This window comes from Solea senegalensis, linkage group LG13 (genome assembly GCF_019176455.1).
Source record: "Solea senegalensis isolate Sse05_10M linkage group LG13, IFAPA_SoseM_1, whole genome shotgun sequence".
NCBI classification, from domain to species: Eukaryota; Metazoa; Chordata; class Actinopteri; order Pleuronectiformes; family Soleidae; genus Solea; species Solea senegalensis.
In genome coordinates this window covers 15018022-15080808 of record NC_058033.1, presented here as the reverse complement: position 1 = coordinate 15080808, position 62787 = coordinate 15018022, and the positions used below count along the sequence as shown (strand labels likewise).

At 39.4% G+C, this 62787-nt stretch overlaps 4 protein-coding genes and 1 long non-coding RNA gene across 6 annotated transcripts; 1 reads left to right on the top strand and 4 right to left on the bottom strand.

Annotated features, from left to right (window-relative positions):
- Positions 1-6121: 6121 nt before the first annotated feature.
- LOC122780199 lies at positions 6122-17429 on the bottom strand. Its single transcript, XR_006361665.1, has 5 exons — positions 17266-17429; positions 10070-10125; positions 9386-9490; positions 7823-7901; positions 6122-7041 (listed from the first exon to the last, which is right to left on the bottom strand). It is a non-coding gene; the product is annotated as an uncharacterized LOC122780199 (long non-coding RNA).
- tmem88a (transmembrane protein 88 a) lies at positions 13153-18181 on the top strand. The gene is made up of 3 exons (XM_044043050.1): positions 13153-13533; positions 15498-15817; positions 17400-18181. Exons 2-3 carry the CDS (start codon positions 15515-15517, stop codon positions 17688-17690), a joined length of 594 nt encoding a protein of 197 aa, XP_043898985.1. The 5' UTR covers positions 13153-13533; positions 15498-15514; the 3' UTR covers positions 17691-18181.
- Positions 18182-21075: 2894 nt separating this feature from the next.
- On the bottom strand, positions 21076-28581 carry pcolcea (procollagen C-endopeptidase enhancer a). Its single transcript, XM_044043112.1, has 9 exons — positions 28432-28581; positions 25031-25139; positions 24680-24938; positions 23940-24064; positions 23700-23836; positions 23062-23408; positions 22898-22975; positions 21538-21708; positions 21076-21438 (listed from the first exon to the last, which is right to left on the bottom strand). The coding sequence occupies exons 1-9, from the start codon at positions 28578-28580 to the stop codon at positions 21308-21310; spliced, it is 1506 nt and encodes a 501-aa protein (XP_043899047.1). The 5' UTR covers position 28581; the 3' UTR covers positions 21076-21307.
- A 7776-nt stretch (positions 28582-36357) lies between these two features.
- On the bottom strand, positions 36358-44159 carry vamp2 (vesicle-associated membrane protein 2). The gene is made up of 5 exons (XM_044042383.1): positions 43730-44159; positions 39343-39442; positions 39054-39212; positions 38333-38384; positions 36358-38129 (listed from the first exon to the last, which is right to left on the bottom strand). Coding segments are annotated over exons 1-5 (330 nt in total). The 5' UTR covers positions 43732-44159; the 3' UTR covers positions 36358-38112.
- Positions 44160-47323: 3164 nt separating this feature from the next.
- On the bottom strand, positions 47324-60819 carry mpp1 (MAGUK p55 scaffold protein 1). 2 transcript variants are annotated; one of them, XM_044042248.1, is made up of 12 exons: positions 60397-60819; positions 53143-53274; positions 52742-52820; positions 51502-51587; positions 51344-51412; positions 50772-50968; positions 49830-49933; positions 49658-49738; positions 49390-49470; positions 49101-49303; positions 48208-48282; positions 47324-48122 (listed from the first exon to the last, which is right to left on the bottom strand). In XM_044042248.1, exons 1-12 carry the CDS (start codon positions 60517-60519, stop codon positions 47946-47948), a joined length of 1407 nt encoding a protein of 468 aa, XP_043898183.1. In that variant the 5' UTR covers positions 60520-60819; the 3' UTR covers positions 47324-47945. The 2 variants fall into 2 exon arrangements, with proteins under 2 accessions (XP_043898183.1, XP_043898184.1); XM_044042249.1 differs by having other exon boundaries at positions 53143-53271.
- Positions 60820-62787: the final 1968 nt, after the last annotated feature.

Sequence of the window (62787 nt, the reverse complement as noted above, 5' to 3'; positions counted from 1 at the left end):
AAGACGACTCAAGTACTGAGTTTCTCCAGATTTATTGCGGCGTAAAAGTACGTTCTTTCTTCAAATATATACTCAAGAAAAAGTAAAAGTACGTTGCAATAAAACTACTTAATAAAAAAAAGAATTACAAAAAGATCCAAAAAGTTACTCATGTATTTGTAGTGGCGTAAAAAGTTAAACTATGAACTGTCTAAAAGTGTCCTAGTATAGTATGTCCTAATATATCTTTATTATTAGTAAACAGTCAAAAATGTCCAAATATAGTACATGAACAAAAAATGTCCAAATATAGTACATGAACAAAAAATGTCCAAATATAGTACATGAACAAAAAATTTCACTATACCATTAAAAACTGTTTAGAATGAGTATCTAGTCTGGCCAGTAGGGGGCAGATTAAGTAAAAAAAACTGTTGAGGAGCAGTGGTTTAGTAGAATTTCAAAATAAAAGTGTCCGTGTTGATATGGATCAATATATAGTAATACTGCAGTGAGCACATTTGAACACTTTAAAGTGGACACTGCTTTGTCTCATCATGTCCTCTGACTGAAGACCTGCAAACAGCTGCTGTTAAAGGCACAGTTCATGTGTTTTCAAGTGATTCCATTCACAGCCGTCGCTAAATACGTCAGAATCCTCTGTTAAATATTGAGATTTTACAAATGTTTTCAGAATTTTTAAAGTCCTTGTAACTGATCTACAACTTTGTTTGGAGCAGGACCAGGACCAGGACCAGGAGCCGGAGCCGGAGCCAGGATCAGGACCAGGAGGAGGACGAGGAGCAGCGGGGACAGGTGTGGTAACAGGTGTGGTAACTGCTGCTTAAAAATGATCCGCACATTTCTTAGATGTTCTGTTGACGGTCTGTTCACACCTGCTGTTAACATCCGACCTGAGGGATCTGATCACAGGTGTTCAGATTACACCTGCTAATGCTAATGCTAATGTGACGTCACTGCTCCACATGTAAACACACACACCTTTCATTTGACTTTCTTTATTTAAAGGAACAAAGAAACCGGGAAATGTTCAACATTTGTAATGAAACAAAAAACAATTCATCGATTATTAATTCATTTGATTATTTGACAATTAATTTAGTAATGGTTTTAATTATGCAGTAATCGTTGCATCTCTACTTGTTTTATTTTTTTTTAAATAATCATCAAAGACACCATGAGATATACTTAGACAACAGCACTCGTGAAAGTGAGCACTTGGCACCACCTAGTGGACTGAAATGTTCATTTATTTAGTTAATTTTTAATGACGTTTATTTGTAACATCAGTTAAAATAAACGTCATAAAAAAAGAATACACCATATTTCACTGTATTAGTTTTCCTACTAATAATTCTCTCAAACAGTGTCACATCCTGTGTGTAACCATAGCAACCACAACAACATTAGCTGGAAAAGTCGCACGATTGTATCAACGCAGTTTCACGTCAGAGACTCGTCGCATTTAAACTTGTGTTTAGCACACTTTCTGGAGCAAACCATCACTCTTTCACCTGTGATTTCATCCCCTCACACGGACGTTAACAGCACTTGTCAACAGAGCCTCTGTTTAATGTGTTCACATCATTTTTACATTGTCAACCAGTGAAAACTGTGGACGAGTCAAAGTGGCAACATTCAATCAATAAATACACCATTAAATAATGGATCAATGACATGTGTGTCATTCTGTATGTTGTTTTTACATCAAATGAATGTGGTATTTGAATGAATGAATGACGCATTTAATAATGAGACATTTATGTATTTAATTCTAATGTAAATGAATGAATGTGAGACACATGTGAGTCATTATTTAATGGTGTATTTATTGATTTAATGTTGCCACTTTGACTCGTCCACAGTTTTCACTTGTTAACAATGTATAAATGATGTGAACACATTAATCACACAGACGTCTCATTCATGTGCTCATCATTTTTAAGCAGCAGTTACTGGAGACCTGGACCCAACTGTGTGGTCAACAGTCCAGGGAGAGAACCCCTGTCATTTTTTTTTTGTAATTTTATGGCTTTTTTTGGGAATTTTTTGGCCAAAAATATGAAATAAAATTTTATAACCCCCTGCTGTCATCTGTGCCGGGGGAGCACAGCCCAGCCCCAACCCCCCAATCGCAGTGCGAGCGCGCGTAGTTTTGGCCCCGGCGCCGGGGCCAAGTGTTCGCAGCGTGCTGGATTTGAACCAGCCACAGCCAGACTGACACAACCTTGCGGTTGCGAACCAATCCACCACGCCACGAACCCTTTTGAGATTTGGGAAGGAGCTCCGGGCGTTTTTGAGTCTTCACTTTGGCTGTGGAACCTTAAACCTTGACGTATAAAGGAATTGAACCGTCAACGTCAGGACGACAAGGTTGCTCTCTAACCAGCTGAGCTAACTGTCCGCACCCTTCCTCAGGTTTTCTCACACCTATTCACTCTCTGTGTTGAATATTGGGCTTAAAAAGTTGCTTCATCTAAGATTTTGGACGACATACTATACTATGACATTTTTGACCGATTTTGGACGACATACTATACTATGACTTTTTTGACCGATTCTGGACGACATGCTAAACTATGAGCTATAAACTATGTCTGTCTGTCTGTTTGCGCTTCACACTGGTGACCAAACTTTAAAAAAAGACAGTGAAGAACCATGAGGAAGTGAGTCTGACACCTTGAGGACTTGAACAACACAACTTCATTGTCTGATGAAGTAGATCAGCTGATTAAAGTGATTCTAATGTTTGAAAGACTCTGAGAATTTTAAAAACTCAAGAACACCAAGAATTTCAGTGTTTGTTCAACAGCACATATAGCTCACTCCATCAGAAGATGACTTGTGTCACGGAGGTTGAGAGTTCAACTCTTACTGTCAACTGAACTTCTGCACTGCTTTCAAACTAAAGACCAAAATAAGAAGTTAAAAATACTAGCAACGTACTGTTCTGCAGCTCAGGAAGCATAGCTCCTCCTTGAGGAGCAGGACTTGTATGTCTGAGGTTGTCAGTTCAAGTCTTATGATAACCCTCAATTGACAGTTTTCAAAATTCTGACCTGGACGAGAAAGTTAAGTACACCAAGTAAGTCCGAGAGTCACCATCAGAATGAATGGCTCACACCATCAGAATGAGACTTGAATCGCTGAGGTTGTGAGTTCAAGTCTTGCAATCAACTGAACTTCTTCCAACTTTAGAACTTCAGACCAACATAAGAATTTAAAAATACCAGCAACGTTTACCTCTGCAGGTCAGCAAGAGTAACTCGTGCTGTAAGAATAAGACTTGCATGTCAAAGGTTATGAGTTCGAGTCTTATGGTCACCATATTGAGTGTGATGTTCAAAGTAAACAGTCAAAAGCTCTAAGAGGACCTGGAGAAGAGAAGTTGCAGGTAGCTCAGTGTACAAGAATGCTGCTGTGAAATCCAGAGCTCGTAGGTTCAGTTCTTGTGAAGACCAGTATATTTTAAAGGTCAACATCCAAAGTGAAGATTGAAATGAGACCGAAAGTCCTTGTTGCAGCAGGATTTGGTGGTGCAGTGGTTTTATTCACAACCATGGGAATGCGTGAGTTACAAGGTGACCGGTTCGATACCACAGCCTTGCAGGTTCCATTCGGCAGCCTTGCAGGGGTGGGGCAGGGCAGGTTGTGCAAGAGGTGAGGTTGGGACAGGACAGGGCAGGTGAGGTGAGGAGAGGAGGTGAGAGCAGAGGAGCAGAGGGGCAGGAGTGAGCAGAGGGAGCAGAGGGGCAGGGAGGAGGAGGAGGGGATGGAAAGGTCAAAGGTCAACTTTATATTACACTGTGCAGCAAATATAGGTGGTGGTGGCCGCCACCACCACCCAACTCTTAACATACCACCCTTCCAACTGTTTTGCTTGCTGCTGCCAACCGCGGCACTGGTACGACTCACTCGCGCCCTGCTGGCCACCGGGGGGTACGACTCACTTGGGGTTGGTCACCTGGTGTGCTGTGTCGGTCAGCAAGAGGTTAGGTTTGGTTCTGTTCCAATGAACAACCGCCGGGTGGGGAACTGAACCTGCCACCTCACTGTTGAGACACAACCTTACGGTTTGGAACAATGCCACCACGCCACAAAGGCCGCCTTCGTCTAGGATTGCTGTCTGCTTTTAATCTTGAGTTTGGATGTTGACCTTTAAAAGCTCCTGCTCCTCACAAGAACTGAACCTACAATCTACCGACTTCACAGCAGTGTTCTTGTCCACTGAGCTATCTGCTCTTCACGATTCTTCAGGTTCTCTTAGAGCTCTTGACTGTTTACTTTTAACACTGAACTCAAACAGTTGAGTTCATCATAAGACTTGAACTGACAACCTCAGACATACAAGTCTGACTCTCACAGCACGAGCTATTCTTACTGACCTGCAGAACAACACGTTGCTGGTATTTTTAAATTCTTGAGATTGGAGGGTGAGCTTTAAAAGCTCCTGCTCCTCACAAGAACTGAACCTACGATGTCAGGACTTGACATAAGCGTTCTTGCCCACTGAGCTACCAGCTCATACAGTTTTTCAGGTTTACTTTGAACACTGAACTCATACACTTGAGTTCATCATTAGACTTGAACTGACAACCTCAGACATACAAGTCTTGTTGTTCCAGAAGAACATGTTGCTGGTATTTTTAACTTCTTATTTTGGGCCGAAGTTTGAAAGTAGTGCAGAAATTCAGTTGACAGAAAGAGTTGAATTCACAACCTCAAAGACACAAGTCATCTTCCGATGGGGTGAGCTACTTGTGCTGATGATTGCAAACTACATCTTCTTAAGTTTTTTTAAAATTCTCAGAGTCTTTCAAACATTAGAATAACTTTAATCATGGAGTTTGCATGTTCTCCCCGTGTGTGCGTGGGTTCTCTCCGGGTACTCCGGCTTCCTCCCACAGTCCAAAAACATGCAATGTGGGGAATAGGTAAATTGGACACTCTAAATTGACCGTAGGAGTGAGTGTGAGAGTGAATGGTTGTTTGTCTCTATCTGTGTGTGGCCCTGCGATGGACTGGCGAACTGTCCAGGGTGTACCCCGCCTATCGCCCGATGTAGCTGAGATTGGCACAGCACCCCCCGCGACCCTCTCGTGGAGGATAAAGCGGTTAGATGACGACTGACTGACTGACTATACTATGACTTTTTTTGTAATTTTGGACGACATACTATACTATGGCTTTTTTGAGTGATTTTGGACAACATACTATACTACGACTTTTTTGAGTGATTTTGGGCAACATAATATAGTATGACTTGTTTGACTTATTTTGGACTCGGGTCTTATTTTACTGTAAGACCCGAGTGGTATGGTGGCGTAATGGTTAGTAGGTCTTGACTAACTATGTACAAAAATGTCATAGTCTCTTTTAAAGGTAGATTCCACAAAAACACCACTTTCTCTGACTACTTCAAGTTTCATCATCATCAGCTGCAGATTTGATGTCTTATGCGAAAAACACACAGACACAGGCAATTTTTCTTTTAAATTCCCAGCAATGATTGGACCCGTGTTTCCACAGACACACACTCTCAGATCTTCAACATTTAAAACCAGGAGACGGACATTTTTCTCTGGGTCTACGTCTGCACAGTGAGGGGTGTGGCTTAAGGAGTGGGGGTGGAGCTATAGTTTTACATTCATGTTGACTATATATTTTTTGTATTATTATTATTATTATTATTATTATTATCAATAGTATTAATATTAATTTGTATTCACCAGGTATCAGTGAATACAGTTGATACCTGTTCACATTTAGAGTCTGAAAGTTTCCTACACAAATACAGTCCAGATTTAAAGGGATAGTTTGGGATAGTTTTTTCCTTCTGAAATATACACTGTGTGCGACCGTCACCGAAAACATGGCGCTGACAAAAGCAAAAAACTGTTTATAGCCATTTAACTTAAAGGCTCACAATTAAATCCATGCCTGTTCACAGCTCCGATGTGTGAGAGTTAGTGCCATCTGGTGGTGAGACTGCAGATTGTAATTCACAGAGGCTTTCCTCCAGTCGTTTTTCAAAGGTATGCTGTTTTTCTCTGGAATAAATTGTAGAAACATGGTGGTTTTTAAAATGGTGGCCTTCACAAATTGAAACTCATTCTAGGTCTACAAAAACCAAACATTTTGTATTTAATTTTAAAGTGATATTAGAGTAATACAAACAAAGTTATGGGTAATATATTACATTTTCTGCTAGTGAACAACAAACAAAGCAAAAAAAGTATTTGTTACAAAACAAAAAAAGTATTTGTTATGTACAGCTTTTAAAAAGCAAGCATGTTATACAGTTGTCTCCTATGTACAGCTAGAGTTATTTAGTTTGTCATGGAATATACATATTTAGTATTTTCACAGTATAGATTCTTTTTTTTTTTACTTTTAATTCATGAATACAAATATTTTTCCTCATATCTTCACAGTGCTTGGCAACAGCTCTCGCCCGTGCTGCCACTTGTTGATATCTAGTAAGATTGTTGTCTCTTGAACGCTGTTCGTGTAGCAAATACTGTTCCGTTTCCAAACAATCTTGATTGTGGTACAGTGTTTTTTGTTTTTGCTAATTCACAGCGATCCCAAAGGGAAAAAAAAAACACAGTTTGAGTTTCAAGTTTACAGTTTTCTGGTCTTCGTCTTTATCATAAATCATGATTCATGATATTATTTCGTTTCCTTCCCTGTCATTGGAGTCGATTCCCATGATTAAAAAAAAATAGTAAAAATAAAAACAGTCTGCCTCTGGTTTCCACAGACTTCAGGGAGAAGTTGTCGAGCCTCGGCAAGTCCTGACCTTTCTGCTCCTCTGTCGGTGCGCTCTCGCCCCCCTGGAGGTGACCTGATGTTGTGGGTGTGACTCCTGTTCCTTTGTGGGTAGATGGTGGTTGTTGCGATTGATGTGAAGAGTGTTTTTTTTTCTTTGTCTGTTGTTACTGGAATTAAGGCACTTGAGAGGTTTTTGGAGCTTTTTTGGCGTCAACGGCCTTGGGACAGTCGGGCGTCAGCACCCGTCCGTTGTTCAGTAAATGTGAGCTGGGGACAAAGAGACGAGGACAGGTTTGTGTTTGGAGCAGTTTGAAAAAGTGATGTTTGCAGATTGGAGTTTTTAAAAACATTTCAATTGACATTTTTCCAGTCTTTTCTACTTGAAAAAAAAATTGTATTTTCAAGTGCTAAAACACAAACACTTAAGTAGTTTCCATTAATTTTACTGCTACTGCAAATATCTAATACACTTGACTATATGTTATAGTATATACACATACATATATATATAGATATATATACATATTTTTTTATTTTTTTTTTAAGGTAAAACCTAAGTTTTAAAATTACAGCAATGAACCCTTTTTGTCTTTAATCATTTTTCTATTATGACTGAAATAATTTAAGTCAAAATTTAAGTGGTGATGTGTGCGGAGGTGGAACAATAATTAAAATAACATGGGTGGGGCTACTGTATGTGTTGATACCTTATTAAAAGATCACAGCAGTAAATTTCAATGAAAATTTTGAATTTGTTGTTTTGTGTTTGCTAAAATGTCTAAACAGTCTAAATGATGCGATTAATTTGCTTTGTCTTTCTGTATCAAACAGAAAACAACATCATTTTAATGTGAAGAGAAATGAAATGAAACGTGTGTGTTTACATATGGAGCAGTGACGTCACATTAGCATTAGCAGCAGCAGCAGCAGGTGTAATCCGTGATTACCTGTGATCGGATCACTCGGGTCGGATGTTAACAGCAGGTGTGAACAAAGCGTTAACAAAACATCTAAGAAATGTGTGGATAATTTTTTAAGCAGCAGTTACCAAATGTTTGTACCCGCTGCTCCTCGTCCTCCTCGGTGTCTCCTCCTGCTGGCTCCGCGTGAGTGAGTGGAAGGTCCGACTGGTAAACAGGAAGTGGGCGATACCAATTAGATTTATCGAGAGCGGAGGGAGCGGATCGCACTAAGCCCATGACTAAGCCAGGAGCAGTACACTTATCCTCGTTGTGTTTTGTAATTCGTGATTTGCAGTTGTGTTTAATTTGTGTTTGTGTTTTGTTTGTTATTTGTTGGTGTTTTCTTCCTACGTGGAACACTTCATAACGAATAATCTATGTAATTCGAACATGGCAAAAACAACCGATAATGAATAGAGTAAGATGAAAAGTATAATGAAATTGAATGTAATTAATGGTTAGAATTATCAATTTAATGGTTTGTTTAACTGACCGTGGCTATTAGTTTATATGTGTTGTTACAGGAATCGTTGTTTTCTTGGACGCTTTTTGCTTGATTTTCCATTCACTGTTATACTGTATGCTAATAATCAAAAATGTTGTAAAATACATAATGTTGTTGTCACAGAACTCAGGGATTTTATAAATTATTTTCCAAGAAAATAAAGTCAACATTAAATACCTTTATGATGATTAAAAAACAATTCCATTGAATATTAACCATGAACTTTGTGTTTGTTTTTAATAGACCTCAGCTAGAGTGTGTGACATCATACATCAAAACATGAATTTAACCCAATAAAGTCTCAAGTCTTGTGACTAATTTAATGTTTCAGTACGAATAGGTTGCTAAGCAGGTACTCGAATTAAAGATGCTTATGTCAGTTGCTATAATAATCTAATAATATTATTGTTTGATTGTTTGACGGAATAATACAAACATTTATATTTTAAAAAAACAGCAAAATACACTTTATTATTTATTATTCAAACTTTTAAATAAATAAAACATTTAAAATATGAGGTAAAAAGGTACAGGCGTTTATGAGTCCACATGACTTTAAAATGTTTGCATATTAAGACTGTAAAGACTGTATGTAACCACAAGATGGAGCTACATCCCCCAGTGACAACAGTCCCTGAAGCTGACAAACACCACCAAAGTTTTCACCCACTATTGTGATCCTTTGCCTCCAGTCATTGTGTTTTTCCACCGTTATGAATGTGTGTCAGTGGTAGAGAAGGTCGGCTTCCAAACGGAAGATCTGGGTGTTTGATCCTCGTGCCTATATCTACACATCACTGTGAGTGGGTGTGACAAATGTGTGAGAAAGTGCACATGGGCAAGACGATCTTGCTGAAGCTCAAACGGAATGAGGAAGAAAGGTGATTTAACTGAGTTTGAACATGGCAGAAGAGTGAGGAAAAATAGTTGTGAATAGAGATTCAGTTCTCTTGGGGAAAATGCATTGTTGATGCCAGGTCAGAGGAAAAGATGGATCGGATGTGACTTTTGTCACTTTAATTGTACCTATTAAAGTGGCTCTAAGTGTAGTTTGCCTGTATGAGTGTGAGTGACATGGGTGTGCATAGATGAAGCACTTTAAGTGGCCATCAAGACAAGTGCTATGTAAACACAGACAACTTACCATTACATCGTCACACGTGTCATTCAACATTTACCATGTCAGAATGACTCTCTGTTGCCAACGGATGGAAGAAAACAGTTGATGTAAGGGATTACTGCGAGCCCACTGGAGATAAGGAGGGTGTTGAAAAGACAACCAGAATAGATAAACATTAGTTTTTTGCAATAGCATTTTTCGCTCCCTGTGTGTGGCTTTTCTCCGAGTTTCCTCCCACAGTCCAAAAACACGCAGATTAAGAACTAAGCAGTAATTGGAACATGTCTATATCCAATATTACTCAAACACTACATTTGGGTCCATTTTTGTTCACACCTAACAAGAAGAGGTTTAATTAAGGCATATTATTTTCTCAGTTCTAAGTGGTGGTTGTAATCTACACATAAATCATCCTCCATCTTCTTCTTCTTTCCGCACACATGATGATGCAGTCTTTGTGTGTGAGTAGTGTATGGAGGCAATGTTGCCTGGCAACACAGCCAAAGTGCCAGAGAGACAAAGTAAACCAATGTCTACATTGTCTACATATCATCACATATGTCACATATGAGCACTGCTGCCTATAATAAGCAGGTAACACAGGCCTGTGAAGCAATGCTGCTAAACAGAGGTGCAGTTAGCTGGTGTATATATGTATACTGGGTAAATCAGAGCGATCTGATAAGTGTTTTTTCCTGTGTGGTTTACCTTATTTTCGCTGCCTCCAGGTGTTAACTGCTGATCACTGACCACAGTTGCTCATTCTGGAAAACACCAAATACATTTGATTTTGTATGTGTCAAATCACAACCTGAACATATAGAGTTCAATATAACAGTTCAGTATCTTTTTTCTTTCTTGATAGGAAGAAATCGCTGGAACCAGACTCAAGAGTGGGTGGGGCCATATGTCTTGGCCAGTAGGAGTGAAGAGAGAAAAAGAGATTGTTTGTGTTTTAAGTGTTTGCCATGTCATGATGAGATTTGCAGTTTTGGGGGGAAAAGTTATATATATTTTAGAAAACTCATTACTATACTAAATGAGTGACATGTCACATGTCACACACACACACACACACGGTCATATGGATGCAAAGAGAAAAGCTCTACATACAGTCTGTGCCTAAAGCAGGATAACTAAAAGCATATGCCACTAGAAGCATTTTCAAGATTTAAGTTGAACTTGAAATGTAGTGGAGTGTATGCTTCCTACAGCCACACAACTCTCATTCACAAGTGAGCCTGCATTTTGGGAGTAAAGTAAAGTAACAAGGATTAAAGTAACATTCATCATTTAGTTCATTCTAAAGTTTGACTCTCAAAACTGAGATACATCTAGATTTTACATTTATATTTGTTCTGACTAAGTTTCAAAGCTGCACAACCCTCTGAAATTACATTATGATGAAAAACTAAACGCATTCAAAAACAATCTTCAGGGCATCGTGCATGAGCCAGTCTCTCGTTGCTACATTTAACTTTTATTTGTGTCCAAGTAAGATAAAGGACATGAGGCTGCCAAACGTGGAGATGCAGGGACTGTCATTGTAGTGGACACAGCAGCGGATATCCCGGTTTCAAGGACAGGAAGGCTTGCTCTTCCTCTACCAACCCGCTCAGACATTGACGTACACATATAAACAACATACAATGTGGCTGTTAATCGCGAAAAATCATCTATTGCTCCCGCTTTTTTTTTTTTCCACCCAGAGCAGTAATGGCATTAGCTCCTGTTCCTTGTACCGAATGTTCCAATGGCCTGAATTTCTCCAGGGAATTCATCTATCTGCCTCTGGACAGAAACAAATAAACAAAGATGCCCAGAGTGAGATGAAATTAAATGAGACTTCATATCAAAATACTAATTCCACCCTTTGAACTGAGCCCCTCTGGTTTTCTTATCAGTCCCTTGACAGATGCTTATTGCCCCACCAAATTAGTCAATGTTCTCCCCTGTCCTCATTTCCTTCAGCTCTCTGCGAGCCAAGCTCTGTTTTTCATCTCGAAAGGTCAAAGGGGCCACTTCTCTGCCATTTCTGCCTCTCAAGCTCTGCGTTGTGAGCCGTGGTGTTTCATTGGTCACACCCTCATCAGCAGAGAGAATACTGGGATGAAGGTTCTGGAATATGGGGCAGTTTGGGAAACCTCCAAATTCTGGATTTTGGGAGGTGGTTCTTCTTCTTTCAGCAGCTCCCTTTAGGGGTTGCCACAGCGGAAATCTATTAATGTTAGAATATGCTGGAATTGTTGGCTGATGCAGAGGCAAAGTTGGCAACACTGGCCGCTTGCAACTATGTCAGCAGTGACTTTTCATGTAAACAGATGTGATTAATCACACTTCCTCAAGCCCAGACACAGTAGCTTGCATGAGTAGGGACTTGTTTAATTCAAAGTTGAAACTCAGCATGACAACTACAGTTGTTAGCAGTAGATCTCAGCTATGCACACTGCCATCTAAACAAATGTAGGAGCATTACATTGATCATTCATTTGTTGTTGTGAAACTGCAGCTAGCTTTAGCTTCAAGTTATTCATCCCTACATTCTGTCAGAACAGAAAGTGCTAGTATCCACCTCTGCCGTCTTCAGATTTACTCTCAGTGGTTTTTGAATGGCTTTTGCCTGCTCGGCGTTTAGCCTCACGAAACTGGCATTTCATATGTCTCTGGAGGTCTGTTCTGCAGGGACTTGTGAGAGTATAAACAAGGCTTTAGGTCTTGGGTGTCAATGAGGCTCAATTACAGGGCTGAACTGAAAAACGACTAGGCCACAGTTCAGAGCCAAACCAAGCTTATAGATTTATAGATAGAACAAAACAAATCAGAGATGCGAGTGTGAGAGTGGATGGTTGTTCGTCTCTATGTGTGCGCCCTGTGATGGACTGGCGATCTGTCCAGGGTGTAACAGTAACTCAGTGGCAGATCTCCTGACGGCTGTGTTGGCAGCGTGTGAATGAGTATGAAAGATGAGTGACACAAAAATAAGACTAGAAGACAACAGAAGCGGTATATAAACACAGACCATTTACCGATGCAATTTCCATGAGTTTCACCTGATTCTCTCTGCTGTCTTCCAGTAGAAGAGCACACACAGACCTGTAGTCACATTTATCTTAGCCAATAATGTGCTGTACTCAATCATCTTTACTAGACGCATATTACTCCCCTCTGGGTCTTCAAAGTCCACATTAAAGTTGTTTATTTCTTTTACAGGACGAGCTAACTCGATACTATCGCGGTACGAATAAGTGTTTCAATGGAGGAGCAGGAAAGACATAACATTATTATCTCATGGGCCGAATACAATTGTTTGACAGCCAGACGTGACCTTCAGCTTGATCCATGTTCTTTCGCTAATGTATCCGTCATTACCAAAGTTTCAGATACCTGCTTTAACCTGATTGTTCTGCTCCTCACACACACTACGTTATGTCAAACAAAGCAAAGAAAACTGTAAATACCAGCAGAGGGCAGCATCTCTGCAGTGTCTCATTAAGGATGATTGACAAGGATTACTTTTGGTTTAATCAATATGATGCTTTTTTTTTTTTACACTCATAACTGTAAAGCAGAGTTTAAAGAGAGGGAAAAGTGCAAAGAGGATTTGGGCAGCAAACCCTGACTCCTCTACAATCTGTCTAAACAAACACTCTTCCTCCCTCCCCCTGGTTCCAGAGGTTATCACAGAAAAAAGCCCCCCCGATGCTCCCCTGCCCAGCAGAAACAGCCGCCTTTAACACGGAGCAGCCTGTGTATTCGTGTGTAAGGCAACACAGGATACTCTCTCTCTCCCTCTCTCTCCCTCTCTCGCTCAATCATATCTCAAACTGGAGTTGGTGTGAGGAAGCAGAATGTCAGGAGAGGAAGTTCTGAAGCCAGTGGGAAAGCAAAGTTTGCCTGAAGTCTGCGCTGCTCTTTTCTGAAGTTTTTGCAGGCACATTTCTGAGGATACGTCCCTTTTTCTTTTCTTTTTTACTCTAAAATAGGTAGTAACTTTTATAAACCTAACTTTTTAAATCGAATACCAACCTCAAGACCTGGGTTTTCCTACAGAGAAACCTACATACATCACAGGGAAATTCTTGAAATTCTCTTTGTCTGGGACCTCTCACCACTGCTCTGGACTCTGCCTCCACCACTCAACTGCAAGAGGATACATCAGGTTTTACCGCACAGTAAGTCTGTCATTAACTTTGTATAGTTTGTTTTTTTTTAAAGAATATATGAATTGTAAAGATAGGAACTGTGTTAAATAAATGTTTGCTAAACAAAAATGTAAAATTTTACTCAAATGAATGTGTAATTTAGCACATTCTGAATTCCTTTTATTCTGGAGATTAAAAAAAAAACATTTGGAGGTAAGGGTTGTTTTAATCTGGACATTAGAAGGCTGCATTGGTGATGTCATCAAAGGGCAAGTAGTAAAGGTCAAGGCTGAAAGTCAGTAATACAGAACATATATTGAATTTACATATATGAAATGTACGGCATGTGTACAGGAGGCAAAACGTGTGTCTCTATTTCATTATCACACTATGTGAAAAAGTCATGTAATAATACATGAATGAAAGACATTGGAGGGGAAAATATTTGCATTAGTAAACGTGCAGGAAGGAACATAATCACACTAAATTGCTTAATTTATAAAAAAAAACATTGATAACTTAATTACTTTAGACTAATGGTTCCCAAACACTGGGTCAGGACCCAGAATTGAGTCACAGGAAATGTTTTTGGGTCCCCCAACAAATTTAATTAAGATGTATGTGTATTATGTATTAAATGATGTGCAATGACGTTTTAATTCATTTTTACCAAAAATCTGTTTGTTTACCAACTCCAAATTACATTTGTTGTTATATATGGCTGTAAATGAGTTGCTATATTATATTTATATTGTGATTGAGAGTGAGAGTGACATGAGAGTTTGCCATCTTTAATAAAAAAGTGGGTCCCTCATATAGAACGTTTAAGAAATGGTTCCAACAGAGACATATTTCTGGATCTAGTAGACGGTTTGGTATACGTTCTGGAAAAAGGGGCAAAAGTGAATTATACTTATGAATTTTAAACCTTTATCTTCAGATGTACAGAGGATGAATATATGTGTTTATAACACAGTCTGTCACCATATACCTATATTAGACAATATCCCTATAGGTATATACTGTTATAGTTTACATTTATGTATGAGACTAAGCTATATGATTTGCATTCATGGCTTTTGAGAATGGACATGTCTGGATGGATACATGGTCTTCGAAATATCGTTGACAGGCCATAATGCAAAACATTGTTTATTAGCACAGTGGCTGCTAACACTATAGAAAATAGTGGGAGGTGGTGGAATGTTCCCCTGTGGTTTTCCATGACATGTGGAAAAGGTCCAGGTCAGTGAAATGACATAAAGGCCGAGAATCAAAGCTCACACTTCAACGGTGAAATATTCATTCAACAGTGCCGTGACACGGTTCCAGTTTTCCAGATGCTCCAGGCTCATTGTTCTGGGTGGTGGTTATCCTGGAGTTTGGAGGTGGAGTCAGTGGAGCCCATTTCCTCACACTTAGAGCTGTGCTGTTATCTGTGTTGACTCTCCACGCCTTTCAGCACATTACGTAAAGGAGGCCGTTATTTAATGGATAAACAATCTTTGTGTTTTTAATAAATTTACAGATGAAATCAGGGCATAGAATGGAGATTTAATATGGATGCCACTTAAAATACTGTAAATGGATAGCTCAGGATTTGTATTTTTTGTTTTTTTTAAAAAAATGTGAATGTAAGAGGTACTGACAGAGTCAGCACCATGGTTATAATAGTTTGGGATTTTTAATTAGTTTTAGTTTTTACATTTTAGTTTTGATTACTTCTTAGAAAGGGTGTGCTAGGTTTTATTAGTTTTAGTTTTTTGTAATATGGAATAATTGCCAGGTACAAGATTCATGGGCTTTGGTGTGGGGATTGAGTGGTCTTAAATCGGTGAACATATTGTTGAGATATCATAGGCATAGATTTTTATTTCGCCAACCTAATTAGACATAAACACATTATTTGTGTTGATGGCAGGGTTCAAATTAAGTCACTGTAATGCATAACATGAAGTCGATTCACTTTTTGACACTTTTTTTTTTCCCTGCAGTTGAGACAACAAACAAAATGAGTCTGTCACGGAACGGCACTCTGGAGAAGGCGATGTCTGAACGGTCTGAGCCACGCACCCCCTCCAGAGTGGGTTCAGGGGTCGTGGTGCCCCCTCCTTATTCGCTGGGCAGCAGTGAGGCTGCTGACACCCCGCTGGAATTGAGAGGGTCTCTGGACTGCTGGGCGTGCTCTGTGCTCGTCACCGCGCAGAACCTGGTCATCGCACTGATTAACGGCGTGCTGGCCACCGTCGTGTTCGGCATCATCCTCACCCCGGCTCTGTCCATGATCATATTCGGCTTCCTCTGCCACTCCACGGTAATGGTCACCAGTGGTTTATGATTAGATTACATTAACCAAAACATTCTCCATAGGATTTTTTTTTTTTTTGATTTCTATTCAAGGAAACTGACCTTTTTATTTCGGTAAAATTTTTATGACGTCACCCGCTTTACCGTCTCTGCTATAATGTCTGCGGCCAGCCACTATGAAACATCAGGAAGGAAGGAAATGTTCACAACCAGCCAGGGTGTTGTCTTTAGTTCTTTCATTATATTGTGTGTATTTGTCACTAATGGATCACTATTACTCATTTGTTTTGTGCATTCTGCTGCTGGAGTGCTCCCTATATAGCAAACAAGAAATCAAACTAAAGAAGAATAAGCACTGCTTCCAGATGTCATTAAACTAGATCCTTTTGTTATTGTTTTGACTGAGACACATACCGAGCATTTACTATGATTTAGCATGTCAATCAACGTGTCACACACGCCCCTCACCCCACCAGCCCTGCTGTGAATTGCCTACATACGGAGAAAAGAATAATGTTTTTCCAGAGATTTGACCCTGTTTTTACAAAATTGTACTGAATTTTTTACAAGCTTGCTTTTTAATTTTTGCCAGCTGCGACTACACTGCTTTAGTTACTTTGTGCAGTGCATTTGTGTAGGTGAAGGTATTAACTGGATATATATATAAATGAATGAAGGTCAAGGCTGTGTCCTTACAAGAATAATTGTGCAAGCCTGTGTGTGTGTGCAGACATTTTAGGGAACAGGGGCTCAAGTAGAAAAAATAAAGTTGACAGACTAATTCCACTGCCAAAAGTGGAATTAATGAATTGAATTAAATATTAATTAAATTCAAAGTAAGCAAGTTTTCTTCATATAACCCAGGAGTAATGACCTTTATTGATTTTAGTTATGTTCATTCTAACTAAAGTAAACCAGTTGTTAACTGGTAACTGGTTTGAATTAACTCAATTCATTTGAATAGTGTTATATCAAACTAAACAAACGCTGTCTTCATATAACTGGCTTATATAACTTTGGTGTAATTAAAATGTGTAGCATTTGAAGTTTGAGTGAACAACTCATTTGGTTGTTACAATTAAAGGTACCATTTAAGTTTTTTTAGTGGTATTATGTAATTATTACAGTATGTAATTTCTGACATTATAGGGGTCTCTAGGCGCAGGAAGCAGTGTGGGATTATGGGAATTGTTGCGCTTTGAGGGTAGAACATAGTGGATAATGATCCATTAGTGACAAAGACACGCGATAAAATGAACTAATACACACTGTTGTAACTAATCGTACCAAAAAGTCCTTCCTGACTCTGATGTTTCCTAGGGGGTGTGATCAAGATTTGCAGATTTCTATGGATGTTTTGGAAGTGTTGGATACGCCATTTAAATTAAACATTTATTGACACTAAATGTCATATATCATATCTTTAATAATACACTTAATAAAAATGTGTCCTACCTGGTCAGAGGGCAAAAGGACATGTCCCACCTGTGCTCGTCACAGGGTCAATCTGCTTATCCATCCATGTGTGCGTCCAATTGTTGGCATTCATGCCATTAGTCATCAATTGTCCTCCTCGTCTTGCTGTCCAGGTGCAGCCCCACGGAACGTCAGTGTTTTGCTCAGACGTGCTGGATGATACCGGCTGTGTGGCTCTGCTGGTCGTAGGCTTTCTGCTGCTCACGCCTCTGCTGGTCCTGGCACTCGCCGCCTTCTGTCGCCTGGCCCGACACCTCCAGCTCGGCATGTGCTTCATCCCCTACAGCCGAGCCGTTTACAAGAACCTGCCCGCCTCGCGTAACCAGAGGCCCGATGCAGCAGGAGGCTGCTGTGGCCAGCAGGGGTCTTCAGAGAGGGAGGGGAAGGGTAGCATATGGGTCTGAGGAGCTGAGAGGAGAGGAGAAGATGGATTTATGATTGTAAGATGTATCCCTAAAGTCAGGTTGTTTGCATCCAGCTTTTTTTTTTAAATGCAAATTGCAGTTGTATCCACTTGCATTGTACAAATTCATCATCATTTATATTGACTGTCTGGAGGTCAGTGTTTCCTTTTTATATTATTCCATGTGTATTTTTATACTTTTTTTTTAAAGAAAAAAAACGTTTTACTTTTATACTTTTTAGACGTATAGTGTTACTCGACCTCAAGCTGAATTTTGTGAGTCCTGCGAAACTCTGCTGCCGACAACCATGGAAATAAGCCAGTTTCAAGTTAGACGGAGGTGGAGTTCAAAGAAATGTATTACATATGTTATATAATGTGTGCATACAGTATAGGAATGTCCATCGAGCATCACTTTGCTGTAATGAAACATCGTTGTTATACCTGTCAGTTAAGTTTGCTATACTTGTCAATAAAGTTGTATCATTCAAACGAGTAACTATAGAGAACGTACACACAGAAACACAAGGCTGCTCAGTTTCGCAGTCAGTCTCCCTCACAGTGACATCTTTTCTTGCAAACATGACTGTGAACAAGTGAAAGGTCACTCACAAAAAGACTGTCTTGATCCAGATTTCAAACAAACTGCAAAATACCAGTTTCATCGACCCATGTGAGATACAATTACATGATTTTTCTCAAACCCTTATTGGCATATTTAAAATCACAAATGATATACAATTGTCCAAAGAAATCTGATCTTCCAGTTTGAACTTATAATTCATCTTTTAGCCATAACCTATATTTTCAAAAAAACAAAAACCTTCTAGGCAGAGGCTTGTTTTGTCTGTTTGTCCGTTGAAACTTTATGTTGTCTATCTGTCATTTTACCATTATAATATCACTATTGGTTATTTATTTATTCACCCTCACCATTGCATTTACTGTAAAGCCCTAAGCAAATATGGTATCAGTGTTGGAACAATTTGACCTTCTTTAATGGTAAATTGTAGCACACCTGTAGTTTGTATTACTGACAAACACCTAATAAATAAAGTTGTCAGTAAATAAAATTGCAATAATTTCCAAGGAGGCATACAGTGTCATAAAGTAGGGATGTCCCCATCCGATATTGATATCGGATATCAGTCCGATATGAGCCAAAAAAAAACAGTATCGGATTATATCGGACTGCCTCTAAAATCTCCAATATAAGCACTCTGATACAAACAGTCCATTCCGCTCCAGCACTTCTATCCAGCATCGCCCGTTATGATCACGTGAGCTCTGCGTGTTGGATGCACGTAGAGCTCACATGATCACAACAACAGTGTGTGTGTGCTACTGCTATTTCAGAGGTTAAACATCCTTCTTTAACCTCTGAAATCAGAGGCTACGAAGCCGCACAGCGAGCGTGAGCTAGCCGTTAGCACCACATTTTATATCCTGGCCATATATTAATCGTTGCATTTGTCTGTTTCAACGATGTCAACCCCCTACCTGCATCCTGAAGGCCTCAAAATCTGCCACCAACGCCTACAACACACAATCATAACCCCCAGCCACCGACAACCATCACCTACCCCTGCCCTACCGACAAAATCTGACTCCAAGAACTGACTTCAAAACTTGAGAGCCCTGATAAACTATTGTTGTAGTTTGAACAACGTTTATCAATAACAGGTCTAGGGACCCCACGGGTTCCATGAAGAGGTCCCAGAGAAAAATAAATTAAATATGAATATAAATTACTTAAAAATGAAAAACAATAAAGGTAATATACTTAAGAGTTTGAAGGATCAAAGACAGATACACATGTGTAATATCAAATCAAATCAAATACATGTAAGTGGCTCTGTGTTGGTGTGTATGGTTCAGTCCGTTACTGTATGAGCTGAATGATGATGATGTGCTAAATCATTAGCGTGATGCTAATGATTTAGCATCACTATTATATCACTATTAGTCAATACTTCATACACAAAGCTGTGTCATTCACACATTCAAGCACATCAGCAGAGCCACCACTCCCTATACCTCTGACCAATTAAGGCCTCCAAAATCTTAGCAGCAGCCCTGCACGTCAGGTTGGTTTGTTATTCATATTAATAGCAGATGCTCACATGCTCCCATTACAGCTTATGATACAATCATGTGATCGAACACAAGTTTCAATGTGCGTAACATTTGCATTTTAAAACAATAATACTGAGCTAGATAATGACAATGTTAGCCACATAACGTTCTGAAACGCAAAGTGGATTATTAAAAGACAGCGTCCAGCATGAAAAAACATGTTTTAATCCCTGTATGTGACTTCAAATGAACACTAACGTAACATAGATTAACAATGTTAATGAAAACTCACCCCATAAGATAGAAGGTTAATAAGAGGTTTGAGGTGCTTTCTTTCTCCGTAACTACAGTGTCTGTCCACCTCAAGGTGTCCACTTAGTCTCATGTCCTGCCACTCTCTTTTGGCCGCTTAATAATCCATCCGTTTGTGTATGAACTCTGGAGAAAGTCAGCTAGCTTAAATGCTAACGCGTTAGCATAAAGTCCAGGAGCACAGCAGAAGTGAGATCAGATTTGTGCTGTAAAAGCCACGATTTAGTTCCTCTGTCGTGTGTTTTTCCTTGTCCATCTTCATTCAAAGGTGAAAACACACACACACGCTTCTGGAAGCAGCAGTCACAGTGAGGAGCACGGCACAGCTGCATAATTAAGTAGCCATGATTGCAGCTGATTGGCTGAAAAAAACAAAAAAAGCAGTGACAGAAAATCATTTTGTTAGTAAAAAAAAAAGCAAAAAACTTGTTTCTTTGTTGACTGTATTTGCGCTGGGCCGACTTGTTACTGGTTTCCCCTTGGCGAGTCACAAATTTGAAAGCAATAGCCCAAAATAATTGCTGTCCATGAAGAAGTTGGATAACTTCACTGTTGTTAGCAATTATTCCTGTGGATTAAAGACTCATTCTGTAGTGACTTTTGAAAAGTGAGGGGGACAATTTTAAACTATATATAAAAAATACACAATTCGTTTCTGTTTGGACCACTGTAAGATTTCCCTTTATTGTTAAATAAATATCAAAAAACAAAAACTAAACTTTGGAAGCAGTGGTACATTTTTCAAAATCACAGTATTTACATTTTTCACTCCATAATATTGTTCACATTTAATTCCAAACATTTATCTCTATGTTAAGGAAATAAAAGTCAGCATTTATCATGATCTGCTCTTGAAAATAAGTTGTCCTGGTTACTTACAGTGCTATAACACATTCAATCCACTTGGTGGAGACAGAGGCCTGTATTTAACTTGAGTTGGATATAGTTGGAGTGAGAGAGAGGACACAGTGTGTAAATAATTGTGCAGTCACGCCACGTAAGAGAGCTATAAAAACCTTTATTCATATATAAATTACAAACACAAGGTTTGGTAGGTGTTTTAATGGAAAGATGTGTTTGTATACCTTTTAAAATGATGGGGGGGGGAAATGAAGTTATGTTTTACTCCAATGTTTGTGCTTCAGTACATCTGTATTTCACATTGAATATTCTGGATTTGTGTGTGAGTGTGTGTGTATGATATGTCTTGGTCAGGACAGATGTGCAGGGTTAACAGGGCTGGTTTTGGATATTTATTAAAAGTTTGTGATGTGGGGCTTTGTAGGGAGCTGTGAATGCACCAGGATGCAGGGTACCCTGTCCGTTCTCGTCCACCTGACCCATGATAATGTAGTCGCCGCCTTTATTGGAGAGAAAAAAAAAAAGATTGATCAGTTTTCTACAAATGATCTATTGCAAATTGCAATGTGAACATTTGTGATTCCAAGAAAAGCGCGTACCTCTTCGGAACAACGGGCACTTCTTGCACTGTGACACCAGCTTCACGGACATGGCTTCTCCCACTTGTGTGATTATCATTCGACCTGCCTTGTAAGTCCTAATAATGGAGATGCCAACATTGAGAGTCCCACGGGGTCCAGGGGCCAGAGAGGTCACCTTCCCAGTTATCACTAGACGAAAGGAAGACTCAGTCAGAATACACAAACTGAATATCTCACTGTTTTGTATGTCAGACATTCCCAGACACTGGGTCAGCATCCACAGAGGGATCACATTTCTTTGAAGGTTTGTTTTTCTGGGATCTTATATTTGCATTACTCCTCGAAACCACATGAGGGAGTTTATTTATTTTCCACCAACAGTTTCAATCTATGATTTAATAGCCAGGAATAATGATTCTCTATGAGCACAGAGTGCCACATCCTCCATATACGCATGTGATGTGATTTCATGTATTTCTGTGAGATCAGGTTGAAACGTAAGCAGGTAACAAGTTGTGATTCATTTATCAAACACATATCACTTGACTGTTTTTTCTCTATTCTAAATAATAACGTGTTACAGTTGCAGAAATGGCAGTAAAATTGTCAGAATCATGCAAAAATGACCCAATATTATGATACAATGGTTGGTTCAGAAAAGACAGCAAATTCATATCTTAACTCTGGAAAAGTTGGGCTTGTAACAAATCTGAGCAAGGTACCCAATTGCCATTGATGGGGTTAAGTGGACACTCTAAATCAGAGGTGTCAAACTGGTGGCCCGTGGGCCACATGCGGCCCCCAAATTGATTGCTTGTGGCCCACCACTTACTATCATGTTATAATAAAAACATTGGCCGTGACCTTCTCTGCCTTAAACCAGAGTGATAAAACAGATAGACTATAATACTAAATATGTTTGCTAGCAATATTTGTATAATCACAACAATAATAATTATAATAATAAGACATTTAGTTGAAATGATCACATTATTAAATGTATTACATTCAACATTAAATGACAAAGCAAGCACTTTTACTTTAAATTCGGTGAAAAGTCATGAATAGCTTTATTACGACATCATGATGCAATATTGTGTTATAATTTTAAGCTCACATTACACCCCGCTAGTGAACAGCTGTTTGTTTTTGACACTGCTGCGCTAAATTGATCCCATCCACATGGGGCCACATCCAGTGTACTCCTAGTGCTGGTTCCAAGTCCCAGATAAATGGGAGGCTCGTGACAGGAGAGGAATCTGACTTAAAATCTCTGCCAAATCAAATATGTTTCAACCCAGAGAGAGAGAGAGAGAGGAGCTGATAGGAAAAAACAAAAAAAGTGAAAAGAAAAAAAAGTGAACAATAGGAAACTTACCAAATTCACTGGCACAGAAACTGGTCTTGATGGTTCCATCTCTTTTACAGGTTTTGGCACACAGTGGATTTTGAGCCACTAAACACACAAAGGGTACGTTAGATATTATCATATTCTGTTCATGGACACAACCAGTACATGCACACACACAAACACACACTCACCAGGCCTCTTTCCATTTGGCCTTGGGACTACCGGCCTCCTGTCCTGGCCTGTGCTGTCTTGTCCGCGGGTCCTCACAGGTTTGACTGGTTTAGGTCTCTCGGTGGGCTCAGGGGGTGGAGGTGGTACATACTTGGGGGTGGGTACAGGAGGCTTCACAGTCTCTACTGGACGTTGAGGTTTCACTGCAGGTTTTCGGGGGATGGCTCTTGTTCCAGCTCCCGAGTCAACCGTTGTGATCTGAGAACCACGAGGGACGCTGGTGTAGTGGGCAAGGAATCCGTCGGATGGGACACTGAGGTCGGACACAAACTGGACCAGGAGCACATTACCTTTGCTAAGAAATGGTCTGCACGGGAGAAAGGTGTGAAATGATGGATTGTTGATTAAAAACTTGCGTTAAAAGTCCAGTGTGTAACAGTTTAGGATATTTATGTTTGTATAAAAATAATCCTTAGAATAATAATAACAACAAAGTGTGCGTGCTGACGACGACGTCATTCATGCAAAGGCACTTGGCAAACAGGAGAATGAGTGCGGGAGTCCTCTGTTTGTCGTAGTATACAGTCTCACCATTAGAGGTCACTCATTCTTACACAGTGAACGTTTAATTTACATCTTCAAAAATAACGTGACTCACTCTGGGGTCTGATCACCACAGTATTTTCCAATCAGGTGCGAATCGTGTTTCTCTCCGCCATTGTAGAACGCCACGTAGTCGAACCGACAATAGGTGTCGGCCTCCAAGACGAACTTATCGAACTTGACTTGGATTACCTGGTTCATAAAGAAAAACAAAAAGGTGTGAGTGGTTTCACCGTGTGGGTTGGGGTTCACAGTTTGGTCAGTGAAATGTTAGCATGTTGAGTTTGCGGCCAACCATATCGGGCTCCACGGTGATGAGCCATGAGCAGCTGGATCCCAGCGGGTATTTCTTGTCTGGCCAGTTGGGCGTTGTGATCTCTCCCTGGGCTTTTGTTATCTTCCCCCCACAGAACTGTTGGTCTGACACAGTTTTAGAATACTCCATTAAGGATAATTGCCCACAGATAGCAACCAGTTGTTTACAAATCCTTTTAGGTTCACTAACTTTGAACTAAATTGCCATCATAATAATGATTATAATAATGAATAATAGTTAAATGATTGATAAATAATTATAACTTGTTAATACAGGTGCATTTTGGGTCGGGATCCTTGACTTAATCTTAAAATAGGTGTGACAATATGGTAAAAAAAACTATCCCATGCGCTATGTGAAGCTTTTACTACTTAAATAATTCAGCATTAGCATTTCTAAACATGATGTATTCCCTTAACCATTTAAAACTAATTAGTTAAAATGTCTGTGTTCTCATGCCAATAACACTGTCTTATAAATGACTATGAAAAGAAAACGGGATGATCTAAATGTCATATAGTTTGCAAATAACACCTTTTTTTTGTGAGGCATAAAGGTCTGAACATTTTAATTTGATTATTCAAATGACTAATTATAAGTAGCTTTGTTGATTTTTTTTTTCAGTATGTATGTGTATGTGCGAGTCTTCTTTTTGTAACATAAAAACAAAGGGAAAAAGGGAAAAAACAACATCATCACTCTAAAATGTAACTGCATACCATCCACATATGGTTTGGTTCCACTGAAATAGGCCACGAACCCTCTTGCCTGAGTCTCCCCGTCCGACACCATCTCTAACATCATGGTGTTTGTGGTCGAAATGAGAGCGCCAGGCCGGAAAGTTCCACAGAAGCGACCCAGTTTTTGCACCAGGTTGGAATGGCCATTGTAAACATCGAGATAGTCATAACGACACAGCGCATCGGCCTCCAGGTCGAAAATGCGGAAGGTGAGCATGACCACGTTCCCCTCGGGTACCTGGTAACCAGAATGCACATGAGTCAGTGGCAGAGAAAGTCTGACGAAAGGGCACAGTCAGCATTTAGAGATGCAAACACTGACTGACTCACAGTGATACGCCAGGTGCATTTGCTGTTGGGTTTGTAGGAGCTCGGGAAACCTTCACTGCCGACAAAGCCCGAGTCTGAAACCAGGTCGCCTCCACAATAGAAGACAGGCCTGTGAGAAAGGAGATGGGAAGATGGGGGCAGGGGAAGACTCGTGAGAAATTCACAGTATTAAAGAGAGTGCATAAATATAACTATCTCAACTCCCACGGACAGCCGTTTAGTTGAATCTCTCCTACTCCTTCTCATACGGAGCCCCAAAATGCTCCGTATTTAATAAATATTTACTTTAAGAGATTACCAACTGAGGCCAAAATTGCTCAGTAACTCCAGATCAACACAAAAATCAAAACATCTCTTCCTTGGGCCGTCACCTATATATTAGACAATTTAATCACAGTTGTTGAGTTAAATATTATACAAACAATAAATACAATAACAAAATGACTATTTTATATTGGCAACCGTGTGAGAAATTCAGACAAGTCCATGACGGATTTAATGCTTTTTATGCGTCAGCTTGAGGAATTAAATATTTTAAAGTTCATGGATGGTAGGACGATTTCGAATGGCACACAACATGCAAAAAAAAAACAAAGCAAAACCAGAAAAACTAGTGTCAACAAACGGAGGCAGACACATTACAGTCAATTAATCAATTGTGCATGGAAATGTACTTAGTGTTCGTGGGGGACATGGGAGCAAGATAAAGGGAATAGAACGTGTTCAAAAGCAACCTCTGTGGTTCAAAATGGTTCTTGTAGATTTTGAATTACTTTTATTTGCACACACACACACCAATTAGTGATAGAAACTGGCAACCAGTTACAAGCCCAAGTCCCTTCCACTTGGCCATGGGCCCTGAAAGTGGCAGTTGCCAAAGACTCCACAACACAGAACCTCACCTACACCATCCAGCCATCTGTTTTATTTCTTTATAAACATTCAAGTTATTTGGTTCCTCTCTGCAGAAACAGGTGGAGATTGAAGGTGAACGTGTATCCATGAGCTGCAGCAGAGTCACAACAGTGGAGAATTATCACATGACCAGGGGAGACGAGGCAACAACAACAGGCTGTAAAAACATTATACATGATAAATATCTACGTGTAGGAGCGAGAAGTAGATAGAGTGTTTTGCAAACCTCGGCTGAAGCTTCCTGTTTTGGCTTCCCTGTCCAGAACAAACGTATCCACACATGCATATCTGTCTTCAACTTCCTGTGTGCTTTCAGCCGTCTATATTTTAACACATTTCCACTGTAGACACGTGTTTCTTCTCTTCTGGTTGAGACAACTCTGAGAAGGGTAGTGAGGAAACGTTGCACCAGGCACCCAGATGTCAATCACACTGGTGTCCACTCATACTGTATGTGTCACGCTTTATCAATGTTTTTTTTGAAATGAGAAAATAATTTACAAAATTGACATCACGTGCTATTGAAGAACACCTGAAACCAGCTATCCACACATTATCGTTTATCTTTAATGATGTTATCCGATAATATCTCAGGAAAATGTGGTTTTTGCAACAAGAGGAGTCACCTCCTATAGCCGCTAATTCATATATTCGTACTTAATGTTTAGCTTCAGCTGCCAATTCTTGGTATTTGTGTATCAGGCCAAAAAAAATCTCACAAAAACATGAACACAGATTGCAGTAAAGTTAGCATATCAGTGAAATTTTGAATTTGTCCCTATCTCTGATGACTTATCGAGGTCATTCTGACGTAATATCATACATTTCTTACATAGATGGATATATATGTGTATATATATATATCATGTTTAAGAATAGACATAGAATTGAATAGGTGCAACTTTTGCTAAGTGGCTTAAATCTGGTTTTCCATGTTTGCAGCGATATTGAGGCTTTTCCACTACATAGTCCCGTCACACCTCGGCATATCACGGCTTGACTCGACATGGTTTGGTAGGCTTTTCCATTACTATAGTATCTCCTCAACGTGGGTGACCTGCATTACCGGAGCACAGACTCTGACCTGAAATACAGAGGAAGGGGTTGTGATGCGGCTCACGATCGCGACTTTTAGCAGTGCAGTCACTAAATACACCAGACTCCTCTGTTAAACATTGAGATTTTAGACATTTCCTTGCTAAATGTTGGAGATTAACACACATTTTCAGGATTTTTAAGTATTTTTAACTGATCGACAGTTCGGCATTGTCTGGTTTGCTCGTGACTCTTCCAGCGTCGACACTGACCAATAAGTGGACAGTATCGGCTCAGCTCACTAAAAAAAGTACTATCGCTAATGGAAAAGCAAAAAAATAAAAGTGTAGAGTCGTTCCATGCTGAGTCGAGCCGTGCCGGGACTGTCTTATGCTGGTTCTCGATGCAAAGGAGTCAGCAGGAGGCACATACAGCAAAGTCAACGCTGACTATATATCAGTAGCTGATACAACCACACGTAAATTAAAACCCATGACGTATCCTTTTAAAGACTAAAGGTAGGCTTCCAGACAGACAGACACTGATGTAATGTGAACAGAGAACTTTTAATGATACATTCTAATACCATTCTTTTAATTATGCATTGGAATAATCACTACTGTTTGTCATTTTAATGAGGGGGTGCCATGACAGAAAGATCACTCTGTATGCTGCTGCTCCAGAGCCACTGAAGTGAAGAAACGTCGAGAAGCTGCAGCTCACTTTTCACATGACGCTGACGAGCACATTTTAAAGCCCCTAACAATTGTGTCACCATAAATTCCATTGCTTAAAACCCTCGCAGGGCTCATTTGGTCATTTCACAGTCAGAAACAATTCCTGGTTACGACTGTTGCCAGTAGGACATTTTTATTATAATGCTTTTGGGGCCAAGATAACAGATTTTTTTCTTTGTCCTTTTAGTCTGTGGTGTGGGATGTTGTTTTGGGATCATGGAAATGTAACTTACAGTTGTAAGATACATGTGATACATGTGTTCTCCATCTCCAGCTCTGAGGAAGTCAACACGTACCGTCGAGAGACGTAAACACCAGTCAGGACAACTCAAGTCAGGCGTGATGGAAAAATACTCTCCTCGGAAAGTCAGGTCATCAAAGTAAGTTTGCTGAACCCCAGCAAACGTCAGACGCCTCGCTGATTACAGCCAAGATGTCTGGAGGCTGAGCCAAGTTGCTCTGATTTCACCCCACAAGGCCAACTAAAAGCATTAACATCTGTGGCGGCTCAGCGTGGATGAAATTATGAGCCAGAATGACAAATCTGTGCCCAAACAAAACACAGCAAGGAATTCAGAGTATTTGTTCAGTCTTAACTTGTAAGCTCTCCAACAAAGTAGCCCATTTTCGCTTCAAATGGAAGGTCCTGCGTTCCCACAGAGTCACATACATGACAAGACACACACACTCTTCCCTCACTGCAACCTCACCCACCTGGTGTAATTGGTCTGCTGAGCCCTCGTCCATCCTAAAGTCAGGGACAGGAACAAGGAAACACCCCAGAAGCTGCCTCCGTGCATCATGATGCAGTGTGCACACAAAGTGTAGATCACTATTGAGAGGAGAGGAGGGAGGCAGGGCATAGGAGGTGAAATGCAGGGGGTACGAGGGAGGTAGCTATTGGGAAATGGGAGGAGAGAATGAATAAGTGGGGGAGAGAGAGAGAGAGAGGCAGATGCTGAATTAGAACTGTAGTGAGAAAGAGCCAATGTGTGGGGTGGTGGTGGTGGTGGTGGTGGGGGGGGGGAGGAGGAGGTTGGCGTGAGTGAGGAGGGAGGGAAGGAGAGGGTTTTAATTAAAGCCAGATGTTCTCTCCAGAATAGCCCTGGTTTCAATATACCAGACGGGACACGTTTGGAAAGACGTGCAGAAAGGACTGTACCTTTTCTTTGCAGCAGAAGTTTCTAGTTCACCACGTGGTGGAAGGGAACCGCTCGAGTGCGGCACCATGAGTTAGTGACACAGTCGTAGCCCTGTATAAGGAGTGTGTGTGCCCCCTGCTGGCCCCCCACCCACACCTTGAACTGTCCTATAAAATGTTTATGAATTTTGCTTTATGTCATCATTAGACCACGCGTTCCTCATCTTGACCTCGTCTCTCTTAGGTGAGCCTGTGGTTGAAGTGGCTAAAATCAGCGAGCATGTCTGTCCTGTTTTGATTCTCGGTGGGCCAGCAGGGGGCATGCTCAGCTCACCACTTTTATGTGAAATAAGCTTGACATTTGATTTGGAGGGTGATCAGCTGGCTGATGCTGGCACAGGGGCAGAGGCTTTGTGGTCAACATGTCCCACAATAATACACTGAAAAAAACCTTTGTTTTGACTGCTTTAGTAAAAGAACCCTGACAATAAAGTATCATAAAACGAACTACCTCTTTCCTCTGACTGTCTTTCCATAAGCCCCTGGGGCGTCTTTGGCTCCGTAAGACCTGAATCAGTCAGTGAGTGTCTCATTTGCCCCACAATTGGCTGATGCTCACATACTGTAGGGGCAGAGCCTGAGACTTTACGAGCCGTGGCACTCAACATGTTGGACCTGGAATCTTCCACTGTTCCACAATAACAGTGGAGACGTTTCATACACTGAAGAAAATAAATGTTTTAATGAATCTATTACTTTTTTTGACTATCAAAAGGCCCTGATCATAAAGATCTTTCCTCCGACTGTCTCCGCTTAAGCACCAGAGGCTTCTTTGGCTGCGGAACATCTGAGTCAGGCAAGAATAACACTCTTTGGGGGGGAGGGGGGGGGTTTCTATCTACGTTGAGACATGCCTTTAGTCGACATCACATGGAGGCCTGCTGAGGGGATGCATTTGAAATTTATGTTATGACGATCGTCAGGTTTTTACATACAACAGAGACGCAGCACTTTGGTCAAAGCTCGGGCCGTGCAGGGTGCACAAAGCACAGCTTTCACAGAGAGAGATGATGTTTCCAGATGCCTGGTGATGTATGACTTCAGCAATTAAGCATTACATGACAAAAACACTGACAACTCTGCTGAAATGAGCACTCTGTGGTCCAGCTGTGCTCTGTTTGTGTCAACTCCAAAGTCCTGATAAGAGGCAGCAGAGGCAGGAATGTAATCTGCAGGCCCTGCGGGTGGCGGGGGAGCGAGGAATGGACGGGGGTCTGAGCGAGCGCAACTGTGGAGTCATTGCCATTACGTGTGGGAGCAGCAGTGACCTTTACACTTCGCTGGAATCCAAGCCGGAGGTGTAAGTTTCTGCAATAACTTCAGGCAAATCCTTCAGGCTGGACATGCATTCCTCCTGAGGAGTCAGAGGGAAGCACAGACTGCATGTGACTGGTGAGAGAGGGGGGGGAGATGGATGGGTGCCCGGCAACAGTGGCTAAAGAAAGCAAAACAAAAACAGAAAAATAGAAAAACCTATTTAAATGGTTTAAAATGGTCAGAAATACTGTTAGTGAAAGGCTAAGTGGTTTAAAACGCACCGTGGAGCTACACTCTCATCAATCACACCCAGTTACACTATGTCTCATAGTGTAACTGGGTCAAGGACAAGGTTTGTCTTTCAATTATGCGGTGCACTAGTACAGCAATAAATATGTTAAACTGATAAATCCTGCACGAGCACTCGAGATAGAACCATGTAAGGCTCAGAATGGATCTAAAAGTAAAGTATTCAATCAGGAGAGACTAAAAATGCATGGAATGAATGAATCATCAGGGTGATGATGAGATTGAAGGCATCTGGCCTGAGCAGTGAATACCTCACCACGTTGGAGCGTGATGGACTTTTTGATAATGAAGGATGGTGATGTAATGTGAAGACTGTGCAGTGATTGGGAGGCGAACAGCAGCAAGATGACGGCGTTTGCAGAGATGATGTGTTTCGCTGCCCTACTGGACAGACAGGGAACAGCTGACGATCAGCTGACCTCTCAACAACAACAACAACAACAACAGAGCCTGCATGCGTTGGTTGAGTAAGAGGGGATGAAAACATATAGTACACACAAAAGATTAGTTTTCCTGAATTAACTTACACTACAGCATCATTTCAAGTTACAGTTCAGGTTGTTTAAATTGTGGTGACATAAGGTACTGTGCTGTCTAAGTTGCACACCAGCACACCTGCTAAAATCTATGTTATTTTAAGAATATGTCCCCAATTTATATTAGATTAGATTTACAGTAGAATTAAAACTGAAGTCTGTCTTGTGCACCAAATCCCATTGAGAAAAAAAACAGCATGTTTATCTTGTGAGGACAGAGGAGCACCAGGTCTATGGCTTCTTCATTTGCTAAGTTTGTGTCACAAGGTTTCGCACACAAGTCACAAAAGAGCAATTTCTATTTAAACTCCCGTGTGCCATGATGTAAATGTGGTTTCAAAAGTGACATACATGGGTTTCTGGTTGGAAAAAAAAAACACACCTCAAAAAACCCGGACTCTTCCTCTAACTGGAAATGATGGTACCTTGTTTATAATTTTGACAAATCCCACCGGGGGAGAGAAAATGGTACCAGAAGCATCAACATTTGTCATTAATTCCAAACAACCGAGCTGTGCTTGTCTCACTTAAATGCAGACGTTCTGAAAAGCTTATATAAACACCCTGTGTGTATGTTTTTCCACCGTGTTTACACTGTGTACTTTTCTCTTCAACTTTGGCACAAACAGACAGAGCTTAAATGCTGCGGGGTTGTTGTTTTTTTCACTTTGTTCCAGAAAAAGTCTCGACTCAAATACATTGTGTGGAAATAGAAAAAGCTGCTTGGCAATTCAATGACCCACAAGAGAGGATATAACTCGTAATGTGCTCAGTGCAGGCCACAGGGGTGGTGTAGTGGTTATGGTTAGCACCCTCGCTTTTGCAGCAGGGTGACCCGTGTGTGTTGTGTATGGGTTTACTCAGAACTCCAGGTTCTCAGGTTTCCTCCCACAGTCCAAAAACATGCAGATTCTGGAATTAGGACACAATGGACACTCTAAATTGACTGTAGGTGTGAGTGCTTACTCACTACAGTTGTCATGATGACACCTGGTGGTGAAATTGTGATACTACAGCTTCTCTTCACTCAGACCTGTTCGATCTGCCCGACTGTCTGTAAATAAAGCTTATAACGGAATATTATATATATGTTTTTGCTTCAAAATAACTCTGCAATTTAAGCTTTATTCCTACTATTGTAAATGCATAAGGTGAGATTTATTTAAAAATTACCTAAAAAAATCATTAAACTTTTACTTTACAATATTCCAGTATGACTCAGCTTAAGTTTAGAATTCATGTAGTTATAGTTATATTTTGTGCCCCTCACGTTTGATTAAATTCTGCATGTATAACACAACTGTCTTGGCCGCAGTTCTTCCTTGAAAAAGACGATTACATCTCAACGTTGTCTTAGTAAAATAAAGGTTAATTTAAAAGACAGGCAATTTATAAGCTATTCATTGAGAGTAATGGTTTTAAATACAGCCAGTGCTGGTGATGCATGGAGCATCTGGATTAATATTAGCTTCATTCAAATTCAGCATTTAAAATCCGTTTAATAATAGTGCATAATGTGTCTCTACATTAGTAACGCTTTGTGATGCCGCTAATGACCAGTGCCAAATATGAAGTTGTAATAATGATTTATAATTCCACAAAATGCATTAATTGAACTTGTATGTCACAGAATGTGAGCTCTTCCGGATTTTGATGAAATTCTAAATGAGTCGCAATGTCTGGCAACAGTATGGACGTCAAGTATTAAATAACACTAGCAGTAGGAAAATGGCATCAGTGTAACATTGACCTCTGTGACTGTCTTTGTGCTGCAGGGCCGACATTAGAGGTTTCATGTCGGATAATCAAGATAATGTAAGAATCTTAACTCGGGGATAGTTGTGTGGATCCTCATGTGGAGGATAAAGTGGTAGACGATGGATGGATGGATGGAAGAATCTCAACTCCCTTTCTAAAACCTCACGTTTGTACTAGCATAGTACCTGGTACCAGAGAGGTTGGAGAGGTTCCAAGCAAGCTGAGTAGGTACTATGCGTGACGTCGCCAGACTGCCGGCCACTGATTGGTCAGAGGGTCGTCACAGGAAGAGACAAGAATCAAGCCGAACAATGCCGAACTGTAGAACAGTTAAAAAGACTTAACAATCATGAAAAACGTGGGTTAATCTCCCACAATTACCAGAGAACTGTCTAAAATCTCAATATTTAACAGAGGAGTCTGGTGTACCAGTCAACCTTGCCATGGCGAGGCGAGGCGGGACCGTAGTGTTCTTTATTGATCGATAAGGCCCCCAAAAGTTCTCCCTACTCTACCTTTAAGTGTGTGTGTGTGGTTTTATGTGTGTAACATAATGACTACCAACATGTGACCAAAAATTAATTAAAGAAAGAGGTTTATCTTTGTGTTGGTAATAAATTTATACTTATTCACACAGGGTCAGATAAGGTTCCAGAATTGCATTCAAAATTGCATCTGATCCATAGTTGCACACCCACAGAACACATGAAGCACACGCACAAAAGTACAAGTTGTCATAAGGTTTTTCCAATATACATATATTTCATGATGTTCATCAATATAATAAGACATTGATAGATTTACACTACAATTATTTTATGTACTCTGAATTTTTCATTCAGTCTCCTCTCCTTTACGTTGAGTCAACCTTATTTAGTTTTATAATCCCATACCAAATGACAGCACAATAAAATCTATCAATAAATGAAAGGAAATAAATTAAATAAACTGAGCATGTTGCCCGTGATCCCCTGGTCCTGTCCCTCCATGTGGGACCAGGCGAGCAGGGGCAACGTGGACCTTCATCCCAAGAACCCCTTCCCCTCTTTCCTCAAAAATAAGCAGATTTCAAAGAAAAAAATAGATCTTGTAGATACAAACAGCAAATCTGATGTAAACTGTAGAATCATTCTGAGCATTCGGGACAAATTGAAGGTAAAAAATACTCGTTTTTTTCCCCCCTTTTAACTTTCTCTACCTTTACCCATCAGTGCTTACACATAAACAATTCAGTGACATCTGGAGTTATTACTAAATTGATGAAAAAAAAACCAACGACAATATTTGGTTCACAGATAAAATATGTTAACATATATTAAGTTGAATATTGTATGTTTTAAGCCATCCAGAGAACATTCAGCGACTCATAAGGTTCCCTCCTCGAGCTGTGTTCATCCCATTTGGGGGTAACAGTTAAGTATCAAGGGGAAAATTCCCCTTTCTGCTCATTCCTCCCAAGTTTGAATCACAATTTTGTAAAATCACAGTTGTAATTCAAACCCTAAAAGAGGTTCTGAAACATTCTGGCATCGGCATCTTTGTGCAATCACCGCCAAATGACCCAAACGCAGCTGAGATCGCTGAACGACTCTTGAGGACGGCACAAGACAATAGTCGCCATTGACTCGTGTTCCCCTCCCACCGGAATTGACGGGGGAAAAAAACAAAAGTGCCATGGTGTGAAAACATATGCAAACATCTTCTCATACAGACAGTAAAGCGACAGAAAAAAAGAGAGAGAGAAAGAGAAAGAGAGCACTCGCTTCATTTTCACCATTGTGACCAAATTGGTTGAGAGCTCACAGGACAAAAAAAACTTGATTCATGGATAACAGAGGTCCTACCCCAAAAAGAACCACCTTTGTCATGATTTTCTATTGCCAAAACACACATTTTGCACTTTGATAATATGGATTTTGTCTTTATATTTGACTTGATATATGTATATATATCAAGTCAAATTGCTAATACCTTAAACCTGAGGATATAGGACCCCCTACCCCCCAAAACACCCCCTGTATTACAACACCAAACAATGCAGGCTTTTTTTTTTTATTACATTTTTCTTGATTTATGTCTGCTGAAGTTATATAGATATATATATGGCTGAAGTTTGTCTTTTCTCTTTAAAACCTGGCAGCACTATGGAGACAGGAACAAAAAAAAACAAGAGTTGTGCTATTATTAGTTATAGGATCATGTGTCTAAAAAACCTGTTGAAGCCATTCAGACCTGAATATACGCGGAGGGGAGACGATTTTAGATAGCGTTTAACTTGCATAATGGCACACTCACAAGTCAAAGTGGCACACTAAATAAATAGTGCGTAAAAAGTCCTGTAATTACAGATATAGTGGGTATTTAGAGCAGACCAGGACAGACTGAATAACCTTTTTTTTTTTTCTCCACTTGTTTTTGATGGCAGTTGGCAGCGTAAGCATGGAAATCTGGTCTTTGGTAATCTGCAGTTCACACCTTTTACTCTTGTTTTGAGGGAACACTATATAGGGGAGGGGGGGGAGAATGGGTGTGCACAGGTTGGGGTCCTCTCTAATAGTAGCGGCTGATAGATCTGTAACCTCTCTTGCTTGTGTACTTCAGTGGTCAAAGAAACAACGCGCCCTCACTCTTTAGAGATTTAAGCGGCCTAATCTGTCAGGATAAACTGGGGATATTCCCAAGACAGAGCTATTCTAACACACACACACACACTAATGCACCTGCACACACTCAAACACACACACACACACACACTGTAGGATTCTGAATCAGTGAGTCCAGTAAAGGGTTGGGAAGATAAGATATGTCAAAGAGAAGGCTACTAAGGCTTTACACGCCCTTGATTAAAAATATTGCGGGTTATTTCTTTCTTTCTGGTGACTGTAGAACACCCAAGTTCAGATTTTGCCCTCAATTTATATTTTAATCCTGCAAAGCTGGAGCTGAGTTGGTACCGTGTAAATATCAACTATGAGATTGAAAGTAAAATCAATTCTAAACCCTAATGATTCCTTTTAGGGTTAAGGCCATGGTTTGTTTAGTTTTTTTAAATCAAGGCCTTAGAGTGACAAGATGATTGAAAGTGGTTGCTCTCCTGCTCATCAAATTTGAGGATGCCACAGGAAGTAAACGCATTAACCAATTAAAGAAATAACCGCAATTAACAATAGAAGCCTGTCCCTTTGTCGTTTGGCAGTGTATAACACATGGAGCTGAATTACAAAAAACACACCAGACACGAGGCCAAGAGGAGCTGTCGGCAGACGCACGTTCTCTTCACCGGTCTGTTTCACACAAAAATATACTATAATAAAAAATAGAATCTATTGTATTTTAAAAAAGAAAGAAAAGAAAGCCATAACTATAGGGAGAAACACTGAGACAGAACCACTGCACTAGCATAACACTCTTCTTAGGAATGCTACTTTTTCTTGTCGTTGTTAACAATTGTTTCTGATGTTAGCAGTTGAGTTAGCAGACTGCTAAAACCTAAATGTCAACTGGGAATTTGACATTGTGCCCCGTTTCCTGGATTTGCAAATAAGGCTGAAGTGTCTCTTGTCTTCTTCTTTTTTTTTATTATTATTATTCTTGAATGTGCTCTTTGTGTGGAGAGGTTTTTCTGCAGGAGGATCTTCTTTGGCCAGGCCACTGACCAGCCAGACAGCGCCATCAAAAACAAGGTCATTTGTGCAATTTTTAAAATCCTGATTCCTTTTCTGCAGTCGCTCACTTCCCCCCGGATACTAACTAAAAGAGGTGAGAGTGTGTTTGACTGGAAACTCTCTACAGTTCTGAACAGAAGTGACTGGAGACTAAATATCTCTGTCCCCCGGCGTTAGAATTGTTTTGTAAGCACGTGTCCACCTATTAACTTTAATGACATCTCCACAGTATACTGCAAGTTGTAATGTTAGATATAACATCACTGATATTAGAAAATAAAATTAATAATATTAATTTGGACAGACTTCAGGTGTAATCCTGTCTATCCAAGACTAACCTTTACAGCTATTTGCCATCTTTTTTTTTCTCCTATGGTTTGTTATGACCAACATTTTCGACACAAGTTTCGTCGCATGTATTTTTTTTTTCTCTTCAAAGATACTTACACTTACATGTGCTACAGTAAGAGCGTTTGCACTAGACTGCAATGAAGGAATGTTTTCGAAATAAGACACTACGTTAATATTTAAATAAAAAAAGGAAAAAGAAAACATCTACAGACATTGGTCCATCAGAACTACGGCAGTTTGGAAATTATTCCGAGAAATCAAGGTGTTGGAGCATGCGGAGAAAAGACAGAAGAGCTGTGGCGTTAAAGAGCTTTGAGATGATGGTTAGTAGAGATTTCGTCAAAAAGAAATGTGGAATGAGAAGTAACCCCCGATAATGGAAGTGTTGCATGGAAAGGACTGGAAATGATGATTAGTTGGGATTAGTGTAACAGTTCATGCATTATTTGTATGGTGGATCAATAACAATGAGCACTGACTCTCTGAGGAAGCCATAAAAGACGCTAAGACTTGAAATTTGGAGGCATAAAATTATAGAAATCTGAAGCTTGAGTTGCAGTAAGGTGGGCAGCTTCGTTTGTTGTGGATTCGCTCCAGTTTCTGCAGCTTCATGACCTTTTCCTCATTTCAAGTTTTAGACATCTGGCTTTTTTTTTTAAACCGTCTTAGTGGACACAAGTAACACAGGTGCATCTGAAAAAGGTGCTAGTTTTAGCATTAATTAAACGGAGACCAAATCCACTGTGCAAAAGAACACACACCAAAGAAGAGAGAGAATCAGCCGAGGCCCGACAGATGGTGAGAACATGCAAGATGCACACGTTGATTAATAGGCAGTAGTTAACGCTGAAGCATACGTGAAATTAATACAAAAAATTAAAAAATACAAAATGCACACACACATACACACACACACACACCTACAAAACAGTATATATCAGAATAAAACTCTACAAAGAACTATATATTTATATTAGTTATGTAACAATTATCGCCAATCGTTTCCTTTTCTGTTGTTGCATCGTCACAAGTGTTTGGTTCTCGTTATGGCAGGTTAGAAAAGCCAAGAGTACCCAGAAAGGAGACAGGGCCACACACTCACAGGACAAATATTGACAGGGGTCCAGAGGGGGAGGTGGTGGAAGTGGGGGGAGCCACGGGGCCCTGAAGGGTTGAGGGGTGTTATATCGAGGCTAATCAGGGAGATACATACATATAGTAAATTAATTATCTGTGGTTAATTTTGTCATCAATTTGAGGGTTGTTTTTTTTTTGTGGCAAGGATGTTGGGATCAGACTGGGGTAGGACAGACTCTTCTTAGGTGCTGAAGTACACTGTAAAAAGAAAGACAACAGGACATAAAATCACTTACAATGCAGTGTAATGCAGTCACTGATGAAGGAAATTGGCTTTCACATCAGTTTTACATGCAGGTCATAAATCCTGTTCTTAAAGCACTGTGTACTCTGTATGTGATATTTTCATAGAGTTTTAACTAAATAAGCTTTTAACAAAAGGATTTAAAAGGATTTCTTACCAATAATGACGATGAGGACAATCACGCATATCACCCCCAGGATAATCATCATCTGTAGTCAGTAAATGTTCAAAAGAAGTTGTTAGATATGATGATGGTATTACACTGTTTGTGTAATTAGTCTCACAGAAATGTATGCTAATGATTTTATGCTCATTTTCTGTCAGTGGGATGGCGCAATCTCACTGAATGCAATGTGAATTTTCCATACGGTAAGATTGCGTGAAAAGTCAACCCAAAGACGTAAGTAGATTGGAATTTTGTGTGAATCCCACGATGCAAAATTTGTGCCACTCCCTTCGTTTGCTCAAGTTGATACGCAGTATTTGAACTTAAACTAAAACATTCACATGTCACATGTCTGGGGTAGCCACTTGGTACTGAGATTCTGCCAGTGTCCCAGAGTTGTGTCAGAAGACTGTTGCTGTATGCATGTGGGGAAATCAAATGTAAAAGGTAAGAAGGGAGAGGCAGAAAGTGAGCAATTCAATTGTAACTACAGTACCTGGTAAATTCTGAAAACATGTGTGTGTCACTTGATTCAAGGTGTTTGTCGCAAGTTACTATGAAAAAATGTAGCTCGAGCATAACCACAAGGTGAGTAGTTGCAATACAAACGACATGAATGTGGCAATGCAACATGAAAAATCGCTTTACAAGGTCAGCTTTTATATTAACACACATATTAACTGTTTGGAAAAGACCATCTGCATATCCTCACCTTGGCATTCTTCCACCAGTATTTATTCTTCAGTTTTGCAGCGCTAGTCTCAAACTGAGATGCTCCAGCCTGCAGGGCATCAGCCCTGTCGTCCAGTTCTGACAGCTTCTGATCACGCTCCAGAACCTTGTCCACGTTTACACGCATGATATCCACCACCTGGAGACACATACGGAATCAGCCCTCATTTCTTTCTAACCAAAATTATAAGATGTTGAGATTTAATCCCATTTGTTTGTTAAATGCCTCACAACATGATTCTGTTTGATTTCTGTAGGAGTGGACTCACCTCATCCACTTGTGCCTGTGTCTGCTGCAGACGGCGGTTGCTGGTGAGGTTGGGGGGCTGATTCCCTCCCTCTGGTGCAGGGGCTCCAGCTGGGGCAGACCTATGAATAACACAAATATAAATGTGTAAATATAAATAAAGTTAAGGATAAGAGATACAAAATCAATTGTTGCCAATTCCACTTGACATATGTTTAACATTTTATGTTAAACGTCTTTTAACTAATGTTCAAAACACATTCTAGGGATTTCATTTGATTACATTACAACATGCCAATATTATTAATTGAATCCATGAACTTAGCTGCATAAAATTGGGAGTACAAATCTAATAATGCAGATATATCATTTTCAATGTGTCACTGTTGACCCTGTTCTGTTATACTGGGTGCACTTGGTATGCTGGGGCAAAGGTTTAGTTAGTGTTAATGACATTATAGTCTGATCAGTGTGAATGTGTAGAATTACTAAAACCCACTGTTTGAAAACCAAATGTGCTATATCACAGAGAATCAACTTGCCATGTCATGTTGTATTGTGGTTGACACAGACTTCATCTTTTGGATGCAAAATGAACCTGTAATGGCTGTGAGCAGCAGAGAGCTTAAGTGAGAATGTCTTTTACCACTGAGAAAGTGAAAGCTCCTTTCACAAATGCATCAGCAAACACAATTACAGTGATGTGTAAAACTGTGAGATCATTCATTTTGAATGGGAAATCTTTTTTCTTATTATTATTTTTATTATTTCATTTTACAAAGTCTTGTTCGGTAAAATTGCTTCTGCTGCCTGTATTTATTCTTTTTTATGTATCTGTATAAACACTAACACTGTTGATTGTGATGATCTTAAATAATTGATGAAGAATGTGAGTAACAAAAACCTCTGTTGAGTGACAGCTGCTGAAAACCATATAAACCACATGTCGTGCAGACAAAGGTTAATGATCCACCTTGACAAACAGGATTGGCAGAATTTCTACATGACTCTGATTCAGCAAATAACCATTATAAGCTTTACATATTAACATTATAGGATGACTTTTATGGCAAATTGTTCTGTGATATGCATTTTGAAACACATTAAATGTTACTAAAAGTCCAGGGAAGTCGTTACAAGGGTATCAATAAAATCATATTGATATACCATATGTTCCTTATCATGTAAGGATTGTTAGCAGCACAGGAATCAAACCTAGGTCTATACTATGGACACCTGCTTAATGATATTTCCTACGGAACCAGAAAGGCTGCTGACACTTGTGCACCATTAATCACTTAATCTATCACTGTACCTTACAGTTGTTACTGCACTATCATAGTTGTAGATTCAAGTCAAACAAAATAATGTGAACATTAAATCCTGCATGTCTTCACTAAAATGCAGTTACAACTACACATAAATAAAACAACCATAACAACAGTATAATTGATTATGGACCTGAAGACATGAAACAAAAAAAACAAGCTGGCCTCATATTGTTTGAAATCAAATGTGATTATGTCGACTCAATGGTATGAGTTTACCTTCAACACTAATATATGCTCACATCAGTAAAATCTGAACATTAAATCTAAAATCATAATTTTTTGTAGTGTAAAGTATCCTAACATAGCATAATTTAGCATTTTATGTTGATATTTAGTGTCTGTTAACAATTGAAATAAAATGTTATCCTCTGTAACTTTGTGCTGCGTAACAAATATGCCTACTCTACGCCTGTGAAACAAAACTCTGTATAAAGGTCACCTTTACATGTTCACACATGACTAATCCTCTAACAACAACAAATCCTTCTGAATAGTTGGCTTAATGGTCCTGATGGTCTCTATCAGCTGCCGACCTGCCCAAACAGAAACTGACATATATTTATGTGCATACATGTATCACTAATATTAAAGAAATTGTGTATGAATGTAAAATATCCATAATGTTTTATTTTGCAGGATTAGTGATTATTATACAGTTTCAGTATTATGATATGTGGATGTCTGATATCCACGTCGGCTTACTTGCCACCGTATTTCTACAAAATGTAACATGTGAAGACATTCACACTATTCCTGAGCGGTTTCTCACCAGCTTGCACATCCTGTGAATACAATCTGCTGTGTGTGATGGACAGATGATCTGGAAGCTCCAGAGGAAGGTGGGCTAACTGATTATAATCAACCACTTTAGTCAATAATCTTCACTTTTAGTTGAGACACTACTTGGTTTCATGATATGTTAAAGTTTACAGCACTCACTTCTGGACATAAGTTGTGCAATCAAAAGATAATGCTAGAAAATTGAGAACTTGTCTCAAAATTGCAAAGACAGACCATTTAAAACCATGTAGCCATTTTTTTTGGGGCTAACTTGAATGTGGTGACAGCTATTCAGTTTTCATTTCGTTTTTGGATTTACAATACATCCCTTGAAAGCTAAATTGAACCCTCTTTCAAACAAGAACACATACAATACTACTACTACTACTACTACTAATAACAATTACAATAGCAATAACAATATTCCCTACAAAATGTGAGTGCACCACCAATGTCAACCTTTTAAAACAAGAGTGTTCTGAAAAAGATAGATGTATAGATAATATTGTCATAACATTACCACTCTCTTAAAATGTTTTCAGTACTACCACGGCAACTTATACTACTAATAATTATACCATTACTACTACTACTAACACTACTACTAATACTAATACTCCTAATGATAATAATTTTGTCTACATAAATCTTTAAAATACTACTACCACACCTACTCATCAAAATTCAACCCTATTAAAGAAAGTAAAGATAGGTGATAGATAGATTACTATCAATAGACTACTACTAATAATAATAATAAAAATAATAACATTTACAATAATAATAATTGGGGTCCACACATCCATTCCTTTGGGTGTAATGGATGCGTGTTTGGGCTAAGGGTGTCATGGAAAAGCCCAACGTCTGGTTTTCAGCACTGGACAGCGACAATTCAGAACTGGACAGCGCCACAGCAGCGTCTGCGCTGCCTCTCCGCACGATTCTCTGCTCGATGCCACTGAACCTTGTATGGATCCTGGTTGACCCACAATACTTTCGTGTCTGACACACTAGGCCTTGCCTCATTTCGCACAATGTCCTGGAGAACATCACGTTTCACGACGACTATGACAGGCCTGTCACATACACTGGAAGCCTCTTATATGCATGCACCTACCACTAAACACAGGGCGGGGAGCTTCCTACCGGGAGGAGGAGGGGTGGATTTTTAACACTTGGATGATACTTAAGATGTAGGTGATAAACGTTGCTGATAAACGTTGCTGTAACAGGTAACATTAGCCAATCTTCAATGATATGTTATGTGTTGCAAGGCTATTTCAACGTTCTAGCTGCCTGCTTGTGCTCAAAGTGGTGCCTTCTAGTCCACCAAATTAAATGTACACTTGTACACCATATGCGGTTGAAAGAGCAAATAAGGGTCATTTTAGTAAGGATTATTTGGCACTGAGGGCACCAACAGCCCTGGATGTGGTGAGATATGCAGCTGTCCGCCCTCGCACGACAATCGACGACATACAGTAGGAGGCTAGGCTATCCCCACCCCCAGCTGTAGGCTGAAATATCACCTTAACTGGGCCTGTAAGCCCAATTTATTGACACCCGTGGAAGATTCTAGGAAAACATTCAAACAGAATTCGTCGAATAATGTCGAAGCTTTAAGGGTCCAGTAGGTTTACATCATGTAAAGTACCTGAGACAGCTTTGTCCAACATGGTGCCCTTGTTGTTTCTAGAATTAGCCTCGTCGTCACCGGCGGGTCAGATATATTAAACCCCGGAAATGAAAAAGGGGATTTAACTTACATCCAAGTGATACAGTAATAAATTGGTTTCAATTAGCTCGTGTGTGACCGTTCAGAGACGCTGGCTGTCGTTTTCAAATCAAACCAGTCCAAACTGGAATTGTTAAAAAAAATGCGTGCGTGCTTGGCTCAAGTGAAAACTAGCACACGACAGCACGAAAGGGACTCGTTTACCGTGTGAACACGAAGAAAATGCTGGTAAATGTGTCCTTAATGACGGATAAAATAATCATAAAAAAATAAAACAGGTGCTTGCGTCTGCTTCAAGGTTAGGCCGTTATAGCCTCAGTCTAAATTTACGTTTGGGTGACATTACGAGAAGAGGACAGCAAGTGAAGATATATAAATTAAGCTCGCTTTTTATTAACACTGAAATAAATAAAATGAAATAAAAAAAACACAGTCAGCGTTTGGTGGAGAGACAGAAATAGACCAATACACATGTACAGATGGGGCTTTCAGGCGTCTCTCGTGGATTAAACTGCATTAATACGTCTTGTAAAGAGCCTTAAACAACATTATAGTTCACTTACATTTTCCTGGTAGCGCTGGTTCGACGGCTGTGTTGAAAACGGAACTGGAAACGTTAGCACGGACCAAAGTGAGTGTCAGATGGATGTGGCTTGCCTCCTGCGCTCCTCTCTAGCCTCTGGCACCCTTTGCTTGGTTATTGTGGCGTTTCCCTGCCTATATAGCCGAGGAGGAGCACTGGCTTCTATAACTCCCACAGAGACGCGTCCCTTCGCGACAAAACCTCCTCTCTTTTATTCGGGAAAAATAAATAAATAAATATATATATCGTCTTTCTACGTCTACTTCTTGTCCAGCTGGATGCTGATATATCGGCGCCCGGCGCTGTCAGAATCCGTGCGGGTAATGAAGGTGTAATAAACAGGCGCCTGGATTAGCTGCACAAAGATGGCTGCGTGACGTCAATGGCGGCAGAGTTTCATGTTGAAAATGAGTGTCCGCCCCGGAGACTTCAAATAGCGGCTGTGATGCTGAGCACAACAGCTGCGTTTTGATCCACAGTGGCTTTTATGTGACTGTGTGTGTGTGTGTGTGTGTGTGTTTTCTTCACAGTCGTGACATGTCATGGGCACGTTTGGGTTTAGAAGCTGGTCTGAAGGAGCTTGTTTTGATGGAGAGTTTCTATGTGTCAACAAAATGGCGTATCCTCGAAAGGGGGTGTGGCGAGCTGAGCGGTAGTTGTCAGGATGACAGGTTATCAGTAATATAACCTTAGGTACCGTATACAATTACTAGGTTTTATTAATTATAATATCATTATATCATACTATCATTCATAGTAATCTATCCTTAAATACATATTTAAGTTCATTATAATATCCAATACACATATATATATATGTATATATATATATATATACACATACATATAGACAGATATATGTATATATATACACACACACACATATACACATACAATACCAGTGTTGTAATGAAACAACTACTTTGTTTCTGTACTTAAGTACAAAATTCACATATCTGTACTTTACTTTGTTATTTATATTTCTAGCAACATTTACTTTTACTCCACTATATTTTCCCATAACTATGTTTGTTACTCGTTAATACCAAATAAAATCAGAAGAAGAAGAAGAAGAGTTGTTAATGGTCTGAATTTATATAGAGCTTGTCTTGATGAGCTGCTTTACACTAGAGTTTTGCCATTCGCCCAGTCACACATCTTTCATATCCATTCACACGCTTCAACATGAGGTTAAGTGTCTTGCTCAAGGACACATATAGACTAGCAGAGCCAGGAATTGAACCCAAAGCCTTCCAGTTGTACCACTGAGCTGTCGTGGCTCAATCCTAACTACTCACCTTTTTTGATACATTTACTTCAAAAACGTAAGTACATTAAATGTCATATACTTAGACTTTTACTTAAGAAATATTATTAAAAATGACTTCTACCATAGTTATTTTCTGGTAAGATATACTTTTAATCAAGTATCCATTTTAGGCACTTCATACAAGATGGTATAATACTCTATAGTGATTCATAGTATTGCATCCTTACTTTTACTTGTACTTAAGTCAAATTTGATTAAAAATAGTGGTACTTTTAGAATCAGAGTTCAAATCTCAGCAGAATCTAGTTTAATATTAACCTTTGAGTTTGTAGCTTCTATACTTGGACTGCATATATAATTAGCAACAATGCTGTGACACAATTAACACATATGATGACACACAAGCCTTTTTTTTTTTTCTCTTTCTCGCCATCCCTTAATTTTCAATTCCCCATCCACTATATTGCACATGACCAAGAAACAGATGATAATACTACATTTTGATCATCTGGGCCTTTACATCAGCACATTTTGTAACATACTGTTCCTTATTTTTAAATACTGAACTCAAATAAGCATTCACACGTGGAAAAAAAATATTTTAGCTACTTAACAAAATGTATACCTGCTCAAGTAAACTGCATTTACACATACAAGGAATACACCAAAACCCCAAGTAAAATTCCTTTTATGTGTAAATGTACTGTGCAATAAATACCGATTGTGATTTTGATTCAGATAACTTCAGAAGTTGACAATATCTGTTTGTTTTGTAACCTCAGTGCCTCCCATTTGCAGCCTCAGTGTTTCTCTGATATCAGACTCTATAGTTAATATTATTTGTTAGATGTAACAGAGTCTAAAGGGCTTTAAAACACTGCTACAAATCCTGAGGATCGAGATCTCATTTACAAGGGTGAACTGGCCAAGAAGTCTCTTAAGAAACGTCACAAATACGAGAAACAAGACATTTAAAGTAAAACAGTGGCTTACAAGTGCGAACAAGTTGACAGTTAAAAAGCAGGAGTTGTGAACGCAGTAACAATTTTAGGAACACAAGCCACTGATCAATTGTCTGTCATTTTTAGATGGAGTGAAAAGCGTTCGATTTGATTGATTATGTTGATTTACTATTGATTGTTATTTTTGCAGATACATTTAAAGCCACGTACATTGTTTTATAATTATTGTTAATGCAAAGAATACAAAACAAGATATGTTCACTGAACAATAAATAATAATTAGTGGGTTTTATATGTGTGTGATGAAAGAAATCCTGGTGACTCAGCTGTATTAACCAGATATTGCCATATACAGTGATTTTACGCTTTTTTTGTATAAAACTGAAATAAAATAATAAAGGCTATTGTTATTATTATTATTATTATTATTATTATTATTATAGGTTGTAAATTCACTGCTATAGCATATGAAAACGTGTGTGCCTGGCCAGTCTAAAAACATGCGGATTTGGGAGCAAGTGAGTGAATCAGAGTTGTGTCTCCATAGCCACAAGGTGGCAGCATAAGACCTCTTCATTTTATTGCTTTACTACCTTAAAAAAAAAAAGGTGGGTTTTGCTTTAAGGGTTGCCTAATCCCTTTTAAGACAGATCTGTACATCTTTCTTTCTTAATTTCCAAGCACTGTGATCATGTGTGCTGAGATGCATGTCATGTCATTTCCTTTTTTTTTTTTTTTTGAAAACCCTTACATCAGCCTTTTACCAACTCTAATTTGTTTGGCCTTTTCTTGGTTCGCAAATATAACATTTAGCAAACTCTTTTTGCTCTCTTGTCAGCTTATTTGCCTTGTTTTCTGTGTTTACTTCCACATATTAAATCGAAGAAATTCACAATGAATCAATCATTTGACGAACTCGTGAGAATTGTTTTTTCTTCTTCTACTTTTTGACTTAACAAAGAAGACAAGGATGGAACCTCTCAACGAATCTATTGCCATGTATAACTCGCAACCATACCTCCCACACTGTGACCAAGGCAGGAATAGGAACGAGGCAGATCCAGGTACATCAGTCAGATTCGACCACTCAGATCCACCACTCTTCATCCATTATTGATCAAAGCGACAAGCTTTGATTCTGCCTGAAAAATGAGCATGAAAGATGAGCCACACGGGTAACAGACATACAACAGAATAGACAAAAAAAAAGAGTGATTTATCATCAACTTTTATAATTCTATATATCAATTATGTGCATTTAGTGTGTTCATGTACACATATCAATGGATAAAACTGACATTTTCCTTAAGGGCTTTGACAAACATGTTTCCATGAGAGACAGTTGCAACACAGCAGGGGATTTTATTTTCCGATCAAAAGTGCCTTTACAGTTTCCCATGAGGTATACAGTTTGGATGAGATGAGAAAAGGCCGTTACTGACTGACATTACCGTCAAATGGAGATACATACACACGCCGCATTGCACACACATGTTCAGAATATCAGTTTCCTGGCAAAATCTAACGGGAGTGATGAAAGAAAAAAAGAAAAGAGGATGCATCCAGAATGTAATGTTTCACTAGACAAAATCCCCCATCGGGGATTTCATTCACAGTTGTGGTCCTGTTTTGCACTTGCTCACGTCACGTTCCCGACAATCACAACAACAACAAACAAAAAAACAAAAGGTGTGCAGCACCAGAACTATCCCAAAAAGCCAAAAGCACAAACAACCAAATCACCTTTCTAAAATAAAACTTCCTACATATTGCTTTTTTATTTATTTATTTTTTTTTGGATGCATCTGTGCAATAAGAATCTCAACGTGACAATTAACATTAACCACACAATCCCGTTCACACCTGGGAGATCACTGACTGAGAGGTTTTGTGTAAAAGGGAGAGTGATATTGCACTGCTTTTCATCAAACACACGGGTAGAAACACCGGACGCTACACAGCCGTCAGTAAACCCATGACACTGGCACCCACTGCGGGCTGGAGGTGGCGCACTCGATGGCCTCCTCCACACCTTTGACACTTTCATCTACGTCGTTGTTGACGATGACCACGTGAAAATAGTGTCCGTACGTGGTCCGAATGGCTTCCGACTCTTTATGGATCATCAGCAGGTTTTCCGTCTAGGAGACAAGACACAAGAGGATGAGCAGCGGATAGTGTTTGAGGATATGCGAGTGTATTCGGTATCAGAAGTTGAACCTGCACCTGAGAAGCTACGTCGGTCGGGGCGATGAACACCACGAGGGGTGCAAAATCAGCCGTCCATAAGACTTTCAGGTTCTGCATTAAAATGTAAAAAAAAAAAAAAAGAAAAGGAAAAGAAAAACTTTAGTTCACATATTTTGGTTATGTCAGCTCGGGAGTTATTTTACAGGGAGATCTTTAATCTTTTCAGCCAAATACACTGTGAGATGTCATTGTGTTTAAGACCCTACTTGCGGGAAAAATGATCCTTAGTACCCTTAGGATGCAGGCACCCTGGGTTTCTATATTGGCTTTAAGTTTTTTTTGGTTTTTCCAAATCATGAGGATTGTTTTCTTGGCGATGCTTAGGCTAGTGATAAGCATGCATGCATTCTTCGTCTTGTTTATTTGAGTTAGATCACCCGGTATGCCGTGTGTGTGGGGAAGTCAGTATGGTGCATCTGAGACATGCTGAAAGGTCCTCACGTACCCTACACCACAATGTATTTACAGGCGCACACAGTCATGTAGCGCGCAGGTAAATGATCTGCTGTGTTGTCATTGCAGTTGGAGTAGGTTTTCAGATCGGGAGAGCTCCATTTTGAACATCTTTTGTCCTGGGAAATGTATTCTGTGTAAAATGTTGTATTGTATAAGTTGCAGGTGTGGGGTTTTGATCACCTACCCCCATGCATGTATACCTCTTTGTGCACTAATTTTAGGAGATGTGAGGTTTAAAAATTGTTTCATGATTGGAGATGAGAGGTTTAACGTTACTTTATTTAGCGGGGTGTCTCCGTTATTCCAGATTGGGGTAAATGTACATGGGATATATGAGGACCTAGTCATTTTAATAAATTCCCACCAGGCTGACACAGAGGTTTTTATATTTATGCTTTTCTAACTATTCTAACCTGTGGCTCCACGTCCAGCACAGCAATTTTCCCCTGCTCGTGGATCTTATGGATGGTTTCAGTTTTGGTGCCAAACATGAATCCCTGAAAGCTGCCGTACTCCAGGAACTCATTATCAGCGATGCCTTTGGTCAGTTCTTCGTTGGAGAAGAAGTAATACTCCTGTCCGTTCTCCTCGTCCTTACGTTGGGGTCTCGTGGTGTCTGTGTTAGAATTAATACTCAAAAATTAAATCAAAGGACAACGTGGAAAACGTGCTGCAGCTGCTGCGCGTGTTGAGTCAACTTACGTGGTGCAGGGTAGGAAAATCTATCTGGGTATTTGGTCAACAGTGCACTTTTGATGTGCCTCCTTCCTACACCAGGTGCACCTAAACAAAAGCAGACTTCTTTTACTTACGCTGATTTTAAATTGTGAGTGATGATAAAGCGTGATTCATTGTAGAGATTTTGAGTGGGATCCAAACACATGCAATCATTGATGAAGAGCATGTGAGTCAGTACGGATGATCAGAAATGTATAATTTAAGAGCAAAGTAAGTGATGGTGGAAGCATACCGATGAGCACAAGCGTTTTCCTTTTGAAAGCAGGGAGCTGAACAACCTCCTCATAAGAAATCACATCCAACTGGTCAAAAACTGCAAATCAAGAGATGCTGTTTGACACAAACTCACACCACAGTTTACATTTAAGAGAATGTGCACGGAACCATTACAAATTTACACTCACTGGAACTATGTTTAGCCAGGTACTTGTCTTTGCACTTCTTTTTCTTTCCAAATGGGCTGCAGGACTGACTGCCCCCTCTGGCCTTGCTTTTACTTGCCACCCTCCTGCGGTAGAAACAGAGACATAGTTCTGAGTTTTTAGTGTGAAAGTTAAAAGTGATAGTTCAGTGTGTTGCATATACACACACGTAGTACAGTTACGAGCTTGAGACCTGGAGCATGACTGTCAGCGGGGACACAAGGAAAACCAGACTTTAGCCATTCATTTAATAAAATCTATGTTGATGTTATAAGATAATATCTTATAATTTGCCACTGTTAGACAACCACTTTGGACAGGAAACTTAAATTTGTAAACTTTGTTTGCTCATGTCGGACACAGGAGCTGCTGGTCCACTGGTGCCTCATGTGTTAAGTTTGTGCCACTTGTGCCACAAATTGCTGATTTTTTTTGTGTGAGTGAGACTTTTTGCTAGGTGACACAGACTTCAGTTTCCATACCAGGGCAAGGGGTGTCTAACTGCAGGATAAAGCAGTAATAGATAGTTAAAAATGGGCATCCATTTTATCAGGTGAGCCTTTTCTTAAGTGGCTAAAATCAGTTTGTTCCTTCCTCAGTTATCAGTCAGATCAAACCTCTCTGTCTCAGCTCTGTTTCATATCAGAACAGTTATATCTATACATATTAATAGATAGGATGATAAAGAAACATTTATATAACACAAACAAACCAATTCCATTTTAGTTGATTACAATTATATTTAGTCGACTAAAACCAACACATCTCAGATGACTAAATGGTATTTTTGTCATAAGATTACAACAAAACTAAAACAAAATATGCTGTCAAAATTAACACTGATTCTGGGAGATGATTGGGTTTCAGCACCTCTTCCAACCACCTCTGAAAATCCTGAGCTATCCCTTTAAAAGAGGCGTTTACCATTCTTGGAGCTCAGGGGAGGGAATGAGTCCAGCGAAGTGAGTGGCGTTACTCTCCAATCTGCCTTGCCACCAGTTGGGGTCCTGCTTGTTGATGATCTTAATGATGTCACCGGTTTGAAACTTCAGACCTGCTTCTTTGCATGGGATGAGGTCGTCCGTCGTGGGGTCATAGTCAAACTGGGCCTTCATGTACATCTGTAAGTTAAGAACACATACTCTGAATGTGAAAATCAGGAAGGAAAATTAATGATACTATGTGTTGAACAGTCACTGTAAATATGCTGTGCAAAGACACCCATTACACTGTATAAAATTAAAAATAGGTGCACTGGTATCGTTTGTGTAACCAAAAATAACATACACTATGGACATTTTACTTTAAAAAGAAGGCTACAAATTACCAAGCTTTTAGTTAGACTGCCAGCACTGTTCACAGCAAAGACAGAAATGAATGAACTCTATCAACTCTAATTGAGGCAAAAGCATCATCACTAATTACAACATATTTCAAATAAGTCTAGTGAATGTTGCTGCCATCACTGAGCCAAGTTCATTTTCTTCTGCCATTACCTCACAGGATCGGGATCGACTCTGCTGTTTAGGAATGACCTTCATTGTGATTACTCCGTTGGCTTCTTTCTGGAAGTGGAAGGTGTGAAATAAATATCAAAATTAGCATTAACCATTATCATTTCACAAAAACTGTTAGAGAAAGCGTATTAACTAACCAGAATCTTCTGTAGCTGGTCGACAGTGTGGTCTGTTACACTTTCCCCATTGATTTCTGCTATTTCATCCCCTTCATTTAAGTAGCCTGCAGAAAACAAGACACCACAGCATTTCCAGCTCAGTCTCTGTAATTGTAGTTATTAAAGTGGCAGTTCAGGTTGATGAAGCCCCCCCTGTGCTAAGATCCAGCATAAGACTGGCACGCCAGTGGGGACACAATGGAAAACAGATTATAGCCACTTATCAAAAGGTGCACCTGATAGAATACATGCTTTCTCAAGTCTAAGATATGTCATGAGCCAGGATTTTATTTTAGCACAACGGTAATATGATGAAATAATGAATAATGGAGAAATTTGGCTATTCTAAGGGTACCCATAGGGGAAAATTGTTCTTTTTACACCATATATTGTAGATGGGTAATTGTTATGCCTTTGTATCTTGGCAGTGGGTAACCTTCACAAAGGATGTGCCAGAACTGTGCTGGTGAATTTGACTTCTTTCAAAGACCGGCACTTGGCAAGAGTCTAATTAACTCATAAGTGTGTTTCTTTTACCTAAATAAAAATCATGCAATTTATTGGGCGGTGACGGGCAGAGTTACAGCGGAGTGATTGACACATTTAAGTTGAGAACGGGGTAAAGCATATTTCTGACGTTGTTTAAGCCGGTGAAAGTGATGCATGTCAGCAAGCGGCAGTCCAGGTGGCCCGGCCTTCCAAATATGGTTATGGTTAATGTATGCTAACTTCACGATTAGTTTTTGGAATCTAATGGAAAGTGTGACGCTGCTGGGGATGGTTTCCATGGGCTTGGCAGTTGCTATGCAGTGATTGATATGAGGCGCCTTTGTTGTGCTCGCTCCTGAGGGAACTTGGGTTGGGAGTACATGCTGCTAATGCACAGACGGGGCGGCAAGCTTTGAAAGAGACATTAATACTCAGCCCCGATGTTTTTTTTACACTTGATCTGGAATTATTACACAAGTCAAAATATCGTAACACTGATTAAAAATTAGCATAAAAAAAAATCAAACACTGAACATTTGCATAACATCTAATGTTTTTAAACCTCTTACTCTCTGCTCCCAGATACACTGAGAATATCAACCATTTTAGATCATGCCGACTACTCCTATGCCTCAACTGCTTTTGAAAAACTTGAACTACCCCTTTAATATGTACAAACATAAGAACAAAAATCTATTAACCTACTAGTAAAAAAAACATGATTTGTTACCTTCTCTATGGATCATACCCCCATGTAATATTCTGGCCACCGCACATCTTTTTTTGTCATTAAGCTTCAGAGTGACTCCCTAAAGGGAAAGAACACAGTTAGTCAGTGAGGTGGAATCAGCAACACACATGTATAAACATACCTATTTATGTACACGTGTAGAAGGGCTAAACGATAAACCATTCTTCAATCAAAATCTCAATTTCAATCAACATAGTAAGTAATTATTAACACACATTTGGGACACAATATATTTAAGTCCTCACCGTTGCAATATGATAGTGATAACAACTATATTACATATCAAATGACAAATTCAATATCTGTAAAAAATTGCAAGTACATATATTCCCCAAATTGTTCAGCCCTCCCGTGTGTGTGTTGAGGTACACAGTATATACCATCGGCTCTGACGCATTCTTTTCAAAAGAAACTTCTCTCATCCTGGTCAGCTCTGTGCAGGTCATGTGTCCAGCACTGCCATTGGTGTAAAGCTCAGCTCCCTTGTTCTCACAGGTTTGCATGGCTGCCTGTTAAAAACAAGAAAGAAGAAAGACAGGAAAATACATTTAACATTAGCTTTTATAGGATTATAATCAAAAAAATGGTCCAAACGGTCACAGTGGGTTAAACCTGGGAAGATTAGATTGTTATCTTATTCCCAATAACCGCAGCCTGCTGATGTGTTGCAGTTTCAACATATGTCCAGGGTTGAAAATTAACCCAGTGTTATAACACCTCATTAACCTCATCCACTAATCTGGTCCACCAGGTTCATGTGGTCATGGATACCACAGTATAGTCTCATCAGGTCATCACATCGAGAGGAGAAGCATTAATTAATGTAAGAAAAGTGAATCACAGTGTCTGTCAAACATTATTGTGTGTAAAGGATTTGTTCTGTGATTTTACTCTAAAACTTGTAGTCAGCAGGCTTTTCTTTTTTCCAGCGTTATTGAGCAATAATTGCATAAAAACTTAAAATAATGTAAATTAAGTAATCTGAGAGATCACTGGGCTCAGCTAAAAATCCCCACAACTAAATCTGAAGTGTCATGGGAGGCTTTGACCAATTATAGGGCAGTTCAGAGAGAGAGAAAGAGACAGCAGGTGCTCCCATTGGCAGTTATCCTAAACATTTATGGAATGATTGCTAGTCCAGCAACTGTCTATCCTGCAAAATGTTCAAATAAACCTAAAACTAAAAGGAAGGGAAATTAATATAAAAGAGTTTCACATAATCACAATAAAATGCTTGTCAGTATCAGGGATGGATGGATCACCTCATCATATGTTGTGTTTGACACAAGTGTCTAATCTGATGAGAGGAGCTAAGGACCATCCTGCATACTGCAGCTTTAAATGACCAAACACAAGAGTTAAAAAAGCAAGGGTCAAGAGAGGATGCAAGAAATTATACTATTGTGGTATTGCTGAATATTAAGGATGTCACTTTCGATCAAAAATTCAGATTTCCATTCCAAACTTGCATGTATGTATTTGGGATTTTAAATTAAAAACAGACTAAAAAAAACCATTCAAGATATACAGCCTTGAAGTGCATCGGACTGTCTGACTGAAGTAATTACAATGTGGTTCAACAGTGGGTGCTCCCGAGCGCAGCTTGGCTACTTGATCTGTGATTACTTTCTAAAGGGCCAGTGTGTAGGAATTAGTGACATCTAGTGATGAGACAGCAGACAAGACAAGAAAGGATTCCTCATCTGTTTCGTTAGCTTGTGCTTCAGAATGCAAAATGTCTTCTAGTGTAATGCAGAAACGCTGGGGTGCAAGACGGCAGCCACCAAAAAGCAAGGCCATTAAAAATAAACATAAAAGGGTTATTTTAGGTGTATAATCATTTTTATTTTTTTAAGATTAGCAATTATAAATACTAGGGATGGGAATGATACCACTTTTTCGTGTCCGATACCGATATCACAATCTTGAGTATCTACTGATACGATATTAGTCCAATACAGTCCTCTTAGAACACATTTAATTCTCCAACTGAGTAACGAATATTGAGACACAATAAGAAATGTAATTTTTATCTGTCCGATATCCAATCCAGTGATTTTGATCAGTAACAGACTGATTCCCATCCCTAATAAATACAAACATACTTATCGTAGTATACTAAATCTCCCTCCTAAATGTAGCACCCTGGACCTTTAAAATTGATTACAGTATTTTACAGTTACTTGAAGTTTATTTGCAAAACTGTAAATTAATCATTTATTTTTTAACTACCTCTCACGCCCCAACAGTCAGTTTTGGTCAGAAAACTATACCTGCGTGAGCACAACACGCCCATTCAAAAATGACAACACAGCAGTTCTTGAGCAAAAAAAAAAGAAAAAAACTGATCTATCTTCCAGCATCAGCACGCCAATAAACTAATAAATATCATTATCACCCTTGTTCACCTCCCTTCACCTTAGGTCCACAATACAGCTCATAACAGCAATGTGGTAAGGTTTTCTCTTTAACAAGTGTGTGAGAGTGTGTACACGTGTGTCAGAGAGAGAGAGAGAATGTACCACAACTGTGTGTATGCACTAAAATAACCTTCCTTTACTTGTAAATTAGTGATCCAATTCTGTAGTGTCCAGAGGATACCTACACTTCCGTTCCATTTGCGATTTACTTCAAAATGAAACTGAACTGAAACTGAAATATCTCTCGATTAATTTAATATCAATTCATTGAGATGTTTCAGTTTCTATACCAATTTTGCTTGGTTATGGAAGATATTGTCACAAAACGATGCTGCTAATTGAACATAATTTGGATCTCTCTAACCTTGTGCATTATTTAATACACTTGTAGGTGAACTCCAACCTGAAAAACCTGTTGAAATTCTGAATATACAGCCTAAGTGTGCATCAGGCAGTTTGAAGTAATTCTGCAGTGACAATGGAGAACACAAACTAAATTGTCCTCTAGTGCTGCAACTAACAATTATTTTCATGATCGATAATATATTGATTATCTATACATATATATATATTTATTTTGTTTGGTTCATAAAATGTAACAAAATGTTGATTGGTATTTCCCAAGCCTCAAAATTAAGTGTCACAAACCCATTTTTTTTAATGATTTCTTTTTTGTATGGATTAGAATATGTAAGATTTTCAGATTTAAGAAGCTGAAACTTGTTTTAAATAATTAAAAAAATTATTGCAGAATAGTTGCAGATTCATTTATTAATAATTGACTAATTGTTGCAGCCCTACTGTCCTTTGAGTGGACAATCACAAGACCAAAAATCTAAAAAAAGCAACAGCTGTTAGCTCCACCGAGCATAACAGCTCATGGTCACAAGAAACTGTTGTTGTCAAGTCTTGCGTGACCGTGACAGTCTTGAGAGATTTGTGCAGAGGGTACATGCAACGGCACATACTACACGATGCATACATCTTTGAACCCAGACCTAGTTACCGTATTTATTTACTTTTATTTATTCACTTGCTGCTGTTATGTCAGGGCTGAACCAGGAATGCGCTTTTGAATCAGGTCCCATGGTTGAATGGATGAAATTACACCTTCAGATGAAAGGTCCCTGTGGAGCAATAGCACCACAGATAAAGTAATCACAAGAATCTATACTTGCGTTCCTTGTTATTTATAGTCTATGTGCAGAATCATTTTAATGTAGAGCTGTTCCAACGTCATGATGTAATTAAATAAGTGGATGTGTATCATATTTCTCATGGCTACAGTTAAAATGCTGTGTAGGTTCCTGAAGGTTCTTAGCCTTGTTATGAATTTATAAGCAACTACATTATGAAATGTATTGTGTCATGGTCAAACCTTAGTTGCCACTCCATCACGTGATTAGACGGCAAGTTTGTGTCACTTTGTGACCACAGTGTTTGAATCTTTCCATTTTGATTTAAGTAAGTGACACAAACAAAAGAGGTGGCACCAGATCAGCGGCTCCTGAGTCGCCCACAAGCTGAAAATTATCATTTTCTTTATGGACTTAGGTACAGGAAAGTGAGTTGTTTACAAACTTAAGTTACCTGGTGAAAAATGTTGTCTAACAACACGATAAAGATGGAAACATATTCTCACATTATCATAAACTTAAGCTGGCATAGATCTTTTTAGGTTTGCCTCATATGAAGAGGCTCAAATCTGTTTTCCCTTGTATCCCCACTGGCAGCGATGATTTGGGGAAGAGCAAGCATCTGTGTTTAAAGCTGGTTCCTGGTGCAGTGGGCTGCACTGACTAAATGTCAGTACCTCATACAATCACACTTCAAAAACCTGACACCACCATAAGATTACATTTTTTTTTACCACTGCATGTTTGAGATCAAATTTGTATTAGCTATTGAATTGTATGACCTTTTTATTTAAATGTATCCTATGCTGACTGACTTGGCACTGAAGAGATAAACACACTTTTAGGAGGTTTTCTTCTGGCAAGTCACATGTTCCACTCATGTGTTAACAGTCAACACAGTGTCAGTAAAAGTGGGGCCAAGAAAACCCTTTCAGAAACCTGAATACCAGTTCTGGGTGTGGGGCTTATCCAACAAACAAAGGCCAAATGCATTCAGAAGAGAGAACAGTGCTTCCTCTTCTGGACAGTCAGTCATCACTTAATCTTACAGAGATGAAAAGGACTGTAATGAGTGCATTTCAGATATCTTTGCATTAGATTCCTTCCTCTAATGTGTTTCTATTGTTCCACTCACATTTGGCACAATCCCATAATATGCCTGATTACGTTATAACACAATCTGTTTCTGTCTTATCTTTTGCTTCCCTTGAAATGTTTTGCCATTCAAGTCAAGACACATTAATTATTAAACCTGTCCCCCATAGGGTTTAGGGTGGAAAGAGGGTGAAGGGAATTGATCTCCTGAAGGAACACAGTAACAGATCAATACTTGACATATGTGAGAACAAACACTGCAGATTACGGTCCTAAAAGAGCAGCTACAGGTTCTTTGACGAAAAGCTATAACCAGTGAAATAAAACATTCCGACCTCTTTCTCGTGCAACTTGGTCACATTTGCCTGAAGCTGTATTTGCCTAAAACGTCTGAGGTGGTGACAGTAAAAATGTGGCTCAATTAATAACCTGTCACATTGGTTTTCCTTCAGTTTAAATAGTGTGCAGTAGGAAAGACGTGCATGAATGACATATGGGGTCAGTATGCACAGTTGTGGAGTCTGAGGCATTTGGAGATGTCTCTGAACTCATCTTATCGCAACTACAGACAATACAGAAAATACAGTAGAGTCACCCCTGATACACATCACTCACTCACACACACACACACACACACACACACACACACGTCACGTGATCTCACTTAAAGACAGTGATTTCACAAATAAGCACCAAGCAGAAGAACACGCCGGCAAGTTCACAGCTCAAGGCTATTGAACAAAGACACAAAAAAACTGCTGACATCAGAATAAAGGAGTTTCCTCCCTGAGCCATTTCCTTCAGTAGCTCAGTGCTGACTTTTCACATTCACACAAGTTGTGTAACACAGACAGTTCCCTCAGTATCACTGACTGCTGAGTCCTGGCCCCAATAAAAATAAAATCCAAAGTACATTTGGAACCAATTCTTATATTGAAGACATTTTTTCTTTTGTATTGGCAAAATCTATCCCAAATTTTAAGAAAATCTCCTGTAGTAAAAGTAACTATGTTATATTCCCAAAGACTGGGTCGGGACCCACAGATAGGTTTGCAGATTATTTTGGGGTCCCCAAAAAAATATATGCAAACTTTTCACAACCTTTTAGTTAAGATTTGAATGTTTTAAATACAATTAAAATTGATTAATTTACCAAACATGTCTTGGAAATGATTTGTTGTGTTGCAGATATGGCTGTAACTTAGTCATTACATTCTGCACAAATTTGGGGTCAAGATAGTTTACCATCTTTTAAAAGTGGGTCCCCACATAGAAGGTTTGGGAAACACTGGCATAGAGTCTAACTAGCCATCAGAAGCGTACGTCGTTTGGACAGTTTTACAATACGTGCTACGGTGGGATATAGTAAACACCCGGCACAGCCTCCCTCACTGTTGACATTCTTTCCTGCAGTTGCAGCCATAGCCGTAGGCAGAATTGCTAAACGTGCTAAAAGTGGAAGGACACTGACTTTGTTTAGCCTCCATACGTCTGATAATATTTTGCACACTGTTCAAAACTGAAGGGCCTGTAGTGAAGCAACCCGTTTATGCCAGTGGTTCTCAAAAGGGGGTGCAAGGCATGCTGCCAGTGGGTCAGTGATAAGTTTGATTTGATACGTTTTATTTTATGACAAAAACATTTAAGTATGTTGTTTAAATTATCAGTCAGAAAAGAAATAGGAGGAAGTCTTGCCTTATTAGATTCTAATCCTTACCTCATTTCAAGTATTTAAAATATATCTTAATGAAGATGAGCACTTTACATTTAGGTAAATACCAGTAAATACCTATACTTATACGCTTAAAAATTTGTCACATTATAAATACAGCATTTAATCTGTCTGCTTATATGCTGCGATCATATTCATATATAGACCTCTGAAAATATTCATATGGAATATAATTGACTTTTTTCTGTTGAACTATTGCTTTTTTTAATCAGGCAATCCTCTACTTTTATGGGATAAATACAAACTCCTTATCCTGCCCTTATGACACCGCCTTGTTTCTCCCGTTTATCATGTGTCTTCGCACGAGTTGCGGTGGAAATGCAGAAGTGAAATTGCCCGTGCTGTGTGGATGGACTACAGCAGATGCTGACTCTGCAATACTGAGCGGTGCATAGTATGGATGAGCCTAAATAACACTCAGTATCAGTATCAGGCCAATAAAATACAGTATTATACATTGTTAGACAACTTTGCTGTAAATAACACATTTTGTGCAGATACATTTTACCATGGAGCTATAACCAAACATTTGAAAAACATTATACTCCTGCTGTGTTGCAGACTTTTGCAGCCCTCACTCACATCCTGGTCATATGACAGTGGAGTCAAACGTTGATATCGGCACTGATATGTTATCTTGGGTTCATTGATTTTCTGTTATCCAATCCAATCATTTTGGCCCGTATCAGACCGATACTGACACTGAGTAACATGCTGGCTCATACTGGTCAAAGTCACTGGATCAGATATCAAAAACAGAGAGAAAGTGAAATAAAGAGGCACCAATTGTGATAAACATACATGGGAATCAGCAACAGCATGTGACATTGTGTTGTTGGGAGACAACTTCTTTATGGGAGCAGGATATTAGTTACGGAGCAATGTGTTTTGAAGCTTAGCTTAAATGTAAACAACGTTATAGTGGAGAACCAATTTATTGGTTATCAGTGTCGGACATGTTTAAGGTGGTAAGGAGCCTTCTTTAAAGCGGCGGTCGCAGAAAAAAAATACCTACATGTAAAGGCGGTGAAAAACATGTAGTTGTTATTGAGGAATGAGAGTTGCGGTGTCTATTTTTAGAGACGTAGTCGACGAACAAACAACAGTCACGCGCCCCTTCCCCACTTCCCGGAAGCAAACACGAACACCATAAAGAAAAAAGGGAAACAAATATTTGGAGAAAAAAACAGAGATGGCTCGAGGAAATATATACAAGTAATTTAGAGAAAGTTCAGAGAAAAGCAACTTTACCTTTTCGGACTTGGATTTGTTTTGAAGGAGCTGCTCCAGGTAGAGATCGGAGAGCGCTGTCCTGACGCTGCTGACAGAGTCCAGTACGACAGCGGGTTCGTTTTTATTGGATTTTAACGTCATATTCCCCTATTAGCGGGAGGACGATGAAGGGAGGAAAAAACAGAAAGAAAAAAATTAATAATAAACCCGGTGTGCCTTCGCTCAAGGTCCACGAGAAGCGAAGGCAGGAGGGGAAATAAAAAAATAAAGTGGGGAAGAAAATAAAACGCTGCGGGAGCGGAGACTGCTGATAAGGATGATGAGATAAAGTCAGCGCCGATGATCAAAAGTCCAAGGTGACGAGCTGCTGCGGCGACTGCAGCAGGTGAAGACACAGTAGAGATGTGGTGCAGAGTCTCCGCTGACAAAGCTAGTAAACATGCTACAGCCGCCTGCTCAGAAGGGCAGGCTCGTGCTGCCTTCAAGGACCGTCTCCGAGCTCCGAAATCACACCACTCCAGCTGTTAGCGCTGCAACAGCGTTGTTTCGTTGTCTTTGGTGTTTTACAGCAGTTAACATTCATGGCATTTAACCTTTATACCCCCTTTATCTTAACATTCCCCTTCTTCCACGGGGCTTGTTTTCATTTAAAAAAACAAATAAATTAGTTGGCCGTTTATACAGGCCAATTTTCAAAACGTATGCTCGTATTGGCATGTATTTTATTTAGTTTATACAATTTGTTATGCTATCTATATAGAGGCAGTCCACAAGTGTTGATCAATACATTTGAATCCAAGCATAAAAAAAAATGTTCGTTAACTTAAAACCATGGACCCTATTTGCTCCTCGCGACTCGGTCTTATGTATGGATAACAGACCCAATGCATTAAAATTTCCCAAGGTTATTGAATGCATCATTACCGCAGCAGGCAAAATAACGGAGTCGCACTGACTGTGACAGCTCACTGGGGATGACGCACCCAGCTGAAGTGTGACTGTATGATTGATAATATGTTTATGACAAAGACATTTAAATCATGGTCATCTGCGTTTAAAATGCAGCGCTGTTATCAACAAGGTAGTTGAGATGGTTGGGGATCATATTCAGATAATTCAAGCCACAATAACATTTCCTTGTTATTTCCTGCAGGTGGCACATGCAATAGAGACAACATCAAAGAGCTTGAAGTGTGATTATGTCACACAAACACACTTGAACTGAACTGACACAGGGTCAGCACTGACTGCGCAGTGTGCACCCACTGCACCGGGAACCAGCTTGAGACAAACTGAAAAGAACATGGCTGCCAGCAGGGTCACTGTTAGACCCAGCTCGTGAAGGGGGAGGGAAGCAACATCAAATAACCAGGTGTTTTTGGAAATAAGTTTATTTGTTTAATAAGGAAAAGTAAGGTTTAACAAAACACGCAGGACAAAAGGTCCTGGAACGCGAAATAAAACAAAAGGTAACAAAATAGCAGAGGTGGAAAGTAATGAAATACATTTACTCGCATTATTGTATGTAGTTTTGTTGTGTACTTGTACTTTTTAAAGTCATTTTTTTGTTCTTTGGAAGTACTGTACTTTGCTACGTTTTGAATCACACCCATTACTGAGTGAAAAAATGTTGGCCTGAATTTAAATTAAAAAAATTCACACACTAGAAACTTTGGCAGTGGACGATGAGGACAGGTGAATGGTGAGGACAAGTAAATGATGAGGACAGGTGAATTGACGTTAATTAAGGTCCGTGAGTGAGAAAGTTAAAGCATTTGTGACCTTTGACCCATTTTGACTGATACATTATGCGTTTACATATTTTAAAGAAATATGTAAAGAACCAAGCTATTTTTTCACTTTAACTTGAGCACATTTTTAGACAAGTAATTTCACTTCTACTTAAGTGAAATGTTCTCAAAATAGTGGTACTTTTACTTGGGTTGAATATTTCAGTACTCTTTCCACCTTCAACACACAGGGTTCTAAACTAAATCAACATTGAAGACGGGTTTTCAAAGAACCCAGCGGCCACCATCTAAAGCCAGCTTTGAACTGGAGTCTTTCAGGTGTCTTTATAGTGCAAGGCTGGTAAGCGTTGCCTGATTGTCCTCCAGTCATTAATGGGTGAGCATCCACAGCTGGGTAACAGGAGCTGCAGCAAAAGCTTATTTTAACCACTTAATAAAGGGCTCACCTAATAAAATCTATGCCCACTTACAGCAATACAATGTAGTATTTGCTCTCGGGTCCCCCTAGCAACTGTCATACGCCCAAACATTTGGATAACAAAGAATACTTTGCACAGCAAATGATTGATATTTGTAATTCATTTTTTTGTTTTAGCAATACAAATGCTGTCCCCTGCCAACACACAGAGAGGTCTTTGGTGGCATTTTCTGGTCTTGG

Bases quoted from the DNA above. Each gene is read 5' to 3' on its own strand.
- mpp1 (XM_044042248.1), bottom strand. From the start codon at position 60,519: ATGACGTTAAAATCCAATAAAAACGAACCCGCTGTCGTACTGGACTCT. The intron at 49,471-49,657 runs GTATGCTTCCAC...GCTTTTGTTTAG, and splicing joins GAAAACGCTTGTGCTCATCG to GTGCACCTGGTGTAGGAAGG. The intron at 49,304-49,389 runs GTAAGTTGACTC...ATTCTAACACAG, and splicing joins ATTTTCCTACCCTGCACCAC to ACACCACGAGACCCCAACGT.
- tmem88a (XM_044043050.1), top strand. From the start codon at position 15,515: ATGAGTCTGTCACGGAACGGCACTCTGGAGAAGGCGATGTCTGAACGG. The intron at 15,818-17,399 runs GTAATGGTCACC...CTTGCTGTCCAG, and splicing joins GCTTCCTCTGCCACTCCACG to GTGCAGCCCCACGGAACGTC.
- pcolcea (XM_044043112.1), bottom strand. From the start codon at position 28,580: ATGCCCTGCCTCCCTCCTCTCCTCTCAATAGTGATCTACACTTTGTGT. The intron at 21,709-22,897 runs GTAAGTTTCCTA...CCTTTCGTCTAG, and splicing joins TTTCTGTGCCAGTGAATTTG to TGATAACTGGGAAGGTGACC. The intron at 21,439-21,537 runs GTACGCGCTTTT...TCTCCAATAAAG, and splicing joins GTGCCCGTTGTTCCGAAGAG to GCGGCGACTACATTATCATG.
- vamp2 (XM_044042383.1), bottom strand. The intron at 39,213-39,342 runs GTGAGTCCACTC...ATGTGTCTCCAG, and splicing joins CACAGGCACAAGTGGATGAG to GTGGTGGATATCATGCGTGT. The intron at 38,385-39,053 runs GTGAGGATATGC...TACTGACTACAG, and splicing joins ACTGGTGGAAGAATGCCAAG to ATGATGATTATCCTGGGGGT.